This window comes from Diospyros lotus, chromosome 1 (genome assembly GCF_014633365.1).
Source record: "Diospyros lotus cultivar Yz01 chromosome 1, ASM1463336v1, whole genome shotgun sequence".
Lineage (NCBI taxonomy): Eukaryota > Viridiplantae > Streptophyta > Magnoliopsida > Ericales > Ebenaceae > Diospyros > Diospyros lotus.
Genome location: NC_068338.1, coordinates 54445295 through 54509687, shown reverse-complemented (window position 1 = coordinate 54509687; position 64393 = coordinate 54445295). Strand labels below are relative to the sequence as shown.

At 40.0% G+C, this 64393-nt stretch overlaps 3 protein-coding genes across 3 annotated transcripts; 2 read left to right on the top strand and 1 right to left on the bottom strand.

The window, feature by feature from the left end:
• The first annotated feature begins 4868 nt into the window (after positions 1-4868).
• On the top strand, positions 4869-14100 carry LOC127794528 (uncharacterized). The gene is made up of 8 exons (XM_052325700.1): positions 4869-5156; positions 5707-6381; positions 6463-7798; positions 7925-8182; positions 8233-8594; positions 9053-9223; positions 9385-9448; positions 13814-14100. Exons 1-8 carry the CDS (start codon positions 4869-4871, stop codon positions 14098-14100), a joined length of 3441 nt encoding a protein of 1146 aa, XP_052181660.1.
• Positions 14101-15275: 1175 nt separating this feature from the next.
• Positions 15276-58295, bottom strand: LOC127798942 (nuclear pore complex protein NUP1-like). Its single transcript, XM_052332602.1, has 9 exons — positions 57952-58295; positions 39394-39440; positions 38986-39101; positions 37342-37558; positions 36498-36797; positions 36304-36399; positions 35452-36210; positions 27202-27701; positions 15276-17241 (listed from the first exon to the last, which is right to left on the bottom strand). Exons 1-9 carry the CDS (start codon positions 58187-58189, stop codon positions 15777-15779), a joined length of 3738 nt encoding a protein of 1245 aa, XP_052188562.1. The 5' UTR covers positions 58190-58295; the 3' UTR covers positions 15276-15776.
• A 2566-nt stretch (positions 58296-60861) lies between these two features.
• Positions 60862-62173, top strand: LOC127794524 (uncharacterized). Its single transcript, XM_052325693.1, has 3 exons — positions 60862-61280; positions 61371-61619; positions 61708-62173. The coding sequence occupies exons 1-3, from the start codon at positions 60862-60864 to the stop codon at positions 62171-62173; spliced, it is 1134 nt and encodes a 377-aa protein (XP_052181653.1).
• Positions 62174-64393: the final 2220 nt, after the last annotated feature.

Genomic DNA, 64393 nt, shown 5'->3' with positions numbered 1-64393 from the left:
CCTAAAAACCCTAAACCCTAAACCCTAAACCCTAAACCCTAAACCCTAAACCCTAAACCCTAAACCCTAAACCCTAAACCCTAAACCCTAAACCCTAAACCCTAAACCCTAAACCCTAAACCCTAAACCCTAAACCCTAAACCCTAAACCCTAAACCCTAAACCCTAAACCCTAAACCCTAAACCCTAAACCCTAAACCCTAAACCCTAACCCTAAACCCTAAACCCTAAACCCTAAACCCTAAACCCTAAACCCTAAACCCTAAACCCTAAACCCTAAACCCTAAACCCTAAACCCTAAACCCTAAACCCTAAACCCTAAACCCTAAACCCTAAACCCTAAACCCTAAACCCTAAACCCTAAACCCTAAACCCTAAACCCTAAACCCTAAACCCTAAACCCTAAACCCTAAACCCTAAACCCTAAACCCTAAACCCTAAACCCTAAACCCTAAACCCTAAACCCTAAACCCTAAACCCTAAACCCTAAACCCTAAACCCTAAACCCTAAACCCTAAACCCTAAACCCTAAACCCTAAACCCTAAACCCTAAACCCTAAACCCTAAACCCTAAACCCTAAACCCTAAACCCTAAACCCTAAACCCTAAACCCTAAACCCTAAACCCTAAACCCTAAACCCTAAACCCTAAACCCTAAACCCTAAACCCTAAACCCTAAACCCTAAACCCTAAACCCTAAACCCTAAACCCTAAACCCTAAACCCTAAACCCTAAACCCTAAACCCTAAACCCTAAACCCTAAACCCTAAACCCTAAACCCTAAACCCTAAACCCTAAACCCTAAACCCTAAACCCTAAACCCTAAACCCTAAACCCTAAACCCTAAACCCTAAACCCTAAACCCTAAACCCTAAACCCTAAACCCTAAACCCTAAACCCTAAACCCTAAACCCTAAACCCTAAACCCTAAACCCTAAACCCTAAACCCTAAACCCTAAACCCTAAACCCTAAACCCTAAACCCTAAACCCTAAACCCTAAACCCTAAACCCTAAACCCTAAACCCTAAACCCTAAACCCTAAACCCTAAACCCTAAACCCTAAACCCTAAACCCTAAACCCTAAACCCTAAACCCTAAACCCTAAACCCTAAACCCTAAACCCTAAACCCTAAACCCTAAACCCTAAACCCTAAACCCTAAACCCTAAACCCTAAACCCTAAACCCTAAACCCTAAACCCTAAACCCTAAACCCTAAACCCTAAACCCTAAACCCTAAACCCTAAACCCTAAACCCTAAACCCTAAACCCTAAACCCTAAACCCTAAACCCTAAACCCTAAACCCTAAACCCTAAACCCTAAACCCTAAACCCTAAACCCTAAACCCTAAACCCTAAACCCTAAACCCTAAACCCTAAACCCTAAACCCTAAACCCTAAACCCTAAACCCTAAACCCTAAACCCTAAACCCTAAACCCTAAACCCTAAACCCTAAACCCTAAACCCTAAACCCTAAACCCTAAACCCTAAACCCTAAACCCTAAACCCTAAACCCTAAACCCTAAACCCTAAACCCTAAACCCTAAACCCTAAACCCTAAACCCTAAACCCTAAACCCTAAACCCTAAACCCTAAACCCTAAACCCTAAACCCTAAACCCTAAACCCTAAACCCTAAACCCTAAACCCTAAACCCTAAACCCTAAACCCTAAACCCTAAACCCTAAACCCTGAACCCTGAACCCTGAACCCTGAACCCTGAACCCTGAACCCTGAACCCTGAACCCTGAACCCTGAACCCTGAACCCTGAACCCTGAACCCTGAACCCTGAACCCTGAACCCTGAACCCTGAACCCTGAACCCTGAACCCTGAACCCTGAACCCTGAACCCTGAACCCTGAACCCTGAACCCTGAACCCTGAACCCTGAACCCTGAACCCTGAACCCTGAACCCTGAACCCTGAACCCTGAACCCTGAACCCTGAACCCTGAACCCTGAACCCTGAACCCTGAACCCTGAACCCTGAACCCTGAACCCTGAACCCTGAACCCTGAACCCTGAACCCTGAACCCTGAACCCTGAACCCTGAACCCTGAACCCTGAACCCTGAACCCTGAACCCTGAACCCTGAACCCTGAACCCTGAACCCTGAACCCTGAACCCTGAACCCTGAACCCTGAACCCTGAACCCTGAACCCTGAACCCTGAACCCTGAACCCTGAACCCTGAACCCTGAACCCTGAACCCTGAACCCTGAACCCTGAACCCTGAACCCTGAACCCTGAACCCTGAACCCTGAACCCTGAACCCTGAACCCTGAACCCTGAACCCTGAACCCTGAACCCTGAACCCTGAACCCTGAACCCTGAACCCTGAACCCTGAACCCTGAACCCTGAACCCTGAACCCTGAACCCTGAACCCTGAACCCTGAACCCTGAACCCTGAACCCTGAACCCTGAACCCTGAACCCTGAACCCTGAACCCTGAACCCTGAACCCTGAACCCTGAACCCTGAACCCTGAACCCTGAACCCTGAACCCTGAACCCTGAACCCTGAACCCTGAACCCTGAACCCTGAACCCTGAACCCTGAACCCTGAACCCTGAACCCTGAACCCTGAACCCTGAACCCTGAACCCTGAACCCTGAACCCTGAACCCTGAACCCTGAACCCTGAACCCTGAACCCTGAACCCTGAACCCTGAACCCTGAACCCTGAACCCTGAACCCTGAACCCTGAACCCTGAACCCTGAACCCTGAACCCTGAACCCTGAACCCTGAACCCTGAACCCTGAACCCTGAACCCTGAACCCTGAACCCTGAACCCTGAACCCTGAACCCTGAACCCTGAACCCTGAACCCTGAACCCTGAACCCTGAACCCTGAACCCTGAACCCTGAACCCTGAACCCTGAACCCTGAACCCTGAACCCTGAACCCTGAACCCTGAACCCTGAACCCTGAACCCTGAACCCTGAACCCTGAACCCTGAACCCTGAACCCTGAACCCTGAACCCTGAACCCTGAACCCTGAACCCTGAACCCTGAACCCTGAACCCTGAACCCTGAACCCTGAACCCTGAACCCTGAACCCTGAACCCTGAACCCTGAACCCTGAACCCTGAACCCTGAACCCTGAACCCTGAACCCTGAACCCTGAACCCTGAACCCTGAACCCTGAACCCTGAACCCTGAACCCTGAACCCTGAACCCTGAACCCTGAACCCTGAACCCTGAACCCTGAACCCTGAACCCTGAACCCTGAACCCTGAACCCTGAACCCTGAACCCTGAACCCTGAACCCTGAACCCTGAACCCTGAACCCTGAACCCTGAACCCTGAACCCTGAACCCTGAACCCTGAACCCTGAACCCTGAACCCTGAACCCTGAACCCTGAACCCTGAACCCTGAACCCTGAACCCTGAACCCTGAACCCTGAACCCTGAACCCTGAACCCTGAACCCTGAACCCTGAACCCTGAACCCTGAACCCTGAACCCTGAACCCTGAACCCTGAACCCTGAACCCTGAACCCTGAACCCTGAACCCTGAACCCTGAACCCTGAACCCTGAACCCTGAACCCTGAACCCTGAACCCTGAACCCTGAACCCTGAACCCTGAACCCTGAACCCTGAACCCTGAACCCTGAACCCTGAACCCTGAACCCTGAACCCTGAACCCTGAACCCTGAACCCTGAACCCTGAACCCTGAACCCTGAACCCTGAACCCTGAACCCTGAACCCTGAACCCTGAACCCTGAACCCTGAACCCTGAACCCTGAACCCTGAACCCTGAACCCTGAACCCTGAACCCTGAACCCTGAACCCTGAACCCTGAACCCTGAACCCTGAACCCTGAACCCTGAACCCTGAACCCTGAACCCTGAACCCTGAACCCTGAACCCTGAACCCTGAACCCTGAACCCTGAACCCTGAACCCTGAACCCTAACCCCTAACCCCTAACCCCTAACCCCTAAACCCTGACCCCTGACCCCTGACCCCTGACCCCTGACCCCTAAACCCTAACCCCTAAACCCTAACCCCTAACCCCTAAACCCTAACCCCTAAACCCCAAACCCCAAACCCTAACCCCTAAACCCTAACCCCTAACCCCTAAACCCTAAACCCTAACCCCGAACCCCGAACCCTAACCCCTAAACCCTAACCCCAAACCCCTAACCCCTAAACCCCGAACCCGAACCCCGAACCCCGAACCCCGAATCCTGAACCCTGAACCCTGAACTCTAAAACCCTAAACCCAAAACCCTAAAACCCAGAAACCCTAACCCCTGAACACTAAACCCTAAACCCTAAACCCCTAAATCCTAAACCCTAAACCCTAAACCCCTAACCCCTAAGCCCTAACCCCTAACCCCTATACCCTAAACCCTAACCCCCTAAACCCCTAAACCCCTGACCCCTGAACCCTGAACCCTGAACCCTGAACCCTGAACCCTAACCCCTAAACCCTACACCCTACACCCTAAACCCTTTAACCCTAAACCCTAACCCCTAAACCCTAAACCCTAACCCCTAAACCCTACACCCTACACCCTAAACCCTAAACCCTACACCCTACACCATACACCCTAAACCTTAAACCCTAACCCTTTACCCCTAACCCCGAAACCCTAACCCCTAACGCCTAACCCCTAACCCCTAAACCCGAAACCCGAAACCAGAAACTCGAAACCCCAAACCCCAACCCCCTACCCCCAAACCCCAAACCCCAAACCCCAAAACCTAAACCCCAAACCCTAAACCCTAAAACCTAAACCCCAAAACCGTAAACCATAAATCCGAAACCCCAAAACCGTAAACCATAAATCCTTAACCCATTCTTCTCTTTTGTTTTTCTCTCTAGGCCGAAGTAATGGGAGCATTACAAAGCATGTTAACAGGTTAATGGCGCGGCATTCGGCTGTTATGAACGAGATTGAAGCAAGTAATGACGCACTAACAATGGCTGGAACGCGAGGAAAGGAAGCGGCCAGATCGGTAGCAAGCTTGGTCCAAGAGTTTAATAGCTATGAGGCAGCCAGCAAGCCGTCGGAACAACAAGATGGAAGCACTCAGGTCTGGAATGACAATGCAGCTTACAGTGAGGAGGATCGTATGGTAATGGAGGATGGTGAAGATAACTATGAGATGATGGCGGCTGCGCAAGCCTTGTTTAATGAAGAAGACGACCTTGTCTTGAGTTCCATACCGTTACAGTCCCTTATGACCCTAAGGATGTCGACGCTCAAATTAAAAACCAATTTTGTGCTCTTGCTGAAGAAGATAAGGATGTTCCCTCCCCTATGGAGTCAGATAGAGAGGTAGCAGAAGAAAATACTCGAGGAAATTCGAGTGAGCGAGAGGGTAGCGAGGAACAGATCTTAGAGCCCTAGCAAGCTGGGAGCATTAGTTCTGATGGACAGCAATCCAAGACCAGAGCTTAGGCTAAGAGGGATAGGAAGAAGATGCGTGAACATGGAGAGCATTCGTTAGGGTCCGTGAGCATGGACTCGACTCCCCAAGAGTGTCAATGATGCAGATTGTTGCATGGAATGTGAGGGGTCTGAATCAAGCCCCTAAGCAATTTGAGGTGTGGTCTTTTATTTCTTCTCAAAAGTTGACGCTCGTCACTCTTTTAGAGACTAGAGTCCAGGAGAGGCATGCCGCTGATGTCTCTCACAATGTTATGCCCTTTTGGAATTGGGAGTTCAATTACAATTCTTGTGATGGGGGTCGTATCTAGATAGGCTATGACCCAAATGCCCTTAGTGTGCAGACCTTATTCAAGTCGGACCAGGCTATCCATGTCAAAGTGACGAATTCTGAGATCCCAATCCCTTTCGTCCTGTCTTGTATTTATGCTAGGAATGAGGAGGTGGACCAAGCTAGATTATGGGATTCCCTCACTGCTATTGGGGTATCAACTTCTGCAAACCCTTGGCTACTTTGGGGGGATTTCAATGTATGCCGTAATTGTTCTGAGATGAGGGGTAGCAACACCTCTTTCTCCCTAGGTATGCGTAGGTTTAACGATTTTCTTTCTTCTGCCTCGCTTCATGATTTGGCTTATAGTGGCCCTAAGTTGACGTGGACCAATAAGAGGTTTGGCGAAGAGTGTATTCTTAGGAAGCTTGATTGGCTTGCCCATTACCCGGATAGCAATACTCTCTTTCTTCAACTAGGGATCTCTGACCACAGCCCTGTTGTGGTGGCTTTGTTAGGAGATCTTCAGCATAAGGACAGCCCTTTTAGATTCCTTAACCATCTTGTTGATCACCCTCTCTTCTTGGATAAAGTGGAAGCTAGTTGGATTAGGCTAATCCCTGGAGTTCCCATGTTTCAGGTTGTTCAAAAGCTCAAAGCAATCAAGAATGCTATGAAGACTCTTAATTGGTCTAGGGGCCATGTTTCTGACCTGGTCTCGTCCCTTAGGAATCATCTCCTTAGTATCCAACAACGGTTGCAGGATAATCCCCATGACCCTACCCTTCACCCATAGGAGCTTGAGTTGAATAGAGACCTTTTAGTGGCCCTTGCGCAAGAGTCAGACCACTTTCACCTTCGTGCTCGGATTAGGTGGTCAGTTGAGGGAGATAGATGCTCCCGTTTCTTCTTCCAATCCATGCTTGCTAGGCGTAATAATCATCGTATTATGAACCTCCTGAGAGATGATGGCACCCTCACAGATTCCAAAGATGAGGTTGCGAACGTTTTGGTGTCCTACTTCCATAATCTCTATGGGCAAAGGTCTCGGAGCTCTCCCCTTAACCCTTCTGATGTGGCCCCCTTCATTGACAAACATTTGGAGCAAAACCAAGGGGCTAGGCTTATTGCTAAAGTTTCAGATGAGGAGGTTAAGGCTGCCCTCTTCAGTATGGGCGATGATAAAGCCCCAGGGCCGGATGGTTTCACAGCCAAGTTTTTCAAGAAGTCTTGGGAGATTGTGGGTGCGAATGTGGTGAAGGCTATTCAAAGCTTTTTTGCCTCAGGTCGCCTCTTGAGCCAGGTCAACGCAACCATTATTAGTCTCATTCCCAAGGTGCCTCACCCTGAGACGCCATCCCAATTTAGGCCCATTTCTTGTTGTAATGTCTTATATAAAGTCATTACCAAAATCCTTGCTAACAGGATTAAGACTGTGCTCTCTAGTTTGGTGGATGTATCTCAAGCGGCCTTTGTGCCTGGGCGTTCGATTGGGGATAATGTTCTGCTCGCCCAAGAGTTGGTTTTTCAATACCATCTTCACCAAGGGCCCCCCCGTTGTGCTATGAAAGTCAATCTAGCTAAGGCTTATGATACTGTTGAGTGGGATTTCCTCCTGATGACCCTTCAGGTGATGAACTTCCCTTCTCAATTCTGTGGCTGGATTCGAGAGTGCATCACGACCCCCCGCTATTCGGTTAAGATCAATGGTCAGTTAAATGGTTTCTTCCCTGGGGGAAGAGGGCTGAGGCAAGGGGATCCCCTATCCCCTTACCTCTTTGTTCTAGTTATGCAAGTCCTGCAAGGTATTATCCACTACTCGAGGGCTTCAGATTTTCAATACCACTGGAAATGTGAGCAGACTAGTCTGGTGATGCTCATGTTTGCAGACGATTTGCTCATGTTCTCTCACGGTGACCCATCCTCAGTCAGCATCTTGAAGTCATGCTTGGAGCGTTTTTCCTCTTTGTCGGGCCTAGTTGCCAATCCTTCCAAGAGTGATTGTTTTGTCTCTTGCAAGGACCCATCCCTTCAGGAAGCTATTTATAATGCCTATGGGTTTCGTAGAGGGAGGCTGCCTATACGATATTTGGGGGTTCCTCTACTTTCCTCTAAGCTCTCCTATGGAGACTGTCAGCCCGTTATTGATAGAGTGAGGAACAAAATTTGTGCTTAGCGCAGCAGGGCTCTCTTTTTTGGGGACCGTTTGCAGTTAGCGCAGTCAGTCTTTTCCACCATCTATGTGTACTGGGCCTCAGTTTTTATCCTCCCGAAGAAGGTGATTAGTGAAATTGAGCAACTTATTTGTAACTTCCTCTGGAGTGGTAATGAGACGGACCCCCATAAAGCAAAAGTTGCTTGGCGTGACATTTGCTGCCGAAAGAGGCAAGGTGGCCTTGGCCTCAAGCCTCTCTATGTGTGGAATCAATCCTTGGTAGCCAAGCTTATGTGGCGCCTGCTGATTGAGGATAGAGAATCCTTATGGGTGCAGTGGGTGCACTCTTATCGGGTTAAAGGTACTTGTTTTTGGCTTCTTAAGACCCCGTATGCCTGTCCGTGGTACTAGAGGAAGCTACTCTTATTACGGGGAATCCTGAAGCCTTTTTTGGGCAAAGGATAGGGGATGGTTGTAGCACGTTCTTTTGGTATGATCAGTGGCACCCGTTGGGTGTGCTTATTGATCGCTTCCCTCACCAGTTACCTCATCAATTAGGCATCCCTATCTTAGCTAAGGTTTCGAATTTTATTGAGGATGGTGCCTGGTCTCGGATGGAGACCCTTAGTTCTATATCCCCTGATTTCTGTGGGAGCCACCTTCCTAGGCTGCCTAACCCTGGCCGTCATGATGAGCCTTATTGGCTTCCAGCCACAAATGGGCTCTTCTCAGTTAGGACTGCCTTCCGGGCGATTCAAACTCAACGCTCTCAGGTTCCTTGGTATCGTTTAGTTTGGTCGTCTGTTAGTATCCCTTCCCACTCGTTTATCTTTTGGCTTGCAATTCGAGAATGTTTATTTACTCTTGATCGTATTAACCTATTTTTGTCTTTCCCAAATAAATGCTTTCTTTGCAAGGCAATTTCTGAAAGACATAGCCATCTTTTCTTCCAGTGTAGCTACTTGCAAGAGGTGCTGTCCTTTTTTCATAGATCGAAGAAATTCAGCTGGCCTTGGCGCAGGTGGGACATTGGAGTTCTTTGGGCCGCGGCTAAATGGAGCGGCAACAGTCCTTGGCAGGTGGTCAACAGATTAGTGCTTCATACTATGGTTTATTTCATCTAGAGGGAGCGCAACAATAGGTGTTTTCGTGATCAAGAGAGATCAGCTTCTCAGCTGGCTCATTTGATTTAGTATGCTGTATGGGCCCGGATGACGACTATTCGCTTCAGGTCATCTCTTCAGAGTCATGCCCTTCGTCACGTTTGGAGGCTTCCAAGAGACTAGACCTCTCTTCCCCCTTGAGTTGCTTTGCTTTGGAGGCAGATCGCTGCGTCTTTGGCGCCTCATCTATGGTGCCAACCCTCGTGTGCTTTTGCTTCTTCCATGCCCTGCTCATCTGGGTTTGTTTACTCACCAGTCGTTGCATTATCAGAGATCGTTTTTGTTGCTTTGCCATTTCGAGATGGTTGCGTATTTCTTCTGGCCAGTTTATCTATATTGTACATACGTTATGTTTTCTTCATCTTTTTACTTTCTTCTCTTTTTCCTTTTTCTGGCCCAGAGGGTAATTGTTGATGTGTTGTTGCCTCTGGTTCTTTGGTGGTCCAGGGTATGCCCTGACCTTGGTTTGTAGCCTTTTGGCCTTTTTTTGTGTTATACATCTCTTATTTACAGGAAAAAAAAAAAAAAAAACCCTAAACCCTAAACATAGTTGATTTCACGTAAGAGAATAACAAGCGTTTATGTGTAAGAACTTCACGAAACACGTCTCATGCAATAGAAGTCACTCATAAGAAAATAAAAAATAGGATTTGGAGTATAGGAGTCTCACTTTGTTGGTTTATCTCTTCGACGGTATAATTTCACAATAAACGGCCTAGATTTCTGTAGAAAATACACATTTCGGTAAACCTAAACCCAAATATTTTTATACAGGATTGAAGGGTATTAAATTAGGGGCATAATTGGAAAATTTCATGGAAAAAGGACCCCTCACGCGCCCCAAGAAGGCTAGCCACGCGCCCTCACGCGCAGCTATTATCCGGCGCGTGTATCTCACGCGCTGCACAGCAGTCTCGAACTGCTTCGCCTCGGGTTGGTATTTCGGCCATAACTTCCTCATTTTAACTCCGATTCGACCCCCGTTTGAACCTACACGACCCTCTCTTCCCCCTCTACAAGATTATCAAAGAACTTTGGGGTTTTAGTTTGGATTTTAAAAGATCAATTCATTCTAGTTTTGGATTTCAAAAGCCACTCAATTATGGCTTTGAGTCTTTGGAGTCCATGGCTAAGATTTTGACAAGTGGCATAATGTGATTGGTTGGAGAAATTTATAAAAAGGCACCATGGGTTCTTCTCAAATCATTCCAACCAAGTTTGAGGAGTGAATCACTCTAAGAGAAGGAGCTTGCTCTAGAGAGAGAGAATGGAGTTCGGCAAGAAGGCCGGAAGAAAGCGGCGAAGAACGAGCCTCGTCGGAGTTGCGAGCCTTCGCCGGAATTCGCCAAAATCAGTCAGCAAAAGAGTTTTTATTTTTATTTTAATAATATATAACTAAATTATTTTAGCTAGGGTTTGGATGGATTTTAATTTTTGGATTATGTGATTCTTTATTTAGTTTGATTCAAAGCCCGATTATTATTTGTATGGAGATTTTATATTGTTGTACTTAATGCTTTAAAAAATTGGCCACATTTTAATGATTTAATGATTTATGCATGACTGACTAAAGAATTGTTATAAATTAGATCCATAGTCAATATAAATCACATGTTTGACTATGAGATCGAAAGATGATTAGCTCATGTGTGGGAATTGAGGAAGCTTAGTGAGTTAAATCCCCTTCCGAGATTAGAGGTTTCCAAAGAACTTAATGTTTATTTATTTCGTTGATAGTTGCTCAGAAATCTAACAGTGAAATTGAATTAATAAAGGATTAATATGACTTGAGAAAACTTATTAATTAATTAAGGAAAATCCACCATCACATGCAAATAATTATAAAATACTGTAAGGGTATTTTTTATTTTAAAGAATGAATAGATAATTACATAACCCAGATTAAATGAAATCTAAAACCTAGTGCATTTATTAATTAATTTTTCTCATAAATAATTTTGTATTTTCATTTATTTTTCTCTTTATTCATCTGATTAAGTAATTAGTTCAACTTAGGCTAAATTAAAATTATTTTGGTAGTGTGATCTAGTCCTCATGGGTTCGACACTCTTTTCATCACTATATGCATATTTGACTAGGGTACACTTGCTTGAATTAATTGTGCATAAATCACACATCAATGGCTTAAAACAAGCTCTTCAATTAACCCTTACCTTCAAACAACCCTAGAACAAGCTCTCTAGAATTTAATTCAATGGCAACATTAAACTTTGTGGAAACAAAACCAAATCTGAACAATAAACACACAAGCTCAGTTTATTTAATTCAACACATGTACTCCCTAGGAATTGAACGAAAACTTATCCATAATCATCAACCCTAGTTGCTGCTTATGCAAGAAAGACCAAACAATTATGGATTTGATATTCAAGCTAGCAATAGATCATGCATCAAGAATTGAATAGCGGCCGTCTATGTAATCAAAACACACAATCATAAACATTAAAATCAAAAGATACATGAATATTCAAGAAAAAATCAAATTGCAAATAAACTCAAAAAGATCTCACAATGTTCTTCACCATGGTTTCAAAATATCCTTCTACCAAAAAACCAAAGTTTAGCCACACATAATGAGAGAAAGAACACAAAAAGAAGAGAAAATATAAAAATGATGCTTCTTCCCCCTCTTGGATGTGCTTCTCTGCCTCTTTTTCTTCCTGGGCGTCCCCCCTCTCGAGCTTGGATCAAGACTTTAAATATCCCCCAACAAAGAATCCAAATCAGCCAAGGAATTAGGGCTCCTAGACTCCCGTAACTTGTGAGCCCGTTTTGGGTCTGATAACAAGCGTTTTGGGCTTCGTCCCCTTCTTAAGAATTGTATTTCAGATTGTTTAGATGAATTTAGGCTTTTGAATCACTCGATTTGGACATCAGAAGCTCAAGTTATGGCCTTTTAAAAATTCCATATTTGTGTAGAATTCTAATCCAATTAGGATTTGGCCCAGCTTTTCGGCCCTAACTTGAAACAATGTTTGGAGGCCCAAACAAACTCGGATTTGGAAAAGTCATACCATTATGGAAATCCCAAGAAGTCCTCTACAAAATCTCTAAAGACCTTATTCATGTTCTTGAACTCTAACATGTTCAAAGATCTGCAAGAAGCCCAAAAAGTCAAATTATTAAAAAGCTGAAATTTTGTAAGTAAAAACCCAATTTATTCTAAAAAATAAGTATAAATCAACACAATAAGGCATAAAACTCACCCAAAAGACCATATGTAAGGGAAATAAATATATGGAATTATGCACTCATCAGTTAGACAACCTATAAATAGGCTATAGTATGTAGAGAATGAGGATGAAATGAAATATTGAATTCACATTTCTTTCCTTGCATTTCTATCACCTGATTTCCCCTGTTTCTCCTTTATTCTCTCTGTTTCTGGTCAATCTCTCCTTCCAATTCTGCTCTCTCTCTCTCTCTCTCTCTCTCAAATTCTTCTCAATTTTCTTTCTAAACCCTAGGCCTAATAAAGGCTATTGGTTTGTGTTTTTGCATCAGAATTGCCCCTACTCCTTTGTCACTAGCATTTGTCTCCAACACAAAAGGTTTGGTAAAATCAGGCAAAGCCAACACCGAAGCTTGTGTTATAACCTTTTTCAAGTGTATAAATGTTACCTCTACTTGAGGATTCCACTGAAATCCATCCTTCTTAAGCAACTTAGTTAAAGGTTTATTGATAACCCCATAATTTTTAATGAACCTCCTTTAATAACTTGTCAATCCCAGAAATCCCCTTAAAGCCCTAATCGTAATTGGTCTAGGGCCATTCGACCATTGTAACAATTTTTGTGGCGTTTGTACTTACTCTTGCACCTGATATAATATGCCCACATCTGGATCATGACAAAGACCTTGCTAGAATCTAAGTTGATAATTAAAAAGGAAAATTTGATAATTAATCTACCTTCACCTAAAAATTTGATAATTAACCCCATGACTTTTAATAGGGAAAATTTGATAATTAATCTACCTTTACCTGAAATTAGCGTGTTTGCGGGAAGAGGTTTATGCCTAATGGTGCTATCCATTGCAAATGCAATTGAAATTGTGTGAGGTAGACGAGGGGGAGGGGCGGGGATCCAAAACATATAAATCTTACCATCAATATTTGAGAGGGGATACAAAACATATAAATCTTACCATCAATATTTGAGAGTCAGCTAATGTGCTCTGCTATGAAACTTGGGTGAGAGTTTTTGGGAAAAGGTTAATAAGAGAACAGAGAAGTAAGTAAATATTTAGGGAAATATTATTTTAGACATAGAAACAGAAGTTAGTATTATTTCTTTTATTTCCTAATTCTTTGTTAATCATTTAGTTATTAAGTTCAATTGAAATCCTAATTAGATTGGGACTATGTCTATTGAAGTCTTAATTAGAGTAGGATTCTATCTATTAGTTGCCTATATATAGTTGTTTAGGATGTAACTGAAATTAGACTTTGATCTTTGAACTAGCACAATTACAAAAAGAAAGAAATTAGACTTTGATTATTGAACTGATATTGAGACAATGAATTGTGAATTTTTCATCAAGTGGTATGAGAGCTATCTTTCTCTTGAATCCTGATGGTTTTGCATCAACTTCCATTATGGAGACTGTTTATTATAATGGCATTTTTGTCTGGAAATCTTTATTTGGAGTATTGTTTACCCAGGGAGAGCTCATGTAAACTGGTTTCAGAGGGCACGTGTTAACAATGGTTCTTTTTGCAAGTAGAAGTGAACGGGGAAATGCACTAGTTATTTCATTACAATATATAGGCTAATGATATATTCTATTGTATTCTTGTCATGAAGCAGGTCAAGGGGGCAATGCAGCAGAACATCTTTATGAGGGACAGAGGCGTGATCCAAAAGTGGAGTTAGAGAAACTAACAAACTGGGAATCTGGGCTTCAGACCCATGAGCAGGACATGGAAATTGGTTACGAGGACAAACCTTCAACACTGACTCATGAAGGTCTTGAGCGAAGGTTCCTTGATGAAATTATGAAATTATCAAAGGAACTTTGTGATGCAGAGGAGCAAGAAAATGCTAGGCACAGAGAGATTAGTCTATATAGTGAAACGATTACCATTTTATGCTGAGTTTTTTTTTTTTTTTTTTCTGTAGTTTTCTTATAGAGATTTTCCTAGATTTAGATTTGGTTTTTGGAAGAAATGTTTTCAATTTTCTAGATCACAGTGTTATATTTCCTGCTTTTTTTTCTTGAAGTGGTTATAATCCACTGGGGTGAATGAATTGGCCATTAGTGACGCTACAATCCCCATTTGAAAAGAATCAGCCTATTTTAATGGTGAAAAAATATTTGATTACACATAATGAGTGTGATGTCTTTGGCCCTGAAATTCTTCCGGGAGAAGGAAAGACCCAAACATGAGACTAGCTAGGATGTCTTCTAATCCATTCTGGAGTTTTTGATTTTTTTTTTCTCTTAATTGTTGTTTTCAGAAAATAATGGAGATAAATTCCAAGTACCAGGAGAATTTATCTTCACTGCGAGCCCGACAAGCCGAACGCAGAGAAGAGTTTCTCTTGAAGGAGTCTCAGGCACGGTTGCATCAGCATCAACAAGCTGAATTGAGTCAGCAGCTAGCCAATACACATCCTCGTGCCCATGGTAGGGTTGCTGCTGCGCAAGCTCACCAAGCTTATCCGCCTGGCCAATTTGATTCCTACAGAGAGAGACGATCGTTTATTGGAGGTGCGGGAAGTCAAGGCACTGAGGCAAGGGTTCCATTCCCCGAGGGGGTGTTTATAACAATACACGTGCCCGCCATTACTGATAACAATCCAAATGGATCCTTAGAAGTGATCAGAAGAACTGTAACAATGTCTATTTCTCCTCACCCCATGCATTGGATGTTTCTGTTGCAATGCTCTTAGAATGTGAAAGAGTATCCTCAACTTGTGTGATGCATCGTTCCATCAAACTGTAAATCCACCATTTTTAACAGTTTCCCATCATACGCCTAAAATCTACTTCTCATATGGCATACATCCATTCAGCATGAACGCTGTTGAAGCAACCTTTTGGCTTTTTGCTATATGCCTTCTTAACATAAAACAGCAGCGGGGTGAGAACAGTATACAACCCAGCATTCCACCAAATGCCACTTCGAAGATCATAAATATCCTCAAATATGTGTTAGTAGAAGCAATGCATATTCCCAAAAATAACAAACGTCAACTAAATAGGTACAAAAAATGGTTTAAAATGCAATAGATATATATATATATATACATATTGACAGCACAAGAAGGTAAAAGAGAAAAAGTACATGCACATCAATCTAGAGGCAGAACAGAATGTTTCTACTCATGTAAAACATTGGCGAAAAAAACTATCGATGTCCAAGACAGCCACAGGTGACTAGCTTTGGACTTCAAAAGGAACACCACTTTAGATATTTCCCGCTTATGTTACACATTACAGCGTACACAAAGCAGTATTGATAGCACAAAATCCACAAAGCCTAGGAAATACTACTAAATATAGTACAACGGTTCATGGGTTCTCACTTGAGAGACATCCAAAATTGTGACATTTAATGCCAGCAAAGCAACTAGGTAAATTTGCCAATTCAACGAAAATTGTGAAGGGCCGAACAAGATCGCCTTAATCCAAGATGCGAACAGGCTGTTCTTGATTTGCCAACACTCAGAAACTTCAAAGGACTGAGCTAGTAATCTCTAACCATAAAAAACTGCCTTCAAATTAACCCGTGTAATCCATCATCAAAGAACCAATTATTTCATGTTTTTACCTCCTCCGGGGTTTGTGTTTAACTTTCACAATTTTTCGACCAGACTTGTCACCACCGCCAGAACCCAAAGAGAAGCTCCCTCCACCACCAAGCTCTAGACTACCAGGTGTCTGGAATGGAGATGTATTCTGCATAGTGCTCTGATTCTGTTGACCACCAAATTGGAAGGGAACTCCTGTTCGTGGAGCTGTTGAACTGAATACAAAGCTGGATGAAGGATTTGAGATGGGCTGTTGACCAAATACTGGGGCTGCAGGTGTAGATGCCTGTACAGGGTCCTCAGCCATGCTATCCTCCATGTTCATCTGATCGCCATTACCAACAAAGACAGACACGGAGCTACCAAACACAGGCTGCGTTTGGGAAGAAGCAGAAGCTGAAGAGAACGGGAAAATAGAACCTGATGAGGCACTAGGAGATGATCCAAACACCATAGGAACACTGTTGGTGGCAGCAACAGAAACAGAGGATGTTCCAAAGGAGAACCCAGTCGATGGAGATACAGAATCAAGTGTAGAATTGAAGATCGGAGACTTTGGGGTCTGCCAACTAGAACCAAATAAGCTTGAAGCTGCACCACTAGAGCAGACGGAATTTGACTCAAATGAGGAAGCCGAAGAATTAAGACCAAAACTAGGGCTTGAAGCTAACACTTTTGCTGGAGCACCAAAGAGAGAACTGCTAGAAGTGAAAGATGCAGTCGCAGAAGTCCCAGAAACTAGGGATGAAACAGACAACCCAAACTGCATAGGCATGCCCTTTGTAAAAGTTGAAATCCCAGTTCCAACAGTTGAAGACTGTGTGTCGGCCGAGGATCCACTACTGATGTCAAGAAGGGAACCCTTCGTGGATGAAGAATTGGCGGAAGCACTAAATCCAAAAATGTTATTTCCTGTGCTTGGCATTTCTGATGATGTGCCACCAAAAGTCGAGCTGCTTAGGTTGGCAGAGATTGTTTCCTTCTCAGTTTTGGCCTTCAAATCTGTAGTTTCTGCACTAGAAGTTGATATTGTCAAAACCGAATTTGATGGGGCAATTGTGGACCCAAACTTGAAAACAGTGGCTGCTGGAGAAGGGGGGTCTGCAGCAGTGGTAGAGACACTGCCAATCAAAGCAGTTGTGGCAATGCCATTATCAGACATTACACCAGTAGTTGAAGAGACAGAATCGGTAAAGTTATTTGCAGTATGGTTTGCAAAAGTACTGGAAACTTGTATATGAGTAGGGGAAGAAAATAAAGAAACCGGAGCAATTGAGCCATTTCTTAAACTTGAATTATTGTCAGAGGCACCGAAAGAGAAAGTGCTGCTTGATGATATTGATGTTGATAAAACAGAGTTTGAATTTTCTGGTTTTCCCACTATATCTCCGGGTAATTGAGTTTTTTTATTGTCCCCTTTGTCTGACTCAACAATGTCTGGTGAAGTGTCAGCTGTAACAGAGGCAACATTGGCCAACAAGCTACATATACAAGAAAGGAATATCAGAAAACCCTCATTAAATTCAATTAAAATGAAAACAGGAGACACATCAATTCTTTCCGTCTCCTTCAAATTACTTATAGCTTATAACAAATCAGAAATATCTAATAATTTAGTAAAAATAAAATAAACAACCAATCCACTTCTTTCCATCAAGCCTTAATCCCACTAGATGGGGTTGACTAATCACAATGTTTGATCTGACAAGTTTTATGCCAGATGTTGGCTACCTAAGGCAAACCTCTCATTTATCCGGGCTTGGGATTGGCTGTAATTATTGCTTATGTGATTTACACACTTAAAGAGCGAGGAATTTTTCCGTGCTCTACCAGATATCAGTAATTCTGATTTGCAAACTTTCAGTTCCTTCCTCATTAAGCCCAGACAGCACAGGAACAATTATCAAAATTGACACCTAATTCAGAAGAAATCATCCAAAGCAAGCAGCTTTTTGTCCATCCTTTTCATCGAATATCCATTTTGCCATTATCATGTAGATAATTGTTATCTGCTTCAGCATTTACAGTTAAAAAGAATCTATATTCTTGTCACCTAGAAATTATTTAACAGCATACCATAGACAAACAATTTAGTTGATTCTACTTTTTATATTTCAGTATGAAGCAACAACTTCCAAGTTGATCTCTTCCCACAATACTGTCTTAATAGTTATATGCCTAAGATGCAATGTCATGTAGCCAACCCCACCTACTGGGATCAAGCCTTGTGATTCTTGTTGCATTAGTAAAATATCATCATTACAAGAAGCAAAAAGAAAGTACATTCAACTAACAAGAGAGAAGAAGAAAAATAAGAAGTCACCCGAAGTATTCACATTATCAAGTCCATAAACAGCATGCATACCATCCCTATAAAATTGCAAAGAACAGGCATGCCCAAAAAGAGACTTCATGGATTAATACATCCTGACCTTGACCAGATCCAACTTAAACTCATGATGCCAAACTACACAAGTCACATCCACCCAGCCAAAGAATTCATGCAGCTACATTTTAGGAATTCAATGCATTATTAGTAATAGTGGGATTAAGCCCCTATGTTGTTGTTCTTGTAATGTACTATTAGCAAGTTGGTGTCATGATCTCAACATCTAGAGGCGGAGATATATAATGCAAGTGGCAGGGGATACAAGTACAGGCAGTTAGGAATTGCTAGCTAATTCTAGAAAGGGTAGCAATGTAAATAAGATGGTGCAGTTGGCAGGAGTTGTGTTCGCAGGATCCGGTATATAAGGACCCGCTTTCCATGTAATGAGGCATCGAGAAATTGAATTTGAATTACTCTGAATTTCTCCCTCATTTCAGTCCTCTCTCTCTCTCTCTCTCTCTCTCTCTCTCTCTCTCTCTCTCTCTCTCATCTCTATCTCTCTTCTTCTATCAGTTTCCTTTATTCTCTAGAATTCTCTACCGAATTCTTGAGAATTATTGTTAGATCTTCAAGGATCTAACAATTCGGTCTAGAGTATGGAGTTGGGCTCTGCTATGACATCTGCATCCTTAGACAGTTGGGGTAGGCTAGAGGCCACTTGTTGTGTTCCCACCGATCTCTTGAGCAAAGAGACATGGAAAACTGGGTGAATTCTTGATTCCTTGGGTAAATGTAGTTTGTATGCCACCATTCCAATCTTGGTTACAATTGAGTAGGGTCCATAATACCTGGGCTGAACTTAGTCACCTACCCTCGAGCAATTGCCTTGAGATGAGTTGGTCGAAGCTTCAACTACACTATTTCCCCCACCTCGACTCCCTTTCACTCCTTCTACGATCCGCATACTGCTTCATGCGGTTCTAAGCCAGGGCTGGCTCCTCTTTCAATTGCTCTAACACCTTTTGTTTCTTCTCTATATATGCTTCCACAGAGGCCACCGTGGTCTATTCTCCTACAGCTGGAAGTAGTGGGGGTTTGTACCTAAATAGTGCCTCAAAAGGTGATCTCTTAATTGATATATGATGACTGGAATTGTACCACCATTGTGCAAGTGAGGCCCATCTATGCCAACCCTTAGGATGCAAGAAACATAAGCATCGCAAATAACTCTCCCCACACTAATTGACTTGTTCAGTTTGGCCATCCGTTTGAGAATAGTAGGCAGTAGACATCTTAAGCTTTACTCCCAGGGATTTCATGAGCTCCTGCCAAAATAGGCTAGTAAAAACCTTATCTCTATCCGAGATTATTACATTTGGAACCCCATATAGCTTCACCATTTGGTCCAAGAAAACCCTAGCCACTTCTTGGGTAGTGTAGGGATTGTATTGTGGTGGTGGTAGACCAATTTAGTAAGTTTTCATCTCCTTCATAGCTGGCCTCCACTTCCTGATACCAGTCTGATATAATAACAGTAATGGCAGCCACTTGTCCTTTCTCTGTACACCTGGATAAGACATCTGCAGCCACATTTTCTCTCCCTTTTTCTATATTGTATGATGTAGTCCAGGCCCATAAGCTTAGCCATACCCTTCCTTTGGAGGTGTGTGTGGAGCTTTTGCTATAATAGAAACTTCAGACTTTCATGGTCAGTTCTAATTATGAACTGACCCCTTTCTAAATAGTGCCTCCATCTCTCCACAGCCATCACTACTGCCAATAATTCCTTCTCGTATATGCTAAGTCCCAAGTGTCTAGGGGACAAAGCTTGACTAAGATAAGCCAGGGGCCTCCCTTCTTGCATTAATACTACCCCAACTCCCACCCCACATGCATCCGTTTCTAATATAAAGGGCTTGTTGAAATCAGGTAAACCTAGCACCGATGCCTTACTCATGGCATCCTTTAACTATTCAAATGTTTTTTCTGCCTCTGTCCTCCACTTGAAGCCATCCTTTAGTAATTTTGTTAAGGGTCGACTTATGATTCCATAATTCTTCACAAATCTCCGATAGTAGCCTGTTAGTCCCAAAAAACCCCTCAAGGCCTTAATGTTAGCAGGCCTTGGCCAATCCACCACTGCTGCCACTTTTTTTGGATCAGTGCTTACGCTTTGTTACTGTTTTGCCCAAAGTAATAGAATGCTGGAATTATGGGAGAAATCAAAAAGAAATAAGAGTTGATTTGGCGGCAGTTAGTTAATAGGATTTAAATGTAACTAATTGTAATTTCTAAGGGTATTTTAGACTTTTATAAGTTAGTTATATATCCTTAGGTAGTTCCGCCCCTCTAGTCTATAAATAGAAGGGTGCAAAGGACAATCCTATGATTCAATCAATTGTAACTTTCATTCCTTGTGTTCGGATACAGTGAGAGGCGAGAGAAACATCTGTAAGATCGTAGTTCTTGTTGTCTTCAGTTAGAGTATTGTATTTGAGAGGCAAGGTGAGGTGAAAGAGGTGAAAGAGGGGTATTCTTGTACTGATTTCTCATACGTTTCTAGTGGATTGGTTGCTTCTTGGATTGCTGGATGTAGTGCCATGTAAATGGCATGAACCAGGGTAAATTGTGTGTGCTGCAATCTAGTTTGGTTTTCTTTACTTTTTAATTTTGTTTGTATTGTTTACTTTCTGTCTTGAATGTTGTTTGAATTCGGCGAGGTTTTGAGTGATTCTTGAGAGATAAGAGTTCTCGGTTTAACAATTTGGTATCAAAGCTTTAGGTCATTTAATCAAGAAACCTTTAGAATCTTTAGAAACCTATAGAAGAGTTGTCTACATTGGCTTCCCGCGACTCCTGCTGCCCAGTATGATATTGAAAAATTTGATGGCACAAATCATTTTGGACTTTGGAGGATTAAGATGAAAGCCTTGATGGGAAATTTAGGGTTAAAGAAAGCTTTAGCACCCCAAAAACCTTTCCCAGAAACCGCAACTGCCGAGCAAAGATTAGAAGCCAATAATCGTAGGCAAGAAATCTGTGAAGAGCTTTCAACACCTTAATCTTGAGTTTAGGAGATAAAGTCCTAAGAGAAGTGTCTAAAATGGAAACTGTCGAGGATTTGTGGGCCAAACTAGAAAGCTTATATATGACTAAATCTCTTTCGAGTAGGCTGTATCTGAAAGCAAAATTTTTTACTTTCAAAATGCAAGAAGGGCAGAAGCTTCAAAATCATATTGATGAATTTAACAAATTGTGTCTTGATTTGGAAAACTTAAGTATATCATATGAAGAAGAAGATAAGGCCCTAATTCTATTGCATTCATTGCCTAAGTCATATGAGCACTTTGTAGACATTTTAAAGCATGGAAGAGATACCATATCTTTAGAAGATGTTATTGGTGCCCTTAATTCTAAAGATTTACAACAGAAAATAGAATCAAAAAAAACTGCTGGTGATGCCCTTTCAACTAGGTATAGATCTGAAAAGAAAGACCCTAAGGCTAAAGGAAAGTCTAGATCGAAGTCCAGAAATGGCAAGAAAACATTTAGATGTTTTCATTGCCATGAGGAAAAATTGTCCTAAAAGAAAGCAGGATTTTTCTGATAAAGATAAATCAGAGTTTTCAAACTCAACTTGTGAGTTAGACTATGATAGTTCGGATGTCCTTGTGGTTTCAAGACATTCGGATGAAGTGGTATGGGTTTTAGATTCCGGATGTTCTTTCCATATGTCACCTCACATAGAATGGTTCTTGAATTATAAAGACATGAGTGGGGGGAAGGAATTACTCGAAAATAACCAAGAGTGCGGGATAAAGGGGATTGGGGATATTAAGCTTAAGATGTTTGATGGGTCAATTAGAACTTTAACATCTATAAGGTATGTCCCAGAACTTAAAAGGAATCTGATCTCTTTAGGAGAACTAGCTAAGAATGGCTACAGTTACAGTGGCTGTGGGGATATTCTTAAAGTAGCAAGAGGTTCACTCATATTTATGAAGGCAGTCCTTAAAAATGGAATATTTGTTATGATAGCTTCCACAATATGTGGAGATGCAGCTATAGGAGAAGAAAAGACCTATGAACTATCAAAACTATGGCATTTTAGGATGGCTCATATAAGTATCCAAGGGCTTAAAGAATTAGTTAACCAAGGGATTTTAAGTTCTGAAAAAATGACAAATTTAGATACATGTGAAACTTGCATCTATGGAAAATTTGTGAAAGCAAAATCCCTAAGAAGGCATTACATATCACTAAAGGTCCATTAGAATATGTCCATTTGGACTTATGGGGCCCTAGTCAAACTCCAACTCATGGTGGAGCTAGGTATTTTCTTTCTATTATAGATGACTACTCAAGAATGGTTTGGGTTTCTGTTTTAAAAACAAAAGATAACACCTTTGATGCTTTTAAAACCTAGAAAATGATGATTGAAAACTAAAAGGGTGGAAAATTAAAAGTCATTAGGATTGATAATGGCTTAGAATTTTGTAATAAGGAATTCACCCAATTGTGTAATGAAAATGGCATCTTAAGACATCTTACTACCCCTGAAAATCCTAAGCAAAATGGCCTGGCCGAGCGCATGAATAGGACCCTCCTTGAGAGGGTAAGATGTATGCTATTCCATGCTAGGTTTTCAAAAGCATTTTGGGGAGAGGTTGTTGTTTCAACAGCCTATTTAATAAACAGGTCACCCTCATCAGCCTTAGAATTTAAGACTCCTTATGAAATGTGGTATAATCATAAGCCAAACCTAGATCACCTTAGGGTATTTGGGTGTATAGCTTATGCACATATAAAACAAGGAAAAATAGAACCTAGGGCTAAGAAGTGTGTTTATTGGTTATCCATTAGGGGTTAAGGGGTATAAGTTGTGAAATTTAGAAAAAGATATGCCTAGAACCATGATAAGTAGAGATGTAACCTTTAATGAAAATTCATTTATTGATCTAGAAAAGAAAAATGAGGATAGGGAAGGAAAAGACAAAGCTGTAAATTTTGAACAGCAACAAGAAGATGATGTTACTGTTTTCAATTCTCCCTTAAAACCTTTCCAGGTTCAGCCAAGTGCTGGTGAAGAATCCTCCAGCCAAGATAGTCTTGATAGATCTATAGAAGTTAGGGATTCATCAAGTTATGATGAAGATCAGCACATAGACAGTGCTGGTTCATCCAGTACAGCAAGGATCAAATTGGAGATAGGTATAATGTAGGCAGAGAAGAATAAGCAGGCCTCCAGTGAGATATGGGTTCTCGGATCTGGTAGCATATGCACTCTTAAGTGTAGAAGAAATAGCAGGAGAAGAACCACAAACCTATGAAGAAGTTGTAAGTTCTAAGGAAGCTCAGAAATGGCAGGAAGCCATGGAAGCTGAGATGAAATCCTTAAGAAAGAATGAAACAAGGGTGTTAGTGGATAGACCCTTGGGAAAAAGAATAATAGGCTGTAGGTGGTTGTTTAAGGTAAAAGAAGGAGCTAGAGATAGCCTTAAACCTAGGTATAAAGCTAGGTTAGTAGCTAGGGGTTTTACCCAAGTAGCAGGAATTGATTTTAATAGGAATTGATTTTAATGAAGTGTTTTCACCAGTTGTAAGGTACACTTCTATAAGAATTCTGCTAGCTATGACAGCCCATCTAGACCTTTACCTAGAGCAAATGGATGTTACCACAGCATTCTTTCATGGCAAATTAGAGGAAGAAATTCTAATGGATCAGCCTAGAGGTTTTGAAGTTAGGGGTAAAGAAGACAAGGTTTGCTTGTTGAAGAAGTCCTTATATGGACTAAAGCAATCCCCTAGGCAGTGGTACAAGAAATTCAACTCTTTTATGATAAGTTAAGGGTTTATAAGAAGTTCTTTTGATTGTTGTGTCTATTTTAGGCATATTTCCACTAAATTAGCAATTTATCTCTTGCTGTATGTAGATGACATGCTTATAGCAAGTCACTCAACAGCTGAAATTCAAAGTTTAAAACTTAAACTTAAGTCAGCCTTTGAGATGAAAGAACTTGGAGAAGCCAAGAAGATTTCCTTAACCATTCTTTCAATTTCAGTTTTCTGGTGAGAAGGGTATTTGTGGGATCTAATGTTGGTAGGTTTTGAGTTAGGTTTGAGGTTAATTGAGTGATCAAAGGTTCGTTTGGGGGGCAGGGTACTAGGCTCTACAAATAGGTTCTCATATGCAACCAAAAGCATATTAAGTTTATGTAAGTCATGTACCTCCCAATTACTCTAATCCAAGGCAAGAAATGCCAGCTGAAGTTTTCCTCCTTGCTTTCTTTCTTCCTTTGTCTCTTCCATGGCTTGAATAGAGAATAGCTGGGCAACTTGGGCCCATTTACTCCTGAATAGCCTTTGAAATAGCCTTTGAAGTTTCCTTGCAGTGATCATCTTACAGGACCCTACCTCCTTACTCCCAGTGAGAGTCAATCTCCTCCCTTCTTTCTCGAAGGTCACCTCCATCTTGTTAAAATCAAAGGTGATAGGGCTCACGTTTTTCATCAAATCTATTCCGAGCACCACATCACAGCCCCCAAGCTTAAGCAGCCTTAGGATCTGCCTCAAATAATTCTCCTTGCATTTCCCAACAAAATCCGGTGTAAGCTGATTTGCTCAGCACCTTGTTACTTGTAAATTGATGTGAATTCTGCATCTCCTATATGTTTTATGTGCTATTTCAGTCCTGTACTACAATCGTAAATAGTATGTTGGCTATTGATCGCTGATTGGGTTTTAAATAAGCATAAAATTCCACAGTATTCGGTATTGCCATATATGTAGGAAATGGTGGCACAGACACTGGAGATAAGAGGTGTTAGTCAAGGTATCAGTTGATGTGGTATATGACAGTGGACAACTTGCTGACATTTAAAAGAAAAAGGTTATGTTGCTTTAAACCATGAATTCTAGCAAATTGCACATGAACCCCCTGTGGTTTACGCTATTTGCAAGGAGAACTTTTCATTTTCTTTGCAGCAACACCCCTTCCATAACTTTTCCCATATAGAAGCTGTCAGTTAAAGTCACGTTAGGTCGGATTTAACCAGACTAAGGCTTGTTGCTTGAAGCAGACATTGACTGTAGGAATATCAACTCCAACTCTATATCAATTTTTAAGTAACAGGAAAAAGGCAATTTAACTCACCAAAAGACAAGCAAAGCTGATTCCAAGAGCAGAGGAAAAACAAAAGAAAGCCCAAAATTTACAAACTACTAAGATTGGTTTTACAGGAATTGTTGTAATCACTTGTATTAGATTAGCTTTGGATATCTCGGGATAGTTTCTTAAACTGTTAGCATTTGTATATCACTTGTTTTATTCTAGAAGAATTGTTTCTAGAAGGATTAGTTAGCAGATTTGTTGGTTCGGTTAGTTGGTTGTAACTACCGGTCTTTAAGATGTTTTCTGTTTTCTGCCTCTATGTTATATAAATAGAGGTCGGGTGTAAGGTTTTAGAGAGAGCTTTATTCTGTCTTGGGATGAGAGGGTAAGAGAAGTATGCATTCGGGTTTACTTGAGAACTAAGAGGGTATATATCTTTGTATTCTTGGGTAGGGAAACTCTCAGCAGTTCTGGGTTTAGGCTGGTGAGGGTATTGATGCAGGTAATCCTTTTAAGTTTCATTCAAAATAGTGAAAATAAAGTGCCTCGGGCAGTCTGGATGTAGGTCTTGTTAAAAGACCGAACCAAGATAAAATTCTTGGTGTTGTTGTTTTCTAAATTTGTGCTCATATTCTCTGAGTTTCATTAATCTTGTGTGCGTTATTGAGGTGAGTGATTCTGAGAGATATTTGCTGTTAGTGCGAGTGTCATTGAGTTATAGAACTGTGAGATTATTCCAACAGGAATAAGACCAATTTTTAATTCACACACATGAACCCCAACTGTACAACCAACCCAGATCAGTTTACAGGAAGTTGAGAAATATTTCAGAAGAACAGCTAAAACTCACCAGAAAAAAAGCCTAAATAACAGAGGAAAAAAACACAAGAAACCAACCCACCAAGCAACCCAGATCAGTTTACATAAACAGAATCCAAACTTTGGTCTTTTTCTTCAATTTTTCCATACCCACCTGTCAATTCTTACATCACTGAGTTCACTCAACCCAGTGTCTGCATTCAGTAGAGAAGAGCAGGGGGGAGAGAGAGAAAGAGAGAACTGTTTCCCTTCTTCTTCTCCAATGGCCAGTGATGAACCAGCTACATATTCTTTTTCGATTTGCCCTAAGTTTTAATCCAAGCTATTAAGTGCACTTAGGATAAACTAATGAAGTGGGTGTTAGTGCAAAAAATGAAAACAGAAAACCACAGGTCTTCCATTGACATTTTTAAAACACAAGGTGACTTTGTGTAAATGGCCCAAACCATAGGGGATGTGAGTGCAATTTACCCCAAATTCTATCCCTACACTTTAAAATGTCCACAAATCTAAGGTTTTGACAATTAACTAGTGCCATTGAAAGTACAGAATTTCCCATGGGCACCGCAAAGAAATCCTAAGAGATCCTAGCTTCAAAATGTGCTGCTGTATGATGCTACAAAAGATTATTTAATTACTACAGTTTGCCAGAGCAATATAAACGAATTTTTTGTTGTATAAGAGTGCATTCCTACAGCAACTGTACGAAATTTCCCTTTTCAATGAATTCCTAACCATTAGCCGGAGCGGATTATTAATTCCTAGCCAGCGGTCATGAGAACTATAATAAAACATAAATTCATTAAACGGACAAATATTGTCTCCTGTGGTGTGCCTAGAATAATAAGACAATGCAACAAGTGAGTGGAGTTTCACATCCACGGAATTGAAACAATATAGTTAATCTTTTTTAAGCATTATTCTTTATCCATAATATGCGACTTGTAGCAGTTTCATTATGCAATTTTTACCATGTGTAGCAATGTCCCTGTTCAGTCTACTCACAAGAAAAAACCCTTTGGAGCAGGTAATAATGGATCACACTTATGAGAAGTCCAACCAAGTGAGAGAATATTATAAAAACTAGTCTGAGAGATATTAAATTGTAAAGGGAAAAAAACAAGAATAAATTGTTAAAGATAAGCCATCACCAACAAAGGCTATTGACAAAGAGATACTGACCTGTATGAACTTTCTGGCTTTGATTCTGTTGGAGCACTACCTTTTAGGCCTACAAATTCACTGGCAGAGGATAGGGAAGAAAATGCCAGCGCTGAAACCTTATCAATGTTGTCAGAACTACAACTAAATAAAGGAGTAGGTGCAATTTGATCTTTACGTGGAACATTCTTATCAAATGCTGAGGTTGATTGAGTCACCAAAGCTTCATGAGAACTAATGTGGGAAGAAGAGATTGTAGGGAAAGTAAAGCTTGTCTTTTTTTCACCACTCACAGACGGATCAGATGCACCAAAGTCATCTGATTGCTTCATTACAGGACCTTCAAGTGTCTTCATTTCGGAGGAAATTAGAGTCTTGTCCACTGTAACTGCTTTGCTAGACCTAGCCTTGCTTGCCAACATAGACTTCTCTAATTTTTCTCTCTGCTCAGGAAATGGTGTGGATCCAGCTTCACTCAAATGAATCTCATCATCCAGGTCCTCATCCAGGTCCAGGAAATCCTTTGCAATAGAACCATCAAAGTTCAGATTATTGTATAAGAACATGTAAGGTGATTTGGGTAGAACATGAAAGCAATGTCATACTTTTAAATGGATAAATCTATCTGTATGGATGGCAGACTTGCTGGTTGATGCCATAAAAGGGCAACAATAGGGTCTAGGAAGCTAATCGTGGAACCTGTAGCTTTGGGAAGCAGCATCTCGGCTTGCAACCCCCCCAAGTCACTAACTCATGATTATAGCATTATTGGGCATTAAACTTATCTCTAAGAAGCATGAACCACTCTAAGGAGCGTTATCAGATACTAGCTCCCAACACACTTTTGATATGGTTAGACGCTTGTCCAAACTAAACTTATCCATTATCTTTTTTGACCTTCTCAAAACTATACACTTCCTGAACAATTTGGGACGCTAGTCACAGCAAAAAACATGCATGTTCTTTACGTAAAACAGAATAAACCAATATTACAATTTTGTGAGTAGCTTAAAAATTAATTGCTAGAAAAGAAAGTCAGGATTTATATCAATGTGCCTTCCTCCACACATTTTAAATTTAAAAATTTTTGGAAGCCAAAACGTTCAACTTGTTTATGAATATATGAAATATTTTGAAATAGATATGATGAATTTGTGTTTAACTTCTTTCCTTCCATATAAAAAGTGAGAATAGTTCTTATTACTTTGACACAACAAAGAATAAATATATTTGTGATGCAACACAGCTTTTTTCCCTTGCATGTATAAAATATGTGAGGGCGAACCTTGATGGTATCAGTAAGCTTACTCCTTTGTGATTGGAAGGTCCAGAATTCAAGTTACTGGAAGCAGACTCTTTTCAAAGTAAGGGTAAAGTTTCGGACAAAAAAGATCCTCTCATGACTGACCCTCATAAAGTGGGGACTCCCGTGCATTGAAGATACCTTTTTACACAAATATGCATAAATATTTGTTGACGTGTTCTTGTTTAGACATATCCACTATTTTATTTATGAATAAATGAAATATTTTGAAATAGATATGATGATTTGATGTTTACATTTCTTCCTTACACAGAATGTGAAAATATTGCTTACTATTTTGACACAATAAAGAATAAATGTAGTTGTTATGCCTGGCAAAATAAAGATACATAATAGATCAGTGAAAAATAAGCGAATAAATTGGAGGAAGGAGACTACGCCACATGACCGCCCGAGCAGCCACCTCGGACCCCCAAGTGGGGGTCAATTGGGGGTGGCGCAACCAAGCAAGGAGCCCCTGCGTGCGCATGGCCACACCACCAAGGGTCACTCGAGGGTGCCCCGCGCTTGCACCCAGCACCCCTAACCGAGGGTCAGTCGGGATGTCGTGCGCACGCAAGCATGCCCGCATCCTCCCGCACCTGCGTTCACCCGCGTCTGGGTCCACGCAAGCCAATGCACCAACACCCCCGAGTGAGGGTCACTCGGGGGTGCCACAAGCGCACCCACACCCCCGCGAGACCCAGTCAAAACTACCTCCGAACTACCCACTGAGAAGATCGGACTGCCCAACACCTAGAAGCCTCTTCCATCACTATAAATAAGGGGTCCTGTACGCAATCTCTCACACTTGCACTTCCTTCTTGCATTTAACTATTCCATACTTTCGAGAGGCTAACTTAGGTATCAAAGAGTCTACACAGGGATCCTCACCCGAGCCCCTAACCAATCTTCTTTCTAGACAGGTCATTCATCGCTATCATTCCACTTCTGGAGAGTTATCTATCGCTGTCATTCCATCTCGAGAGAGTCATCCATCGTTGTCGCTCCACTTCGAGAGAGTCATCAATCGCTCCAGATAGCCACCCTTGTCCCATCCTTAGACAGTCTCCCATATATAAATTTATTGTTGTAATTCGACAACAACAATTGGTGTCGTCTGTGGGAAACCAACAAAAGGCACAAACCCGAAGCAACAGACAAAGCCTCTCTCATGACGCTCATTCACCCCAACGAGAGACCCTTTCTCGTGTGGAAGATCATCATTAGTCCCCATATGAAAGCCAACCACCCATTAGTCTTCTCGCGAGGGCCAACTACCCATCATCCATCAATCTACCCGTGAGGGGCAGCCACCCCTCACCCATCAGTCCTCCCGTGAAGGCCATCTACCCCTCACCCATCAGTCCCCTTGTGAGGGTCATTCCTCCCTCACTCATCAGCAGCTACCCTTCCCAAGGCATCCACACCCATTGAGATTCAGTTCCAAGTTCCGCCCTTCAACACCTCATATGCCCTTCCGAGACCCTATTTTCCCCATCCCATCGGCCCAAGTGAACAAGCCACGTCTATGGTTCCTTAGGCTGAGTATAAAGCCCTGCGGCAGCAACATGCCAAGGGGATGCAAGCCTTTCGTGAAATGGCAAGAATGTTACAAAGTTTGGTTCCCTATGGCTCAATGCCAACCACCTTAAGGAAGTTTATACCAAAAATGGCCCCATCAAATGGGGCCCGTTAGGAGGTACCAGGAAACAACTGTTATCAAGAGGCCACTCCCGAGACTCATTCTCAATCCACCCCTCCTCGGAACAATCAACCAAGGTCTCTTACACGATGAGCTCATACCCAAGCTTCTCCCCAGAGAGGAAATCAAGGAGGGGCTGATCGTCGAAGGGCAAGTAGGCGAAGCCCTCAAAAGAGGAAGTACTCAGAAACTGTGGCTAGCACCCCCACGAAAAGAGGTCAAAACTCTCTAAAACTAGTAACAAAACAGAATAATGAAGCTGACGACAAGCCTTCGACCTTCGATGCTTGAGAGACAACTGCTATGAAGAAAATGATTGAGCAAGTGCTTCAACAAAAAAAGTTGTTACCGGTCTCAGAGGAGCAATCCTAGGGAAAATTGCTATTTGTGGCAAATGTAATGGAAAAACCCTTGCCGAAAAAATTCAAGATGCCCCAAATAACCCCTTACTCGAGCAAGGACGACCCTTATGACCATGTGCAAAACTATGAATCTTTGATGATGTTGTATGACTGGGACGACGAGATAATGTTTCGCGCCTTTACCTTAATAGTTTACCCGAAGCGTCCATCTCTTGCTTTAGGCAGCTAAGGGCGGAATTTATTAAAGCATTTGTTATTAACAGCCGAAGGAAGAAAGACACAACATATCTCCTCAGCCTTCGATAGGGAGCCAAAGAGACCCTCCGACAGTATGTGGACAAGTTCCAGAATGCCACCCTTAAGGTTCATGATTTACCGGTTGAAATGACAGTGTCCACTATGTTCCAAGGGACGCGATGAACCACCTTGGAAGAATCCCTATCTCTAGACTCGCCAAAGTCTTTGGCAGATTTGTTCATCAAGGTAAATAAATACATACACTATATGAAAGTAATGAGGACTATGGGAATAGATGAAGACAGGGAACATAAAAGAAAGGAGCGGGATGTTGAAGAAGACCTTAATCGGTAACAGGAGAGGGCACGAAGATTGGATGCAATCAAGCCACAATTAACCACTATGCCCGGCTCACCCAACCTCGACCTGCCATATTAGCAGCCATAGAAAGGTCGAGTCTCATCAGACTTCCAAAAATGATGAATCGACCTACAGGAAAAAATCAAGATGAATATTGCAGATACCAAAGAACTCGTGGCCATTTCACTTATCAATGTCGCAAATTGAAAAATCAGATTGAAATGCTTGTTTGGGAAGGTCACTTACAAAAATATGTACAAGGAAAAGAAATAAATGATAGGGAGCCATTTGAGGGAGGGGATAGACAAAATCAAAGATAGGAGGAAGGAGGGAAGGACTACACACAAGATCCCCCTCTAGATAAAGAACCAACATATCAGTCTATACATGTCATTTCGGGAGGGGAAACCATGGCTAGTGACAGCCCCTCTTCCTGAAAGGCCTATGCCCGTCTAGCCTACCAAATCAACTTGGTAATGGAGGTTAGAGATAATGAAGACCCATTATGTTCACACCTGCCGACAAAGGAGATGTAATCATTCCACATGATAACTCAATGGTAATTTCAGTTGTCATTGCAAAGCACCCCATTAGGAGAATTCTAGTAGATAGTGGCAACTTAGTTAACCTCATTTATTGGAATTGCTTCGAGCATATGTACATTTCTCAAGATCAATTGAAAAAGGTCTCCTCCCCTTTATACAATTTCACTGGGGAAACTGCCTCGATGGTTGGCTCAATTCAATTGCCAATCACATTGAGCTCCAATTCTCAGAGTATAACACAACAAGTTAACTTTATGGTGGTTAAAGCCACCTCAGTTGAGTACAATATGATTTTGGGCCGCCCCTTGCTCAACAACATAAGGGTTGTAGTCTCTTCCCGCTATCTGTTAATGAAGTTTCCTACGCCTCAAGGTGTGGGACAAGTCTGAGGGGATCAGCGAAAGGCACGCACTTGTTACGTGTCATCCACGAAGAGGAAGAAAAATGAGGAGACTTTATCCATTTCCAAACAAGCTGAGCAGCATTAACTGCCCATAAATCTCGACCAGTGGAAAAATTGGGAGCCATACGATGGAGTGAGGCTGAGCAAGGGAAGCTAGCATATATCGGCTCGGGGCCTTCGGAGAAGGCGAAACTATGGGCCAAAAACCTAGAACTCAAACCACCTCAAGTTTTACTATTCCCCTCATATGAATTGTACACATGATAATTGTTAATAATGATATGAGCCGAAGGCGAGACCGTGGACGCAGGCACACTTAGCTAAACCACGTAAAAAATGCTTGTATTTTCTCGTGCACTACATTATATTATTTCTTCTTGAGAAACGAAAAGATCAATCAAAAGTTCTTTTCGCGCAAAAAGCTTGTTGACCCACTAACAGCCTAACAACGAGGTAAAAAACAAAAAAACCCCTTCTCTCGCAAACACCCCAACAACGAGGTAAAAAAACAAAAGGTCGTTGTCCCACTAATAGCCCAGCAACGAGGAGAAAAACAAGCTCATTGTCCCACGCATAGCCCAGCAATGAGAAGATAGTATAAGACCGTTGTCTCGTGAGTAACCCGGCAATGGAGAGTTATAAAACTATTGTCCCACGAGTAGCTCGACAACGGGGAGTTATAAGACCATTGTCCAGCACGTAACCTAACAATAGAGATAATGTTAAAAGTTGTCTCGAGTATAGGATAATAAGATCAGTGAAAGCAGTGCATTTTGAAGGCCAATGAAGAATTAAATAGAAGTTTATATCTTAATCTGTAATTAGTGATAGTTAGGGGGTTAAACTGTAAATATCTGATAGTCTTCATTGGGATGTCCACCTTCTGTTATAAATAGAAGGCAGAGGGAGTCATTTATGGGTATGAAATTATGTCGAGTGCATGTATTCTCTGAGAGGAAAGGCTAGATGATTGATAACACTTTGTAATCTTGGGAGAGAATCGTATGGGTGTACTCAGAGAAGGAGAGACTGTTGTACTGATTGATTTTTTATTAAATCAAGACTGCTCTCGGTCAAGGTTGGATGTAGGGTTGCTTTCAAGCAATCCAAACCAAGATAAACTGATATCTCATGTTTGTGGTTTGAATGTTTTTATTTCTATTTTCATTCTTTTAATTTTGTTCTTACAATTTCAATTTCTTATTTTTGTTGTTTTTGAATTGATTTCGGGTGAGGAGTTGAGAGAATTAGCACTTGTAAACATTGTTTGAGTTGTCAAAAGAGCTCCTAATCATAACAAAAAAAATAAAGCCATTGTCCCATGTATAGCCCGACGATGAGAAAAAACAAAACCGTTATCCCGCAAGTAACCGAACAACGAATGGAATATCAATCATCCCATAAGCAACGTACTTTGTTTAACCCGATGAGAAGTTAAAAAATGGCCCTACCAAACAACATACATTGTGTGTCCTGGAAATGAACCACTAGTTGCCCCGTAAGCAACATAGCCCATGTAGCCCGACAACCATAGAGTCAAAAGATGTTCCGCTAGCACGTCGATCTAACCAACCCAAAGGAAAAAGGTTGCAAGATAGTCAAAGGACCACCATGGGAAATAAAATTACCCATGGTCCACCTTGCGATACGATAATTCAAACCCCAAAGATCATCTATGGTTCAGGCAAAGTTCACAATATGCCAATGCTTATCACGGCGAAGTATAGATGCGTATAGGGGCCAATCCCGGGCTCAGTCATTGAATCTGCGTCTAACACTCATGAGTGGATTTGAAGATTGTTCCCGTAAAGCATTGAGCCATCAACAAGCATCACAAAAGTCAAGGAAAAGAAGAGCCCTCACCCCCTCGGGAGTTGGGAGCGCATGAAGTAGTCGTGTCTATGCTTTCGGAGGATGGAGGATTGAAGCTTCAGCACTGCATGCATCCTCCAAAGCATCTGCCTCATCATCTCTAAGCCATGGGCGCTTATGGGAAGTCGAAATACAAAAGTGTCAGAGCTACAAATAATCGAGAGACGTGAAGACGAAAGGGATTGGTACAAAATAAAAATTCATTAAAGGAAATAACACTCACTTGAAGACTCACTAGTGGTGCAGGCAAAACACTCTTTCTCTCGAAGCACACGACAGAAGAGTAGGGAGCAATTGTTACGTCTGGCAAAATAAAGATACAAAATAGATCGATGAAAAATAAGCGGAGGAAGGAGAGTATGCCATGTGGCTACCCAAGCAACCACCTTGGACCCCCAAGTGGGGGTCACCCAAGGGTGGCCGCCAATTGCACCCCCAAATGGGAGTTACTCGAGGGTGGCATGGCCAAGCAGGGAGCCCCTGCATGCATGGCTGCGGGGCACAGCTACACCCTAGAGTGAGGTCCACTAGGGGGTGTCGCGCGAGCACCCGCATGCTCGTGTCTACCCACTCCCACGCAGCCACACCCACGCACGCCAATGCACCAACACCCCCAAGTAAGGGTCACTCAAGGGTGCCATAGGCGCGCCCACACCCCCACGAGACCTGGTCAAAACTACCTCTGAACTACCCGCCGAGAAGATTGGACCACCCAACACCTGGTAGCCTCTTCCATCACCATAAATAGGGGAGTCCTCCCTCCATTCGGTACGCAATCTCTCACACTCGCATTTCCTTCTTGCATTCAACTATTTCATACTTTTGAGAAACTAACTTAGGCATCGAACGATCTACGCAGGGATCCTCACCCGCGCCCCCTAACCAATCTTCTTTCCAAACAGGTCATCCATCACTATCATTGCACCCCAAGAGAGTCATCAATCACTATCATTCCACCCCGAGAGAGTCATTCATCGCTATCGCTCTACTCCGGGAGAGTCATCCATCGCTCCAGATAGCCACCCTTGTGCCATCCTTAGACGGTCTCTCATACATAAATTCATTGTTGTAGTTCAGCAACAACAATAGTTATAACATAAAAAATTAATATAAAGATTTTTTTCTCATTTACACATAATAAAATATGCATATATATAAGATGATGTGATCTTGTCTAGTCATGTCCACTTATTTCATATTATCCTATTGAGATGTTTGTGTTTCGATGTCATATTTTTTGTAAACATATCTACTTCTTAGCTTATCCTTAAAACATCAAAAGAAATCTATCATGTTTAAGGTCATTAAACTAATAGTTAAGTCTAATATCATAGCTCCACCCCCACCCCAAGGGTATATCTGCTTATGGGCTCCATGTGTGTGTTTGTATCCGTGTGTGTTTGCGCAAGCATGTGAAATAGAAGGGGGGGTCAATTGAGGAAAATTTCCAAAGTAAATGCAACCAAAAAGACAACATCACCAACCTCATGCGCACTCATATGAAAAGCCCATTTCTTTTGTGGATGTTGAGAGGAAAATGATGTAATGACTTCTGCAGTTTTCTTAACAATGGGTACAATATCTTGCACTGAAACAGTAGTATCACTTTTTGGTACAGGAGCCAATCTCTTCTGAGAAGGTGAAGAAGTTTTTGGTCCATTTTCTTCAACTTTGTCTTCCTCCTCAGATGTGGTGTCACGAGCATCAAGCAAAGAGGTATCAAGTAGATCATTGTACTTCTGATTGTCAAAGGCATCATGTATAATTTTTGATGAATCCACATCCTCCAGGCTTCTAAGAGCCAGTCCACTTAGCATGTTAGTTGTCAATTTACTAGGTAATTTTTCCCTCACAGTGGCTACCTGCCCTGCTGATGATTTCTCCATTGGAACCAACTTCTCAAGCTGGTGAAATATTCTTGTAGCCATGTCAGTGGACTTGGAAGGGACCAGTGTGTAACTTGTACTAGGAATGTCATTATCCCTGTTCTCCCCCACTGTTTTTGAAGTTCTGTAGTTAGGTCCATCCAAGGAAGGCTGCTTCTGAGTCCAAGATGCAGGTGATTGAGTGGTATCAGTGTCAGGATCAGAAACAACTCCCATTACACAACTAGGAAGAGGACTTCCAGATGACAGCAAGCTGAAACTTTTGGCAGTCAAAAGATTAGTCTTTTGTCGAATTCTGCGTACAGGACCAACAGATCCAACATCATTTTCTAAGACACAACTCCTGCGCTTAAGGGCCTGGTACAAAGAAGAAGATAAAATAAAGAAAGTATGTCAAACATAATCCCAAAAGAACAAAGAAGAAAATGAGTAAAAACCCAGTACAAATACCAATTGTTTAGACCCAACTAATCCATCACTCTCCCTTGCATATTGAGATGATAATGCAAATGCTCCACCATATCCATCATAAGCAGGACTGCTACCCTGGAAATCCGTCAAGATAATTTTCAAACTAAGAAACAAGGTTTTCTCCTATTATGCATGAACATATCAGATATAAGCATATTGGAGCAGCAAATAACCTTTTGAGCAGAAGTTGGATTAATTCTGGAATAAGGCATTCGAGCCATGTTATATATTGCAGACCTGCCTCGCAATCTCGGGGTTCTAAAGCCATTTTCAGGAGCCCCACCATGAACAGAAGCCTTGGGTACGAGGGGCGGGACTGGTGATTTTGGAGTAACTAGTACACTATTCGGCATATTTCCACCTTCCCCCCGTGCTTGATGCCGCAAACCTAACATTGACGGCGACATATTTGACAGACCACCCATGTATTCTTTGGCAATCTCAGCCGGTGTAGCAACCTCCTCTTCTGGGACCTGATGCATTTTTATCTTGAATGTGAAATAGAGTGACACTAACAGTAGCAGAAAGTTAAGAAGAAGAAGATGATGATGATGATGATGATAAAAGGCAAAAGAATGTAGAAGAGTCTTGTAGTGGGTGATGCTTGCATCCTTGATAGGTTTTTTTAATTCTCAAGGGAGTAATAGCTAAAAGTTTGGGGCACTATTCCTTTTTGAGTTAAATGGCACATCAGGAGAGAAAAGAATAGTAGAACTTTTGCTAGTCTTGAGAGGCAAAATTTTTGTCTTAAGAGATCATTCTCATTTTCCTTTTCTGTAGTTGGAGGAAAACCTCCATTTCTCCCATAATCTGTGCTTTATGTTTATGGCATTTCTTTGTAATGAGTTGTTCAGGCGTTCAGGCGCAAGGTTCACCCTCTAAAGGCATTCTCTTTTATATATTCTTACTGTTATTCATAAAAAAAAAGGTGTCACATTGCAACCATCATGTTAAAAGCAAAATAATCGTTCAAAAACATGTTAAAAGGAAGAGTAATTGGTTTGAGCAAGTTAATACCTGTGAACTGACAACATGAGTCGAAATACCTCCATGACATCTATCCAAGTTAGTTTCTACCCTAGTTCCTTGCACTTGGCTATTTATGAGTCCGCCATGTCTTTCAAGAACACTTGCTGCCTGCTGAACTTTTAATTCCATCCTTTTGTCAACATCCTCATTAGGTAAATCAACAGTTTTTGACCGCAGCAATTCTGTCAAACGATCAACTTCATAGCTGTAGCATATATTTTGATCAGAAATACGGACGATTGATGCCCCAAACTGAGGAAGAAATGTTAACAAATATCTTATTGTATGCAAGCGATTCCAATATCAATCATGGGTGGAATCCATTGGGCAATTCACTTCGAGCCCATTTGGCAGCCCTTTCATTTCCAGTTTTCATTTTTCATTATTTTGGATTCAGAAACAAGAGATGGCATTTGATTGCACATGTTTATTTTAAAAAAATTTAAAACAATGAAAACGATAAAAAAAAGTGTTTCCAGTCCCCACGACCTCTACCCCGTACACTGCTTCCTGTGAACTTAATCATCAAACTTCAAGCGACCTCTTCAACAAGTCACCAAGACATTGGAGACTTCCATGGGAGTCTCTAGCAAGTCATCTGGACATCGCCGGCTGACTCTCAATTAGTAAGTACCACGACCCCACTAGCAGTGGGGAAAAAAAAAAAAGGAAAGGAAATAAAATGAAAAAAAAAATAAAGCTAAAAACAAAACAAAATTATCAAACAACATTACAAGTTTTCATTTTTCTTAAATGAAAAAAACTAATCACCAAAAAAATATAAATAAAAACATAAAAAATCTCCCATAATGTAAAGAGAAATAATTCTATCCTTACACGAAAGTGCCGCAAGCAAAAGGTCCCAAAATTTTAGAATTAGAGAGTGACAAGAGGGGGGAGGAAAGCTAAATGTTGCATCAATGGGTAAAATAAAATGATCGGAATTACATGAAAATAATTAAGGGAAAAGGTTAATGTCCAATACTAAATCCTTAGTGGAATACAACAAAATGTCAAAAAAGTAAAGAAACATTTGTAACTACATGAATCGCATCCATGATAGATGATTTATTTATAATTTATCCTGAAAAAAAGCATCACATGATATATGTACATCTAAAGGTTAGATTCATTCAATTTTATGCTCAAGGACACCAAAGCATCATGAGACTACAAAATTGGTATGCATTAAATTAAATGGATTTCTAAGTGTGGTTAGGTAGTTAAAACTATAATTTATACATAACTGTATGGAACATGTCAAACTAGACACTTGGAACACATAATATGACCAGTTTAATATTTCCGTTCTTATTCCAATAATATGGTTTATTTTTTCTGGATAACCCAAAGTTATGTTGATGCAATAGAATAAGAAACAATTGAATCTTAATATTGCTTCCTTTTGTATATGGCATGCAATGTCAGAATTTATAACAATTTCCACACCAGAAAACTGCCAGAAAATAATAAACAACATTAAAGCCTGATGGTGAAGCTGCAGTTCATCGGTGCATGCAGACAGGACAACACACAAATGCAAACCAAAAACACAAACTCATAAAAAGGGGGCAAGGGAAATGACAAAAACAAAACTGGAAAGAAGGATAATAAACTAAGCCAAAAACTTACCTGGTAAACGTCTTTAGCTTTAGTATTTGCTCAAGTTCAGAAATTCCACTACCATCAGAGCTATTAGCAGGATTGCTACCACCATCTAAGGCTGGTACTTGCACTCCAAGGGGAATCTTCAGACAAATTTATATCAAGATATGTAAATCATCAAAAGGGGTATAAAAAACAACAATGCTTTCACTAAACAGGGCCAGACTATCACCAAAAAGGTATTTCTTGACACATTAATACCAACAATAGTAAACTAAAATCTATATGCATAATGAAGAAAGTATGCAAAACTTAAAAATGTGCCATGCTGTAATTGCCAAAAAGAATATCATCAATTTAAAAACTGTAAACATGTCATGCTACTACCCTAATGATTGCTTAGATAAGCACCAGAAAATGAAAATTTATACTCACATTGGGAACTGAATGCTGGAGCCTATCCCTTGTTTCCTGGTTTTCTTCTGGTAAAATCACAGAATATTTAATTGCAATCAAAATCATGGAAGTGGCACTTTGCATTATACAAAAGTGGTGATGTTCAATATTGTAATGGAGTATATTCAGAATAACAAGAGCTGAGAACATCAAAGTGTGTGTCATGTTACTACCCAGCTGAAAAATGAGTTGAAGTTGCATTTTCTCCCTTTCAGACAAAAGGGGAAAAAAAAAAAGTCTCAGTCTCCAACTAATGCTGTTTAAGTACAGTTTGGGCAAATCCTCGGGTTTTGAATAATTCAAAGCTGTTGCAGTCACTACAGTTAGCCATACTATAACAAGCATAACAGCCCATTGCAATACCACTAAGACCACTACGGCAAACCATAGACTGCCCTTAGTTGCATGATTGTGCAATATCACTCTAAGAATAGAAGAGAAATGAAAGAAAAAAAAAATCAGTTGTCTATTCTTCTAGTTAGATGATTTTGTAAAATTGCTCCGAGCAAGAACTATCATTTCTAGGAACCCTAAAACATAACATCTCTCTCTCAATCTCTCTTCTTTCTGCAACAAACACCTCTCTTGCTCTATCTTCCTGTTGAACCCTCTACCTTTTGTGAAGATGAGACAGAATGACTAGATTTCTCTTTTTTGGGGAAGGGGATCTTGAGATTCTGATGGTCATATGAGAGACGTGGAATTAGATCTAAGGATCATCCTGGAGATGGGTTAAGTTTTTCTTTCCATATTTGTTGGTCTGATTTTAGTCATGTTTCCATGTTGTATAAATAAGCTGAATTCTTGAAAGCTTACTTGAATATTATTGAATCCAAGTAGAAGTATTTATACAAGTATAAAATATCTATGTTATCTCCTAGAAAATAGGAATAAATTCAAATTTAGATAACAATAACTGATTTTTGAAATGCTGGAATTATCTTCTGCTTTCAAGCTGTATCTTTCCCTTGAATTTTGGAGCTTATCTTATCTTTTAGGCTGCCACATCTTTTAAATCTTAAAGTCTTATCTTATCACCAACCACCTTATCTTCCCTTTTTAAACTTAAACACCCAACCTCATCGTCCAACACTTCCCCTCAAGCTGGTAAAATATTTGTCATTCCCAGCTTGCCAATTAGTAATTCGAAACCTAGTCTTGATATGGCTTTCGTAAACACATCAGCCACTTGACTTCTTGTAGCAATATAGGATAGATTAATTCCTCCTTTCTCAATTTCCCTCTTTATAAAACTTCGATCTATTCTCACATGCTTCATTCAGTTATGCTAAACTAGATTTTTAACAATACTAATTGCTAATTTATTATCACTATACACATTTGTTTGTTGTGACAAAGGAATATATGTGTCTTCCATCAGTCTTTCTAACCAAATCACTTCAAAAATTCCTTAAACTTTAGCTCAAAATTCTGCCTCAGTAATACTGCAAGCAACAACTAATTGCTTTTTACTTCTCCATGTAACCATATTTCCCCATACTTTAGTACAATAACCTGAAGTTGACCAACCAACAACAACAACATATCTAGCCTTTATCCCACTATGTGGAGTCGGCTACATGAATTCTAGACTTCCATGTATTTCTATCTTTAGTCATATCTCCATTTAAGCCCATACACTTCATATCAAACTTTAATATCTCTCTCAAAGTCTTATTGGGTCTGACTCTACCTCTTTTTTTGACTAATTGTTCCATTTCATCAACTCTCATCGCAGGAGCGTCTCTAGGTCTTCTTCTCATATGACCAAACCATCTTAGTCTAGTCTCTCTCATCTTCTCCTCAATTGGCACTACTCCGAATAATCTCATTTCTACTTTTATCTTTTCTTGTATGGTCCCACATCCATCTTAGCATCCTCATCTCCGCTATACTCATCTTTTGCTCATGCTAGTATTTGACTACCCAACATTCAAAGCCATACAACAAAACTAGTATTATAGCAGTCCTATAGAATTTTTCTTTCAGTTTTAATGGGATTTTACCATTACATAACACCCCCAATTCATTTCTCCATTTTAACTAACCTGCCTTAATTCTATGCGCAACATCCTCGTAAATTTCTCTATCTTTTTGAATCGCTGATCCTAAATATCAAAAATGGTCTTTTCTTTATATGATTTGGTCTTCCAATTTTAGTATAACATCATCCACTCTTGCATTCTTACTAAATTTACATTCCATATATTTTGTTTTCCTTCTACTTAATTTAAATCCCTTAGATTCTAAATTATTTCTCCACAACTCAAGCTTAGTGTTCACTCTCTCTTTTGTTTCATCCACCAACACTATGTCATCTGCAAATAGCATACACCATGACACCTTTGTCTGAATGTATTTAGTGAGTTCACTCATTACTAAAGCAAATAAGTATGGACTTAGTGCAAAACCTTGATGCAATCCCATTATAATTTTAAACGATTTAGTATCATCTCTACATGTTCTGACCCTTGTCTCTGCACCGTAATACATGTCCTTAAGGGCTTGTATATAGGCTATTCGGACTCCTTTCTTCTCTAAAACCCTCCATAATACTTCTCTAGGGACCCTATCAAAGGTCTTTTCTAGATCTATAAACACCATATGCAGGTCCTTCTGATGATCTCGATATCTTTCCATTAGGCGCCTCAGTAGATATATAGCTTCCATTGTTGACCTACCAGGCATAAAACCAAACTGATTTTCCAGGATGTCTGTTTCTTTTCTGAGCCTCTGCTCTATTACTCTCTCCCAAAGTTTCATGGTATGGCTCATTAACTTAATTCATCTATAATTTTTACAGTTTTGAACATCTCCTTTGTTCTTGTATATAGGAATCAAAGTACGCTTCCTCCACTCATCTGGCATCTTTTTGATTTAAGGATCGCGTTAAATAATTTTGTTAGCCAGGAGATGCTCTCTTCTCCCATGTATTTCCATGCTTCTATTAGTATATTATCCAGTTCCACCGCTTTATAATTTTTCATCTTTTTTAATGCTTGCCTTATTTCTTTTGAACTTATGCGTCAATAAAATGTATAGCTCACGTTCCCTTCAGAGTTACTAAGATATCCCAACCAAACTCTTATGTCCCCACCATCATTGAATAATTTTGTGAAATACTCCTTCCATCTCTCCTTAATCGCTCCCTCATTCACTAGTATATTTTGGTTTTCATCTTTTATGCATTTCACTTGGTTTAGATCCCTTGTTTTTCTTTCTTTACTTTAGATAATTTATAAATATCCCTTTCTCCATCTTTTGTATCAACTCGTTTATATAAATTCGCATATACTTTTGACCTTGCTTCACTAACAACTCTTTTTACTGTCTTTTTCATTTCTTTATAATTTTTTATGTCTTCTTCATTGCTACACTGATATACAGCCTTATAGCAAGTTTTCTTATTTCTAATTTTCAATTATACCTCTTCATTCCACCACCAAGACTCCTTAAAGTTTGCAACTCTATCATTTGTCTTTCCAACGACTACCTTTGTCGTGCTTCTTAGGGCAGTAGCCATTTCCCTCCATATTTGGTTTGCTTGTCCTTTTCCATTCCATTCCCTTCTACCTCTTAATTTTTCTTTGAAGATTAATTGTTTCTCCCCTTCTAAATCCCACCACCTAATTCTTGGATTTTGTTTTATGTGATTTTTTCTATTCCAATTTCTTGCTTGGACATCAAGTACCAAAAGTCTATGTTGAGTAGTCAAACACTCCCCCGGTATCACTTTACAATCCCTACAACATAACCGATCCTCTTGTCTCATGAAGAAGTAATCTATTTGGGTGTTTGATGTGACATTTTTATATGTGATTAAATGTTCGTCTCATTTTTTGAACCTAGTATTAGTTATGATGAGCCCATATGTTATAGTAAAATCTAGAATAGACTTACCCTCATTATTAATTTCCCCCGAATCCATACCCTCCATGTACCTCTCTATAGCCATTTTCATCTCTACCCACGTGGTCATTTAAGTCACCTCCTATAATCACTTTCTCTGCTCTTGGTATCATTTGTATGAGTCTCTCTAGGTCCTCCCAGAATTTTGCTTTTATCTCCTCACATAACCCGCTTGTGGTGCATATGTACAAAAGATATTCATAGTCATTCTTCCTAAACCAACATTCACCATAATAATTCTATCCCCTATTCTCTTTACATCCGCTACCTCATCTACTAAGTTTTTATCCATAATAATCCCCACTCCATTTTTCGCTTGATCATTTCCTGTGTACCATATTTTATATCCAGTTTCTGATAAAAATTTTACTTTTTTCCCTACCCATCTCGTCTCTTAAAGGCACATAATATTAATCTTTCTCCTAATCATCACATCTACCACTTCCATAGCTTTGCCTGTTAATGTTCCTATGTTCCATGACCCAATGCTTAATCTATGATTTTGGTTTTGCCCTTAACTTTGAATTTGATTTTGGACTAGCTTCTTTACCTACATCTGTCCAAGCAAATGAGGGGACCCTTGCTCATTTGTCACTACATATGGGTATCGATGCAGCGGCCCTAGCTCACTTGACACTACACGGGCAGTGTAGCGCATCAATAAAGCCCTCAATTCCTCTCTCTGCTATTTTTTGAAATAGCAATCCCTTTCCAAGTGTCTTTTTTAGAGATACGTTATGACATGAAAAACAGCATTTATATGTCTTTGGGTAGAAGAATGCATATATTGACTTATTACACTTACTGCATAGGCTATATTCGTCCTTGTCAGGGATAAGTAGATTAATTTTCTCACCAACCATTGATATCTTTCAATTTCTACCGAGGCATCATCATTGATTTCTCCAGATTTTCAGTTCCTTTCTAGAGGTGTTTCAGTAGGTCTACACCCTAGTATACCTGTTTCTTTCAACAAATCAAGTGCATATTTTCTTTGTGAGATGAAAAGGCCTTCTTTACTCCAAGCCACCTCCATTCCTAGGAAATGCCTCATTATTCCTAGGTCTTTGACTTCAAATTCAACTCTCAATTGCTTCTTAAAGCTCTCTATTTCTTGCATGTCATCTCCTGTCACTATAATATCATCCACATAGACGACCAATATAGCCTTCCTTCCATTAGTTGTGTGTTTTAACCCGTTGTCAGAATCTGATTCTAACAAGGGAAATTCTCCTATAATTCAATGGGAATTGCTCTTGATCGAAGAAGATAACAGAGAAAGGGAAAGGAATAGAGAGAACACAGAGCAAAGAGAGAGAGTTGAGAAAGGAGAGTTGAATCAATTATATTCAATCATGCCTCTATGGGCCGTGGGAATTGGCTTATATACCAATCCATTATGGATTGGCACCAACATTTGAATTACATCTTTTGCACTCTTCTATGTAATTGCCACCTCTTCTACACCCTTCTATGCATAACCACCCTCTCCCCTTATTACAATTATACCCTTGGTACATGCATCATATCTTTTCCCACCTAAGTAATACCCTCTAGTCACGTGACACTTCCCCCCCCCCCTCCCCCTCTCCCTCTCCCGCTAGAAACCTTACATCCTCAAGTAGGTTAAAGTAGTCCTACTGCCTTAGGAAACTGCTTCAAGAGATCGTGTAGATACTCCCACGTGTTGTTTTCTGGATGGATGTTGGACCAATGCACTAACACTTGTGTGATGGGTACCCTTTGCTTGTAGATGACCCGTTTGCCTACAATGGCTATAGGTTCAGCCACTTGTTGAATTTCTTGAGCTGCTGGTGGTAGGGTAAAACTTACAAGGTTGTTTCTAGGGGAATGCTTAAGGAGCGACACATGAAACACATGGTGGATGTGGGATCCTTCTGATAACTGTAGTTTGTAGGCAACCTTTCTCACCTGAGCTATCACTTCATAGGGGCCATAAAATTTGAGGTTGAGCTTAGTCATTGCCTTTGGGGATAGAGTCTTTAATTGGACTTGCCTCAACTTCAAATACGCCTTATCCCCCATAGAGAAGGTCCTCTCACTCTGCTTCCTATGAGCAAATTATTTCATCTGGTTCTGTGCATTAGTCAACTCCTTCTTTACGGTTTGCACCATTTGTTGCCTCTAAGCCAAATAGTTGTCCACTGTGGCTACTAGGTGATGGCTCCCACCAATTGGTAACAAAGGCAATTTATATCCAAAAAGGGACTCAAAGGGGGTCATCTTCAAGGCGGTATGGTGGTTGGTGTTGTACCACCATTGTGCTAAGGGAAGCCACTTGTGCCACCCGGTAGGGTGCACTAAGGACACACACCTTAGATAGGTTTCTAGGCATTGGTTGATCAGTATAAAGAATAATTGGGCTACCTGAACCCATTTACTTTTGAACAATTTCTGCAGCCTCTTACATGTGATTAGTTTGCAAGTGCCCACCTCTGCATTGCCAATTATGGTCATATTTCTCCCTCATTTTTCAACAGCCACTTCCATTTTATTAAAATCAAAACAAATGGGACTAACTTCTTTCATCCAATCACTCCTAGAAATCACATCCCCCAGCTTCAATAGTCATAGGTCAGCCTCAAATTCTTCTCCCTGCATCTGCCAACAAAATCCCACACATGTTGACTTGCATATCATTTCTTGTCCATTAGTAATTGTGACTCATAGAGGATGAGTTCCTGTAAGGCTGCATTTCAGCATCTTAGTTGTCCCATCATCAAGGAAGCAATGAGTGTTTCCACTGTCAATTAGCATCATTAAGTTGTTTTCCCTGGCACTTCCTTCCACTTTTATAATCTTATTGTTAGTCCACTTTCTCTTCTTCTCCATCTTCACTTGACTACCTTCTTCCTCTCCTTCTTCTTCATTTCCCTCCAGCAATAACAACTAGCGTTTACACTGATGCCCTGGAGAATACTTGTCTCCACACCTAAAACAAAGGCCTACCTACCTCCTCTGTTCCAACAACTTACTAGCTAACAATTGTGGGGGTGCTGGCAGAGCCAACAACCTACTTCCCTGACCGAATGGTCCTCCACTTCTATTCCATCCCTTATTCCCCTGTTGTAAGGGCATCATTTGCCATCCCTTATTTGCTCCCTTCTCTTTCTTCATCGGTGCCTCTACAGTTAATTCATGTAGTTTGGCACACTCTGCAGCTTGTTTGATTGTCTTAGGCTGGAACATTTTGACTGTGGAGCGTAATTCTTCGTTCAAGCCACTAATGAAGCTTGATATGAAGTACCCCTCAATAAGTGTGGGGTTTGAGATCAACATAAAGGCCTTCAACTCCTCAAACTTTTGTTGATAGGCCTGCACAATCCCCTCCTGCCTCAATTTGTTAAACTCCATGACCACATCCAACATTCCTCTTTCCCCAAAGCGTTCACAAAGATCCTCCATGCACACTCCTCCTTCACTTCACTCCACCCTTCGTACCACGAGTCCCCCGTGTCATTCAAGTAGGCAGCCGCTAAGGTCACCTTCTGTTGCTCAGCCACATTGTAGAGGCTGAACATCCTCTCAAACCACCTCACCCACCATCTTAGGTTATGGCCATCAAATAAGGGGATCTCCATCTTAGGCATGGGAAACCCGATCTCTGGCTAGATCCTGTTGTATTTCCCTGCCTCCTGCCTCCTTCCTCCTTCACGCTCTCCTACCCCTTGATGTTCTGTCTCCAATTCATCTGATCCCTCAAATTTAAAATTCACTCCATAACCATGCAAAATTGGCTCAAATCTCTCCCTAAGGGGAAATTCGAGTGAGATTCTTACGTGTGTTTGGCTCCAGAGCATCATTATGAATTGTTGCATCTGGTCCTGGAGAGCTTGATTTTGATCTTCCAGCTTCGCATTCTACGCCCTGCTCTCTTCCCGCCACAAATTCATAACTCCTTCGATTATTCTCTCCACCGAATTCTCTAGTGCCTTCATTTGATTTTGCATATTTGCTACCGTCGATGTCACCTGCTGGAGCTACGCCTCCATCTGCTTCATTCGAGTCCCTCCTATCGCCCGGGACTTGCTCTGATACCAAATTCTCCCACAATTCAATGGAAATTACGCTTGATCAGAGAAGATAACAGAGAAAAGCAAAGGAATAGAGAGAACACACATAGGGAAAGAGAGAGAGAGAAAAAAGAGAGAAATTGAGAGAGTTGAGATAGGAGAATTGAATCAATTATATTCAATCATGCCTCTATGGGCCACAGGAATTGGCTTATATACCTATCTATTGTGGATTGGCGCCAACATTTGAATTACATAGTCTACACTCTTCTATGTAACTGCCACCTCTTTTACACCCTTCTATGCGTAACCACCCTCTCCCCTTATTACAATTATACCTCGATGCATGCATCATATCTTTTCCTGCCTAAGTAATACCCATTGGTCACATGACACCCTTACAGGACCTTACCCCTTTTCGCAGTGCTATAAGAATAGACCAATCCAAATCATCCATCCTTATAGTAATGTTGTCCTCATATGGACTAGCCTCTGAATTCAAAGGCCGATTGTGCCGGTGCTGAGGTTGTTGATGGTCTTGTGGCCGCTTGAAATAAACTAGAAAAGGATCGTCAGAGGCTGGAAGGTGAGTATCAAGGACTGGAAGGTGAATGTCAGGAGCTATTTTAGGACCAGGGTTCAAGTGGTTTGGATCAGGCATAGGCATAGAGGTATCAAGAGGGTCAGGAGTTGCTACTAGTGTTTTGTCAGGAGTTGATGTTGATGCTCCCCCTTGAGAACAAACCAGTAGAATAAAGGGAACAGAATCAGAAATAAGAAGAGAGATGAGGGGATCCCGAGGTCACTCTGCACTAGCAGGCTCCTTTAAAAAAGATTTGAGGAGGATAAAAAGGGTGATCCTCATAGAATGTTACATCAGAGGACAAAAAATTTTCGAGAAGAAGGGCAATAGCACTTGTATCTTTCTTAGGGAGGAGATTACCTAACTGTTAAAGCATTTGTTCTAGATTAGAGTTTGTAATAGTAGGGATATTTTCATGTAATGTTTCTGCTGTATTTCTAGAAGGATTTTATTAATTTTCTAGGGCTGACCAAGTTGGTTGTAATTGCCAGTTTTGGGCAGTCGGTCAGGGGCCTTTTCTCCTATTAGTTTCTTATATATAGAGGCGAAGGAGAAGGCTTTTGGTGTGACTTTTCTTTCTCAGGTTTATTGATCTGTCTTGGGGTAAGATTGAGCAGTGAGGAAGAGTGAAAATCTTTCTTGTATCAACTCTATATAGCTTTCAGGTATTTTGGGCTAGGTGAGAGTTGAGTTTGAGTGCTTTGTAATCTTGTATTATCGTTCAAGATAGTGGATTAGTGGGGGCGAAAGCCAAGCTGGATGTAGGTCTTCTTTAAGACCGAACCAGGGTAAATTCTTGTGTTCTTGATTGGTTCTTGTTTTGTTTTCTGATTGTTGGTTGTTTGCGAGTCAGGGAGAGACTTCATTTGAGCGTTTTTTTGAGTGATCCTTAAAGGGTGAGATCTCGGTTAACAATTTGGTATCAGAGCTAGTCACCTTTGGATTGGATCAACGCCTCAAGAATCTCAAGTCGCAGGAGGCAATCTTAGGTAAATCAAGAAATGGCGCCAATTGCCTCTCGGTCAAATATTGACAAGTTCGATGGGAGCAATGATTTCGGCCTATGGAAAATCAAGATGGAGGCACTACTTTGCAGTCTCGGACTGGAGGATGCACTGGAACAAGAAGAAGCAGAAAAGGGAGAATCAACTGGGAAAGAACTTCAAACCCTAACTGCTGAACAAAGTGAGGCGCAGGTGCAGATCAAGAAGAAGGCCTATAGCCTTCTCATTCTGAGCCTTGGAGATAAAGTGCTTAGGGAGGTATCTAGGCTGAAGTCTGTGGCAGAAGTTTGGAAGAAATTGGAGGATCTATACCTCAAGAAGACCCTCTCTAGCCGGTTATTTCTCAAAGCTAGGTTTTTCAATTTTAAAATGCATGAAAACCAGAAACTCCAGGATCATTTAGATGACTTTAACAAGTTATGTTTAGACCTAGAAAACATAGATGTTAAGTATGAAGAAGAAGACAAAGCCTTAGTTCTCCTATATTCTCTACCCAAGTCCTATGAGAATTTTGTAGATATTCTTCAGCATGGTAAGGATAAACTATCTTTAGAGAATGTTATAGGGGCTTTAAATTCTAAAGATTTGAGGATAAGGATGGATAGTAAATCATCTCCAGCAGATGCATTAACTGCAAGATCTAGAAATCCTAAGAAAGACTCTAAGAACAAAGGTAAATATAGATCTAAATCTAGAAATGGGAAAGGGTCGATTAAGTGTTATTATTGTCAACAAGAGGGTCACATTAAAAGGTATTGTCCTAAAAGGAAGAAGGACTACGCCGAAAAGGAAAAATCTGATGGTGGGGTAAATGTTTGTGATACCGGTTATGATAGTGCTGATGCACTAACTGTTAGTGACAACTATGACAATCAAGATTGGGTCTTGGACTCAGGCTGCTCTTTCCACATGACTCCTAAAAAGCAATGGATCCAAAATTTCAAAGAAATTAATAGAGAAAAGGTTCTGTTAGGAAATGATTTTTGAATGTAAGGTCAAAGGGGTAGGAGATGTAAAATTAAAGATGCATGATGGGACTCACAGAACCCTCACTGCAGTAAGGTATGTTCCGGATCTTAAGAGAAACTTGGTTTCTCTTGGGGAATTGGATAGATGTGGATATAAATTCAGAGGTGAGGGTGGAGAAATTAAAATTCGTAAAGGCTCCCTAATATGCATGAAGGCTGTTTTAAGAAATGGAATTTATTTTCTTCAAGCAACCACTTTAAGTGGCGAAGCAGCCAGTGTAAGTTATAATTCCCATGACAAGGCAAAGTTGTGGCATCTAAGGATGTCACACATTAGTGAGCAAGGACTCAAGGAACTTGCCAAACAAGGGATATTAGAGATAGGTCAGTCCCTAGACCTAGGCAAATGTGAATCCTGCATTTATGGGAAGGCAACTAAGATTAAATTTAGCAAAACAGCAATCCACTCATCAAAGGCACCCCTAGATTACATTCATTCAGACCTATGGGGCCCAGCTCAAACCATGACTCATGGGGGCTCCCGATACTTCTTATCCATTATAGACGACTTTTCAAGAATGCTTTGGGTATATGTGCTAAAGTCTAAGGATAATACCTTTGAATCCTTTAAGACATGGAGGAAAATGGTTGAAAATCAAGTGGGCAGAAAAATAAAAGTTATTAGGACTGATAATGGGCTAGAGTTTTGCAATAGGGATTTTGACCAAATGTGCAAAGAGGGAGGCATAGTTAGACACTTGACAGCCCCCGGAAACCCTAAGCAAAACGGGTTGGCTGAGAGGATGAACCGCACCTTGCTAGATAGAGTAAGATGTATGCTCTTTCATGCAAGTTTGCCAAAAGCATTTTGGGGGGAGGCTGTGTCTACAGCAGCCCATATCATTAATAGATCTCCCTCTGCAGCCATTAACTTCCAAACACCATATGAAAGGTGGACAGGTCACAAACCTAGCTTATCTCACCTAAAAGTGTTCAGATGTTTAGCATACGCACATATAAAACAAGGGAAGCTAGAGCCTAGAGCCAAGAAATGCTTATTTATAGGCTATCCCTCAGGAGTTAAGGGTTATAAGCTCTAGAATCTAGAATTAGATGGTCCTAGGACTATAGTCACAAGGGATGTGACATTTGATGAGTCTTCTACCATTAAGTTTAGCAACCTGAAAACTCAGCATAGTCTAAAAAAGGGTAAAGGAGCTGTCCAAGTTGAAATCCCAGGTGTAAGCCCAGAAGATACCCCAGAACCATCTGAATCTGCATATGAGTCTCAAGAAAATAACCTTGATAATGATCAGGCTATTGATCAAGCCCCAGAACCTTCACATCATGATGAAGATGAGGAAGACAGTTAGGTGATAAACCAAATTTGGACAGATACAGTGTTGCTAGGGATAGGCAACCTAGGGTCCGAAAACCTCCCAAAAGATTCGGTTATTCTGATCTGGTAGCTTATGCATTTACCAGTGCAACCGAAATAGGAGGGGAAGAACCTCTCACTTATGAAGAGGCAATGGCTTCTAAGGATGCTGGAAAATGGCAAGAAGCCATGAAGTCTGAAATAGAGTCTTTGAATAAAAATCAAACTTGGGAATTGGTTGAAAAACCAAAGGGGCAACGCATAGTAGGCTGCAAGTGGCTGTTTAAAATAAAGGAAGGGGTAGGAATTAACCCTAAGCCTAGGTATAAGGCTAGGCTGGTTGCTAGGGGGTTTACTCAAGTTCAAGGCGTTGATTTTAATGAAGTTTTCTCTCATGTTGTGAGGCATACATCTATAAGGGTCCTTTTAGCCATAACAGCCCACTTAAATCTAAATTTAGAGCAGATGGATGTTACCACTGCTTTCCTCCATGGGGACTTAGAAAAGAAGATTCTAATGGATCAACCAAAGGGCTTTGAAGCTAAAGGAGAGGTGGAGAAGGTATGTTTGCTTAAGAAATCCTTATATGGACTTAAGCAGTCCCCAAGGCAATGGTACCGTAAGTTTGATATGGTTATGATTAGCCAAGGGTATTTGAGAAGTTCCTATGATAGTTGTGTGTATTATAAGCATATTTCCCCTAACATTTCAGTGTATTTGCTTTTATATGTGGATGACATGCTCATTGCAAGTCAATCCCATCAAGAAATCCAGCTTCTAAAGAAAAGATTAAAAGCTGAATTTGAAATGAAAGAGTTAGGTGAAGCTAAGAAAATTCTAGGAATAGAAATTTCTAGAGACACTCAACATAGGAAGATATACCTATCTCAAAAGTCCTATTTAGCTAAGGTGCTATCTAAGTTTAAAATGTCAAATGCAAAGGCAGTTGGTGTGCCTTTTGCACCCCATTTTAAATTGTCTTCAGACTAGTCCCCTAAAAGTGAAGGAGATAGGAAGGAAATGAGTCATATCCCATACTCTAGTGCGGTAGGAAGCCTAATGTATAGTATGGTATGTACTCAGCCAGATTTAGCTCATCCTATGAGTGTTGTGAGCCGGTTTATGGCAAATCCAGGGAAAATTCACTGGAATGCAGTGAAATGGATGCTTAAATATCTAATTGGAATCCTAAATCATGTCCTAACATATGGTGGTGCTAAGATAGGAGTTCAACCTAGTATCCTAGGCTATTCAGATGCAGATTATGCTGCTGATATAAACAAAAGGAGGTCCACAACTGGTTGGATATTTAGATTATGGAACTCTACAATTAGTTGAAAATCAAGTCTCCAACATGTTGTAGCTTTGTCTACAACCGAGACAGAATATATAGCCCTCTCAGAAGCTTTTAAAGAGGCTATATGGCTTAAGGGTTTAGTTAGTGAACTCCTAAGTGTAGATGTTAAAGCAACCTTGTTATGTGATAGTCAAAGTGCCATACATTTATCTAAAAATCAGGCTCACCATGAAAGGACAAAGCACATAGATGTTAGATTTCATTTTATAAGAGAATTGATTGAAAATAAATCTGTTTTCTTATCCAAAGTGGCAGGTGAAAATAATGCAGCAGATATGTTTACAAAGCCAGTTCCAGCAGCCAAGCTTCATCATTGTTTGAAGATTATTCAGCTGGGTCTTGCAGGAAACTGAAGATTGCTGGATTCTGGATAAATCTAATCAAGTCAAATGGGTGGAGAATTTGTTAAAGCATTTGTTCTAGATTACAGTTTGTAATAGTAGGGATATTTTCATGTAATGTTTCTGTTGTATTTCTAGAAGGATTTTTTTAATTTTCTAGGGCTGACCAAGTTAGTTGTAATTGCCAGTTTTGGGCAGTCAGTCAGGGGCCTTTTCTCCTATTAGTTTCTTATATATAGAGGCGGAGGAGAAGGCTTTTGGTGTGACTTTTCTTTCTCGGGTTTATTGATATGTCTTGGGGTAAGATTGAGCAATGAAGAAGAGTGAATATCTTTCTTGTATCAACTCTATATAGCTTTCAGGTATTTTGGGCTAGGTGAGAGTTGAGTTTGAGTGCTTTGTAATCTTGTATTATCGTTCAAGATAGTGGATTAGTGGGGGCGAAAGCCAAGCTGGATGTAGGTCTTCTTTAAGACCGAACCAGGGTAAATTCTTGTGTTCTTGATTGGTTCTTGTTTTGTTTTCTGATTACTGGTTGTTTGCGAGTCAGGGAGAGACTTCATTTGAGCGTTTTTTTGAGTGATCCTTAAAGGGTGAGATCTCGGTTAACACTAACAAAAATACATTTAAGTGCCTTTGGTTCAAATTTGGTCCTGAAGGGATTATTGCTGTGAACATACATAGTGCAATTAAAAACCTTGGGGGAAAAAGAAGTAAGGAGATAGACATGGGGAAACATATCGTGAAGAGTGTTAAGAGGAATTCTAAATTGCAGAACTTTAGAGGGAAGACGATTGATGAGGTAAGAGGCAATAAGAACAGCTTTCCCCCAATAGAAATGAGGAACATAGGTAGTGAACATCATGACTCAGGCCACCTCAAGGTGTCTATTTTTTCTCTCAACCACCCCATTTTGTTAAGGGGTGTATGGACATGAACTTTGATGAAATATACGTTCAGAGAGATATTGAGTGAAATCATGAGAAAAATATTCTCGACCATTATTAGTTCAAAGAACATGAATAGGAATTTGAAACACATTCAAAATAAGTTTGTGAAACCTTTTGAAAGTGCTGCTAGTCTCTAATTTTTCTCTCATAAGATAGACCTAGCAAACTCTAGTATGGTCATCAATAAAGGTTATAAACCAATGGGTACCCGAGATATTGGGATGTTAACAGGACCCCAAGTATCACTATGAATCAAGTGAAAAGGTTTAAATGGTTTATAAAACTGTATAGAATAATGACAACTAGGTTTTTTGTAGGAGTACACTGCTCACGCTGAAAAGATTGTTCTTTATTAATGAAATGTGAAGATACAAGGATTTTAGATATGAGAAATTAGAGACATCTTCTGACACAAGGATACAAGGATTTACAGAAAGGATAGCTTTATTGGTTGGAGAACTTTGAAATTCTAAAATATCTTCTAACATATAGTAAAGGCCATCTCCTGCCTTAGCACTGCCAATCATCATCCCTGAAGACTGGTCTTGAAATATACAGTAGGATGGGAAAAAAAGTTAGACTACAATTCATGTCTCTGGTAAGTTTACTAATTGACAATAAATTACATTGCAATCCAAGTACATGTAGAACATATTTCAACTTTAGTTTTGAAGAACACACTGTTTCAAACCCGAAAGCTGGAGAGGTTGTACCATTAGCCATAGAATTATTAATAGTTGTGCTACAAAGTGTATAGCCCATTATAGAATTAGCCAAACTTGACATGTGATCTGATGCACCAATATCCACTATCCAAACATGTTTAGGAAGCTTTTGTGACATTAGTGAGTACTGAAGAATACCTTGTAGAGCTATTGAAGCTATTAGCTTAGGAGTAGGAGGACTTGAGGGGTTTGTACCTTTGGTTTGATTTAGAAGCCTATATAAGTCTTGAACCTACTCTGCTATTAGGTTTACATTTGTGTTGTTCCTAGGTTCAAAAGAGACTTTTGTAGCATAGGTTGATCTAGTCATTTCTCTCTTATTTTGTGGCTTCTAGTTTGTTGGTTTGCCATTAATCTTCCAGCATGTTTCCCTTATGTGGTAGGGTTTGTTACAGTAGTCACACCACTGCTTGTCCTTCCCTTAATTTCTTGACAAAGTATCCTCCTTTTTTACAGTAGCAAGAGCAAAAGTTTGAGGGCCTAAGATTGAGTATGTCTATTGGGTGAGCATCATCTTCTGCCTGCTTTCCTCTCTCCTTACCTCAGCAAACACCTCTCTGAGTGTAGGTAAGGGTTTAGTAACTAATAATCTTCCACGAACTTCATCCAAATCCAAGTTAAGACCATAGAGAAAACAAAAACACGATCCTTTTCTAACATTTTAGTGTATTTTGTGCTATTAGCTGGGCACTCCCAACTAATATTGTAGAATAAATCCATTTCATGCCATAACTCAGTCAAAATGTTATAGTATTCTGTAACATTAAGGTTACCTTGTCTAGTTGTATGAATGGCTGACCTAATTTCGAAGCATTGAGAGGTATTCTCCAAATCTAAGTACATTTCTTGGACTGTATCACAAATCTCTTTTGCAGGTAGAAGAGATAGGTTCTACCTATCCTTGGCTCCATTGAGTTGATAAGCCATGCCATAATAATTGAATTTTCTACTTCCCAGATGCCATAATTTGTTGCTATGTTTAGTGGGGTAGGAATAGCTCCTGTCAAGTGTCAAGTCTCTCGGATAAGACTTGAATTAACAGAGAAGTAGAAGGATTGAGAGAAAGAGAGAAAAGAGTTAGTTTTGGAGGGAGAGTTAGAAAGAATTTGGGAGAGATAATTGAGAGGGAAAGGAAATGGGAGGGATTGAATTATGTTATTACTTCACATGAATTCCCATCCTCAAACAACTCAGCCTTATATAGGCTTTTCCCTGCAGTTAGAGCATTACAAAGGGGTACATTTGACAATCAACATTTAACTAATTCAGTTGGCTAATGCCAATACATTCAAAAATTTCAAAAAGGCCCTCGAGTCGTGACATCAAGTATCCATCTTTTCCCTCCCCCTTGATCGCAAGCAATACAGATTGAAACCATTCTCTGAAATTACTCTCATTTAATTTATGTTGAGTAATCTATAAAAGATGGTTGTCAATAGGGTTTGTAGAAAAATTGGGCTAAGAATGAGAGTTAGGAGAACTAGTGGCTGAGGCTTCAGTTATCGTTGGGTTCAGTAGAGTTTCAACCATGATTTTCAAATAGCCTAGACCTTAAGATCTAGGTTACCAGGACTTGGCTCTAATACCATAAAATAAGTTGGTCCTAGAAAACATGAATAAATTCAAATTTAGATAACAGTAACTAATTTTTGAAATGCTGGAATTATCTTATGCTTTCAAGCTACATCTTTCCCTTGAATTTTGGAGCCTTATCTTATCTTCTAGGCTGCCTCATCTTTTAAATCTTGAAGTCTTATCTTATCACCAACCACCTTATCTTCCCTTTTTAAACTTTAACACCCAAGCTCATCATCCAACATTGTACAAGCTGATTTCACAATATCAACTATATGATGGAACACAACCATGCCAATAATCTTCATTCCATATCATGAAACTTTTCCGTATGAAGATGGTGTTGGAACTTTATCTCATCATTCTATTGCTAGAGGGTTGTGTCAAGAAGGGCATCTAGCATAAAATGTTGCCACATTGTTCTTTTGCAAATTTGCAATGTCAATGTGACTTTTAGAAGTCAATTAACATTATAAACATCATGCTACTAACACTAACTTGGTTAAGATAAAGTGCAATTGATGATGATGATGACGATTTGTCAATTTGGTGTTGATTGTTTGTCTTATTTTCCTTTGTTTTTTTCTTTTTTTTTAAGTCTTATATCCTCATTTATGACACATGATATCATTAACTATTGAATGAAAAAGTAACAATCAACCCAATAGCAATTTTACAATAAATATATACATATATATTAAATTACATGTTGTAAATTGAATGAGCTTCTCCAAAAATAATTCCCAAACCCAACAGCTGTGATTCTCAAAAAATAAACATGCCTCTCAGTAATATTTTAGGAGTTGGTGAATAAGAAAAAAAAAAATTATGCACTCAGCTTCTGACACCATTAAGCTATGTCTATTAGACCCCAAAACAGCACCATCACCATTGTCACCAGCCGTAACCATTACATAAAACCTTTAGTGGATCTTCAATGCCAGTACACGCATAAACAGTTTCAACTTCAGAAACATAGAAGATGGGTAGCAAAAAAAAACAATAAAACTAGAGTATTTGGATAAAACAAAACAGATGGGCACGGAGGAAAATGCAGGTGCTCCCACAATATACTTCCCAATTAAGAAACACTGGATCAAGAATCAATCATCTAACAGAAAATTCCAAATATGTCAACCCAACCCCAAGCAACATCCAATTTGAGGAAAATAACTATGCTCATCAAAAAATTAGAAGGACTGACATCAAAATATAACAGAAGCACTTTTTCAGCCATTGAATTCCCCTTTTGATCTATAATGTCATCTGCATATTAACTTAAATAATGGAACATCATCTCAGTTCATAACATAACATTCGAATTATTATCAGAAAATATTAATAACAATAACAATAACAATAGTAATAACATAACAACAACACAACCTTCCAACCAAAGGAGCCCAACGCCCTAAGGTTGAATCAGCGTCACTCGACAGAAACAATTGCAAACCAATAGATACAATAGGCACAAACCAAAGAAAACAATTGCAACAGAAACAAAAACCAAAAGCAAAAGCACCATCGAGAATGATCCCGACACCAAACTTCCTAATTGATTTTTAGGGGGAAAAAATCATGTCTTTGCAGTTCTTCAACATATAGTTCCGAACCCAATGAAAATTCGGGAACACATAAAAAAAAAAAAAAGAGTAATTTTCAAAGAAAAGCAAGCAAAGAACGCATAATATTTGTATGGAGTATGAAATGAACCTGGAGAGGGAGGAGGGAGGCGCTTGGGGAAGACGGATGAGAAGAAGATGCGACCGCTGGCAGAGATGAGTTTGGAGGCCGGGTCCACAAGCTTCGTTAACCAGCCTTCCTTGTTCGGGTTTCGGAGGGCGGTCGGCGGCCGATCGTAAGGGGTCGCTCGCTGCCTATAAAATGGCCTCTTCCAAAACTTTCCGCCGCCGCCCTGGGAGGCTCCTTCGCCAGACGTCGCCGACGCCATGGATGGAAGCTCTAGAGCTCACGAACTGGAATGAATTTGTAAGGAGAGACGGTGAAGGGTGCAGAAAGGGAAGAGAGAGGGAATAGGGTTTTTAGGTATAAACAGAGAGGCACGTGACGTGAGAATGAGAAAATGTGAGAAAAATGACTCCCGCAAAATAAAATAAATGGCTGAATTCATATTTTACCAAAGTCAAATGTATAAAATCGTTTTTATACTTTTTATAGAAAAAAATATAAAAAAAATATTTTTAATTATTCAAACAAACTAATTACACTCTATATCCACTTTTATGTAAGATATCAAAAATACCCTTAATGAAATTTTAAAATAGAAAACCCTACTGTTCTTAGTCTCATTTACCAAAATACCCTTATCTATTTCATATAACCTTTTTTCTCTCTCTTCTTCAAAAATTTACGTTACTCTCTATCTTTCCATTGTCAAACTATCCAAACTTAGTCATTCTTCATACATTCAATCTTTTTGCTTGTTGGGTCATTCAATCTTCTTTATCAATTACAACGACCTCACTGAAGTCCAATTCAACAAGTTTCTTTCTCTCCAAACTCAATCTCAAGGTATTTATTCGATTTGTATTTATTTAATTTTTGTAAAATAATTTTTGTGTTCACATTGCTTATTAAGGTTGTGTAGAATGATTGTAGTTGTTGGCAGAACATATTTTGATAGATATCATTCCAAATCTGCACTAATTTGGGTGGAAAAAAAAATCAAAACTGCACATCGTTAACGAGTTTTGTGGGCGATAACAATTGATCGGGCTTAGTGGGGGAACAAAACCCGATAGGTCTTAGTGGGGGAACAAAACCCGATCGGGCTTTGTTTCCCCACTAAACCCGATTATGATTTTTGTAGCCCACAAACACGATTATATATATATTTTTTAAAATAATATGAATATTTTGTTAAATAATTTAATATTATATATGAGTGTAAAATAATATAATTTAATATAATATATTTAATTTTATCATATTATTTAACAAAATTTCACTTCTTAAGCATTTGTGCCTAAATGCGTTATGTTAAAATCCTCCAATATTTTTCATAAAATTTTTAAATATTTTTCTTAAACTATATATGAAAAATTATCATGACTTGGTTGTTGGTTTATAAGTCAAAAATCATGTTTAATTGTACAAATCAACTCTTTAGAAAAAGAAAATAAAATACAAATCTCAAAAAGCAAATAAACTTACTTACTTATAGTTATGACTTGGTTTAATGAGGAAATTAACCCGATTTGGGTATGTGTGGATCCATTACATCCATGGTAATGGTGAGACTAATTTTTTCTTCCTTTCAATTTTACAGCAATGGATTTAGTGCAGTTGGTTATCGTGTGGAACGGGGAATGGAATGATAATAAGTATATTGGGGGTAATAGGATGTGTGCGGGAATCTACAAAAATACGACTTTTACTCAATTGGTTGAGATTATGTACACGGTGACAGGAATTGATAAAACAAGGTACGACATCACCATTCATTTTGTAACGGAACACTCAAGCGAACTTCCAGCTACCAAGTTCCCTATCAAAGACGACTACGGTATCAGATTTATTATGTGCGATGATAGAAAATATAAAGTGACGTATGTTGATATGATTTGTAAAGATGTTGGAGTTTGTAACCTACGTAGTGGTGCTAATCAAGATTCAGGTGCCGTTCCATTTACATCCGCACATGGTCCACTACAAAATGATGATTTTGGTACATATGGTATAGACGGTTTGTCAGATGACGCTCCAGACACGAATGATGATTGTGATAATAAAACTGATGATAATAGTGACGATAGCGATGGTGATAATAGTGATAGTGGTGGTGATGAAAGAGAAGTGAGTCCGGAGTACCCAGAAGTAAGATTTTCAGGTTCACAATTTGAGGACAACCATTTACAAAGAAACTGGATCGTTTCTGGTGTAGAAAATTATGCAATTGAGGAAACAAGACCCGAAGTATCAATTCCATACCAGGGTGATCTTTTACACATGAGTGCACTCTTTAGAAGTAAACATGAACTAATTTTGGCATTTGGACAATATTGTGTTGATATGAAGATGGACTATCGAGTCAGACGTTCGTGCACAATTCGATTTGAGGCTGGTTGCAAGGATGTGAACTGCAAATTTATGCTTTGTGCAAGATGCAGACCTGGTTGTTCGTTTTGGCATGTGGTGAAATTTATGCCGAGTCACACATGTACTCCGGATGTCTACGATTCACATTTTCGAAGTGTGAAGGCTATTGTCATCGGAAGTTTGTTCTCTGAAAGAGTGACGAGTAGTGAATATACACCTAGAATGCTAATGGGGGAGTTGTTGGAGCAACATTGTGTGCAGATTATGTACACTAAAGCTTGGAGGTCTTTACAACATGCAAAGATACTTACTTATGGTAATGCGGATGAATCATATCAGCAACTACCCTCATATTTTCACATGTTAAAATAAACAAATCCTGGCAGTATCACGGCAATAGAGACAGATGAAAATAATTGTTTTTTATATTCATTTTTTGCACTCGGAGCTTGCCTTCATGGTTTCTAGTCTTACATAAGATCGGTTGTTGCCGTTGATGCCACACATTTGAAAGGTGAACACAAATGGGTGATATTCGTTGCCACTTGCAAAGATGGGGAGGAAATGATTTATCTCATTGCTTTTGGATTTGGAGATGGTGAGTCTGACAGATCATGGATATGGTTTTTGACGAAATTGAGAAAGGCTATCGGAGTGCGAGAAGATTTAGTCATTGTTTCTAATCGTCACCAAAGCATTGCGAATGCGATGAGTCGTGTCTTCCCTTTTGTCCCACATGTCTTTTGTTTCTTCCACCTTAAGCAAAACTTGAAGAAACGTTATAGACAACGAAAAGATGTGATGACTGCATTCTACCTTGCAGCATACAGCTACACCACAATAGAGTGTGATACATACTTGGCAGAAATACAATCGATGCATCCTCAGACTCATCTGACATTGATGGAAGCAAGACCGAAAAAGTGGTCACGAGCATATTGTCCAAGAAAAAGATATTCCATGATGACCACTAACATTGTCGAGTCTCTCAATAAATGCATGATGAAAACACGTCGGTTGCCTATAACAAGTGCACATGAATTTTTGAGACATATGCTTCATAAATGGTTTAGTGATAGGCGTGCTGCAGCTGCCAGACTCAAAACCATTGTAACCTCCGCTGCAGTGGCACATGTCAATTTGGCGCATGCCAAAACATTAGACCGAGGATGTCGTGTAGTTCCTGTAATACAAGGGAACAAATACCTCGTGCAACATGCAAAGGAAGGCGATGTGATAGTTGACATTGTTGCGAGTACATGTAGTTGTCGCAAGTGGGACATTGATCAAATGCCATGTCTTCATGCAATTGCTGTTAGCAGGTATCATGGTTTGACTTTTATTTGCGTCTTATGTTCGTAATTTAGTGTGATATGTTAACACTATGTGTTTCTTTGCCTTATGCGACAGTTTCATGAGGGTGCACTACCATATGCTTTGCCATTCATATTACACCGTAGATTGGGTCAGACGTGCATATGCACCTCCCATCAATCCTCTCCCTAACAAGGCTGCTTGGATTCTTCTAGCGTACGTCAGACAGATGGTTATACTCCCACCTGTGCAAAGAAGACAACCGGGTAGACCGAGAAATGGTCGGATTCCTTCCATGGGGGAAGCTTGTCGAAGAAAAAAATGTGGAAAATGCGGTAAACTAGGACACAATAGTCTTGGTTGCCCTAATGAATGGACTTCCTCCATTGGAGAGTCGAGCACAACCACTACTCCAGAATCCAGGGGCGCTGCTAGGGCCTCTGCAAGGGCAAGCCGGAAATGCAACATTTGTAAAAAGACTGGACACACTCGTCGTCGGTGCCCTATACAGTTGTCAATTCCAGGTGATGATAATATTATCAATGAAGAAAACAATCAATAGGCATTAACTCATTCAGGTATGATATAATGTTATCACAAATGTTATCACATATGTTATCAATTGTTGTTAGATCGTTTGTGAAAAAAAAAAAACATGTTTTTTACTCGCAAAGTGTTAATGGAATTTTTTCTGACCATATATCTTTTGTGTTTCAGCAATGGTCAAAAATCACTGGCACGATACAAAAAGGATGACAACATCAATCAAATCTCTTTTTGTTGGGAGTTCAGTAATGAATATTATTTTTTACATTAATATTTGAAATTGAGATTTATTCATATTCGTAATCTTTCAGTTTCCTTCATCTAAACTCATAATTAATGATTGACAGCTTGTGTTGTAGTATATTGTTGAGTAGAGAACTGAGTATATAATGCAGTTTCAATGGCCTAGAAACAAGGGACACTTTGCTAAAATTTTTTGATATATGAATTACTAACAACATTAGACCAAGATGATGCATTGAAAATACTAAAAAATTAGAGTGTAATTTCTTAACAATCACTATTATTTGAGACTACTACTGGGAATCTTCAAAAAAAAAATTCAATTTAAACAAAAAAAATCGGCCATCGGGTTTTGTGGGCCACAAAACCCGGCCATCGGGCTTTGTAGCCCACGAAACCCGGCCATCGGGCTTTGTGGCCCACCAAGCCCGAAAATGAAATTTTTTAATTTTTCTTGATTTTTTTTCAAATTAGTATGTTCCATTAGCACTAAAATGATGTCTTTTAATGTTATTTGAGTAAGCCAGAATGTATATATCACAACAACGTCATTATTTTTCACTTTGTGTGAGGATGTCCATCTACCATCAACACAACCAACACATGATCACAATTGGTACTAATAATTGGACAAATCAAGATAATAATGCTATGATAATAAACTTGCTCAAAAATTAGAGTGTATCTTCTTAACAATCATTATTATTTGAGGCAAATAGTGGAAAACTACCCAAAAAAAAAAAATTCAATCGAAAAAAAAATCGAGCTTTGTGGGCCACGAAACCTGGCCATCGGGTTTTGTGGGCCACAAAACCCGGCTATCGGGCTTTGTAGCCCACGAAACCCGGCCACACCAATCCCGAAAATGAATTTTTTTAATTTTTCTTGATTTTTCTTCAAATTAGTATATTCCATTAGCACTAAAATGATATTTTTTAATGTTATTTGAGTAAGCCAGAATATATATATCACAACAACGTCATTATTTTTCACTTTGTGTGAGGATGTCCATCTACCATCAACACAACCAACACATGATTACAATTAGTACTAATAATTGGACAAATCAAGATAATAATGCTATGATAATAAACTTGCTCAAAAATTAAAGTGTATCTTCTTAATAATCATTATTATTTGAGGCAAATAGTGGGAAACTACAAAAAAAAAAAATTTCAATAGAAAAAAAAATCGGGCTTTGTGGGCCACGAAACCCGGCCATCGGGCTTTGTGGCCCACCAAGCCCGAAAATGAAATTTTTTAATTTTTCTTGATTTTTCTTCAAATTAGTATGTTCCATTAGCACTAAAATGATGTCTTTTAATGTTATTTGAGTAAGCCAGAATATATATATCACAACAACGTCATTATTTTTCACTTTGTGTGAGGATGTCCATCTACCATCAACACAACTAACACATGATCACAATTGGTACTAATAATTGGACAAATCAAGATAATAATGCTATGATAATAAACTTGCTCAAAAATTAAAGTGTATCTTCTTAACAATCATTATTATTTGAGACAAATAGTGAGAAACTACAAAAAAAAAAAATTCAATCAAAAAAAAAATCGGGCTTTGTGGGTCACGAAATCCGGCTATCGAGTTTTGTGGGCCACGAAACCCGGCTATCGGGCTTTGTGGCCCACCAAGCCCGAAAATGAAATTTTTTAATTTTTCTTGATTTTTCTTCAAATTAATATGTTCCATTAGCACTAAAATAATGTCTTTTAATGTTATTTGAGTAAGCCAGAATATATATATCACAACAACGCCATTATTTTTCACTTTGTGTGAGGATGTCCATCTACCATCAACCCAACCAACACATGATCACAATTGGTACTAATAATTGGACAAATCAAGATAATAATGCTATGATAATAAACTTGCTCAAAAATTAGAGTGTATTGTCCTAACAATCATTATTATTTGAGGCAAATAGTGGGAAACTACAAAAAAAAAAAAAAAAATCAATCGAAAAAAAAA

What these genes read in the sequence shown, in the direction of transcription:
- LOC127798942 (XM_052332602.1), bottom strand. Translation starts at nt 58,189, where the DNA reads ATGGCGTCGGCGACGTCTGGCGAAGGAGCCTCCCAGGGCGGCGGCGGA. An exon ending in CCTCCCTCCTCCCTCTCCAG is followed by an intron (nt 39,441 to 57,951) that starts GTTCATTTCATA and finishes TGATTTTACCAG; the next exon opens with AAGAAAACCAGGAAACAAGG. An exon ending in AAGCTAAAGACGTTTACCAG is followed by an intron (nt 37,559 to 38,985) that starts GTAAGTTTTTGG and finishes TATATGCTACAG; the next exon opens with CTATGAAGTTGATCGTTTGA.
- LOC127794528 (XM_052325700.1), top strand. Translation starts at nt 4,869, where the DNA reads ATGGCGCGGCATTCGGCTGTTATGAACGAGATTGAAGCAAGTAATGAC. An exon ending in TAAGCTCTCCTATGGAGACT is followed by an intron (nt 7,799 to 7,924) that starts GTCAGCCCGTTA and finishes ACTGGGCCTCAG; the next exon opens with TTTTTATCCTCCCGAAGAAG. An exon ending in GCACTCTTATCGGGTTAAAG is followed by an intron (nt 8,183 to 8,232) that starts GTACTTGTTTTT and finishes CCGTGGTACTAG; the next exon opens with AGGAAGCTACTCTTATTACG.
- LOC127794524 (XM_052325693.1), top strand. Translation starts at nt 60,862, where the DNA reads ATGATTTATCTCATTGCTTTTGGATTTGGAGATGGTGAGTCTGACAGA. An exon ending in ATGACCACTAACATTGTCGA is followed by an intron (nt 61,281 to 61,370) that starts GTCTCTCAATAA and finishes TAAATGGTTTAG; the next exon opens with TGATAGGCGTGCTGCAGCTG. An exon ending in CATGCAATTGCTGTTAGCAG is followed by an intron (nt 61,620 to 61,707) that starts GTATCATGGTTT and finishes CTTATGCGACAG; the next exon opens with TTTCATGAGGGTGCACTACC.